Below are 70,480 nucleotides of genomic sequence, written 5' to 3'. Positions count from 1 at the left end.
ATCAAACTCCTCCCCCCCCCCCCTGCCGCCGAGAGCTCTGGAGGCACAAGATCAGGGAGAGGGACACACTTCTCCATTTCAGACACACCAGCTGCAAAGGCTAAAAAGAAACCCCTCAAGCCCTGAAATAATGACCCCCCCCACAGACGTACGCACAGCTGCTAGGCTGCCTCATTAGAAGGTCTGTGCCAGGCCAAGGCGCCAGCACTGAGTCCCGGGAGTATGGGCACCAAGTGGTCGGTTGGCATGTGACTCCCAGTGGAGAGAGGAGATGGGGCCAGCTGGAAGAGGTGGCTATCTACATAGCTGAGATAGGGTGGGTCTTTTTGCTCTTTTCAGTAAAAAGGTTGAATGTATCTATTTAAGGGCAATTGGGAACACACTGAGGCTGATCTCAAGTCACTCGGCCAAAAATATGGAGTTTCTGTGGCTGTGGTATCAGCAAGGCACTGGGCATCAAGGGCACAGGAAGTTTAGTCCCAAATTTCTTACAGGTTTCACAGCTGTGAGCCCAGGCAAGTAAGCATGTGTGTCCGGAGTAGTGTTCACATGTAGCAAATGGGGCCGATAACATGGAACTCTTGTTTGAATCCTGAAAATACAACAGGTTAAAAGCATTGAAGTGTAACCTGGCTTTTCTTGTTCCCAGGTAACAAAGCAGATTGAAATGCTTGTATATCAAAAAAAAAAAAAAGTATGCCATTTACAAAATGTAATTCACGTATAAGGGATTACCTAATAATGCCTTTTTGTAGCTTGTGATCAAGACACAAGTCAAGAACACAAACACCCAGAAACATCACAGTGCTGAACAAGGGTGCTTGTTTCAAAGATTTAGCCCCGCGAGTGAGGAGAGCTTTTCACTATTCATTTATTCATTTGTGCAGCAGGGGATTCCCTCCTCATATACATCCTAATTCAGGAGGTAGGGGAAAAAAAACAAAAACAAAACAAAACCAAAAAACCTCTTGTCACCCCTGTCCCTCAACCTCCCAGCAATCCTCTGAGAGGTGAACAATTTTGTCAGCTTGCTGGGGCACCCGACAAGTTCACAAAGTGTAGAGAGAGAGAGAGATGTTAGACAGGTAGGGCTGTTAGTGAAGGCCGTGTGGACAGGACTGAAGAGAGTGCGCAGGCGCAAGTGTGTGTAGGGCAGGATAGTGAGCACTCATTGGAGATGCAGCCTTGACTGTGATGCTCACGGTGCAATGCTGCCAAGAGGCTTAGCCTGTTTGAACCTCAGCGTTCCCATCTGTTTATTGAGCCTGCTGTGTTCACTAGTGCTGTTCTCCCAAGCCACCAGAGCAGAACAGAACAGAACAAGAAAGGACCAGCCTGGGACTTTCAAGAGCTGGAAAAGTGAAATACTGAGTTGAAGCAGAGAGATGTCTACCATGTGTGTGCACAATCTTCCTGCTATTAGGAGCGCTCAAAGAGTTTTCTGATACTCTGTTGCTTTGGTCCTGCTGTTCTCACTGACAGAGGAAACTTAGGCTGGGGTTTTCATAGCACCCCAAGCACTGACTTACAGGAGAGCATTGGGAATGCCTGACTAGCTTGCACACATGTGGTGCTGCCCAGGCCCAAGAGGATGAACGGAAGGACCTTTGAAGGTCGTGCTTTCAAGATTCCAATGGTTCACGACTCCACCAGCACTGTGCTTCCCAAACTTCATTTATTTATGAGCCAGTTTTATAATTTTTACTATAATGTATTTAGTTAATATATTTACTTAAATCAACCCAGCGAGGTTTACATTAAATATCTCTTTCCATAATGATTCAAGGCACCAATATAGTCTCAAGGCTGTCCCATGCCAATATGCAGCAAATATTGGACAATACAGAACTAGTGGTAATACTAACTACAGGTTAGAAGTAGGCTCTGGCCTTAGGGACTCCGTTCCAACTCTGTGCTCCTTCCGTCACTTCTTGCTTCTCTCAAGTCCTCATACCTTGTTCTTGAGTGTGAATTGCTCCCAAAAGGAATCACCTTGGTTCACAAAAAACCTGCACTTAGAAACTGCCTCTTAGATTCTGCACTGAGCGCACGTGCCTGAGGGCAGCCAGGAGCTCTGGACTCCAGCTTTGGCTCTGCCTTCTGCCAGCTGTGTGACCTTAGGCCTGTCCCTGTGCTTCTCTTCGCCTTAGTGTCCCCAAACAGAATGGCCATTTTCTTGAAAGGACCTCCAGCTATCTTTCTAGTCCTTTCTTAACTGAAATTCAGTGACTCCTCAACTTGCAGGCCCTACCATTGCCCCAGCCTGCCAACTTTCCTTCCCTGCAGCCTCCAGCCCATTAACCTTGCACCAAAACCCCTCCTGGTGCACAAGGCTCTTTTTGTTGCCCAGAGCCATCTGCAGCTCCTCTGCAGGGTCCTGTCGAAGTGACTCAAGGCAACCTGGAGGGTAGTAGTCTGCTGGTAACAAGAGTTGCCTATTCCCAACGCAACTGGCTCCAGTCTGGCTACAGGCTTGGTATCCACCAGACTCCATCTATCAGCTGCCCGAGACCCCTCCCTCCAACCTTGAGGGGGAGGGAAGACCAATTTAAAAGGTTGAAAATAGAAACAAATACATTTATTTATTTATAGACATTTATTTAAGATGCTAATGGGTGCCACTACCAAAGCTCAGGAGGGCAGCAGACTAAAATACCAAGCATGCGAAAACTGTCTGCAGAACAATAATTCAATCTATTTCTTTTGTTTTGGAGTGACTGAATCTAACTTTTGACAAATCTGGTCATTTAACATTCAGCATTTTATGAAGACCACTTATTTGCAGGACATGGCTTATCTAATATTTGACAGATATTTTATCTAGTTACTTGGAATAGCATAAAGATCTACTTCCTTAGTGGATATCTGGAATTGATTATCATTTGAGACAGGAATTTTTTTCAGCCATAAGCTACAGTGAATTCAGCCCAGGTAAAACAAACAAACAAACAAACAGAACCCCCAAAAACAAAAAACAAAAAACCAACAAAACAAAACCTGGGCTTTCAGTCGAAAGACCAAGCATCTAGTCCCATCTCTATTGTCAACTCCTTCTGTGACTTTCAGCCAGTCCCCTCATCTCCTTGGACCTCACTTAATCTCACTGTCCACACATTGAGAAGGCTGAGCTAGAAGGTCCCAAGGTCCTTTGTACTTTGACTGGGGGTTGCCCCTGGCCCCTGCTAGAAGTCAGCCAAAAAGGAGGGGGAGGTATGGGTAGGGTCAGGGGAAAGGGCAATTTCAAGATGTTATTTGGAATGGGGGAAGGGTTGGCAGGATTGTGGAGTAGTAGAGCAGCTTCCCTTTGAGACCAAAGAGGCTGGAAAGCCCAAGTTCCCAGTTCTTGTTTTCCAGCATGCAACAAGGAGTCAGGCCCAGGCTGATAGATGCAGTTCAGGCCAGTATCCCAGGGCTCAGCCTAGGTGGCCCTTTTCAAAGCCTGAGCCAATGCTCAAGATCAGGGATGGAGTGTGAATTGGAATTACAAGTGAACCGGGAGTTCTGAAAAGGATCTGGCAAGCACTATTGGTCACTTACACCACAAGTGTCTGAACCTTCCAGCTCAGCTCTAAACATCCCAGTTCTTTAATGCATCAACAAACTGCCCAGTCACTCAAGCAACAACCAGGAGAATCACCTGGACTCCAGTGACTTTCTCATTTGCTGTAATTCAGTCACTAAAACGTGCACAAGACCTCTTTGTAATGTTTTTTCAATATGCGCTTCCTTCTTCTCCCACACTACCAAACCTCCATCTAGGTCCATAGCAGCTCTGGTATACATGGTTGCTACTGCCTGCTCACTGATCTCCCAGCCACTATGCCTCCCTTTCTAGTTCACCTTCTGTACTGCTGCCAGAGTTCTCCAAAAGAATCTGATCATCCTTCAAAACTTTCTGATACTTCCCTACCTTTGGTCAAGGACAACCTCTTTGCATGGACATTCAAGGTCCTTCACAAATTAACCGACCGCTTTTTCATCCCCAACCATATGCCCACCCCACATTTTTGAGCCTCATGGGATGACTCACCCATTCCCTGGACACACAGTAAACCCCCATCCTGGACGCTGTTGGGTTTACCAGGTCTCCTTCTTGGCCTGTTAAGTCATCCTATGGACTCCCTTTCCATGTTGTCTGTTGGTCTCTTGTGTTTCCTAGCTCTCTTAAAATACCATGAGATCAGGTCCAGCATGATAATCTAGTGGCTAAAGCCCTCATTTTGCAAGCCTGAGATCCCATGTGGGTGCCAGTCTGGGTCCTGGCTGCTCCACTTCCCATCCAGCTCCCTGCTTGTGGCCTGGGAAAGCAGTAGAGGATGGCCCAAAGTCTTGGGACCCTGCACCCATATGGGAGACCTGGAAGAAGCTCCTGGCTCCTGGCCTCTGATTGGCTTAGTTCCCGCCAGTGTGGACACTTGGGGAGTAAACCAGTGGATGGAAAACCTTTCTCTCTGCATCTCCTCCTGTCTGTAAACCTGACTTTCCAATAAAAGATAACTCAATCTCTTTTTTAAAATACCAGGAGATCTCAATGTAAAATGACTATGTCTGCCTGTCTCCTGTATTCCCAGAATTAGGCACAGGGCTTCACATAAACAATGAATCTGCCGAGGACTGTCCTTTATTTTTGATGGCACAGCAAAAAGAACTTCTGGTAACCACACTGGTAACTTCTTCCTCTCGGCAGACATTCTTTCTTATCAGTTCGACTCTGAACCAGCTATTGCAAATTGACTCAGAGCTTCACAGTCTCTTCACAGCTGACAAAACAGTTTGGAGTTTGAGGGTCCACCAAAGCCCTGAAGCTCAGAGATTGCCCCATATAAGCTGAAGGCAGGAAGGGCACTTGAGGACAGCATTTGCAAACTGCAGGCTGCGGCCTGCAAAGTTCCTGAGTCCCCTGGGATTTCCTGGGGGACGTGAGAGGATGACAGTGGATGAGCATCTCATTCTTGTTCCATTCACCCACATCCATTTGACCTCTGAGAAGTTCCATGAAAATTCCTTCTATGGCCCAGAGCCTGCCACATATAAGTCAATGGTGGTGATCCTAGCTGGAATTGAGTGTTCAATTGCTGCTAACTGGCTCCCTTTCACACTAGAGCTCTTCCACTTGAGCTCTGATTCAACTCTCCAGGTAAGGTGCGGTTTCCTCTTTCATTCCCTACCTGTTTGAAAGTTCTTTCTCCCGTATAAGAAGCTGCCTTGCCACAAATTCTACCCAGGGGTCCTGTTTTCATTCTTTGGCGTCTCATTGTAGTACTGTTCACTTTCTTCTCTAAGGCCAAGTCGGCTGCCATTTAGAATTTCTGGAGCATGTTGGGGAGGATCTTTCAACTCATACATGTTGATGCTTCTTTCTCCCGCACGCAGCTGGCAAATCCGAAGCCCAGAGAAAATAAGGGAGTCACACAACACGTCAGTTGCAAACCTGAGACTGGGACCCATTGTGCCATTATTCTTACAACATCTCCCGCAGACTGTGCTTCCCCAGAGCAAACCTCTCTGGCTCCTAAAATCATCTCTTATGGTCCTGATGACTCTTCTCCAAACTTATCCCCAATTGACAGTAAGCAATGGCTGAAGACCAGCTTGTGCAAGCTGCATAGTGCCCATGTATTGGGGTCTGCAGAGGGGAAAGGTCAAGGCAAACTGGCGTCACAAGCAGAAGCGATCCCTCACCATGGCCTGAGAGTCATTCCTCGCATCTTTGTCTTCTTTCTTAATTCCATTCCATCAGCCTTCTTCACACAGCCGGGAAGCAAAAGCCAGCTTTCAGAGGCCCCTTCTGATCTGGTTACTATAAGGGGTCTTGCCGTGTGACCTTCCACATCCCAAACCCAGGAACAGGAAGACCCAGTTTGGTTTGCATTTTGAGATGAAAACATAGGAAATGGGACTTTTTTTGAGGCCAGAGACTTCTAACTTCTGTGTCCATTTGTCCCTGGAGCGGGATATTTCGGGGAATACATTCCACAGGAGAAGGGACTGGCCTTCCTTATTAGAAACAAAACACCAGGCTCTTCAAGGTTCAGACAGAGAAAAAGGCCAAAAGGAGACTCTACAGGAGGTGAAGGGCAGTCATTTTGGAATGTGTAGCCCTTCCCCGCCCCCATCCCCAGCTCCTTGGAGCTGTCATACTTTGATCTTGCTGCTGTTATCATCACATCTGGTCCCCAGAGATGTTCTGCTCCCTTTAACCTTTTAGCCTAAGAGAAAGTCCAAACCCTTTGTTTCCCTGCCCCCCCCCCCCAAAGATCACCAAATAGGCTAGTGCACAGAATCTTCCCTTTCAAACCAAGAAAAAACAGACATAAATTAATTACAGAACACACAAACAGAGGAACATTAGCTTCCCATGCTTCTTCTTGTAAGAAACTAAGCGAGAGCAGGAAAATGCTTTATCATTCCCCAACTGTCTCACAGGATATTGAGTTCATCACCCCGAATGGACTGTTTTAAGTTTGTCTGGCTTTCTCCCCTCACAGCTCGCTGTCTCTGTGAGTTGAAGGCCACCTGGTTTCCCTACCACTGTTACTTAAAAGGGCCAATGTAAAAGGTCTTTGACTGGGGGGGGGGGGGGGAGTCGTCCACAGTCTGTATGGGCCTATAGGGTCTTTTTCACTTCTGTTTTCTGGACTGACCAACATGGCTAGTTCATAGCTAGTCGTTGGACAAGCGACTCTTCTTTGAGTAGCAGGAACTCAGCTGTGCCCATCTCTGGAGCTTCTACAGGTACACATGACTATGTGCCCCATGTGTGCCCCTCCACACACACACACTCCATCACGCTCTCTCTCCCCAAAATATCTTATTTTTGTGGACTAACAAGGCCACCATGCAAAAACATGCAATGATCTTCATGAAATGGTCTGTTTTTCCTAAAGGATCTGGGTGCAAAACATTATTCTAGCACTAACAAAAAAAGGGAGGGCATAGAACAGTTGTGCAATAGAGTACAAAATGCACACTAATTTGTAAGAAATAAGTGGAGGCTTCAAAGAGAGTTCTCATTAGTGGCTAATTGTGTGGGATTCTCCTTCAGTTCTTACAGGGCAGTACAGGGGGATGAATTCACTGTCTTCAGCCGTTTGGGAGTAGTTTGATGCGAGTCTGAGAAACGCTGTCTGAAATGGTTGGTCCCTTAAGGGGAGGAACTTCTGTTTCATCTCTCTCCCTCTCTCTCTGTTACCTCACACCAAATACATAGGCTAACCAGAGAGAAAGAGAGAGGGAGGGGGAGGGGAGAGAGAGACAGAGCTTGGAAACTATTTGCTTGGTCTTGGCATCCAACTACCCGCCCACCTACCATCCATCCATCATCCTTCTATCTACACATCCTTGCCAAGAAATAAGAAAAAAAAAAAGTAGTCTTAGGGTGGGAGAAGGAACTTAGTTTCTGGAGAATTCAGACAGTCTTAGGCTTGAGTTCTGACTCTGTGAGTCTTAGTTTTTTGTTGTTGTTGTTGTTGTTTGTTTGTTTTTCAGTTTTACAATGAGAGGCCAAATAGACAACCTTTGGGTTGTTGTGTGGCCTAAGCATGTTAATGGGAATAAGAGTCCTCTATAAAAACAGGCATGGAGAGCCTTTTTTTTTTTTCTGCCAATGGCTATTAGGATATTTTTAGTATCATTTGGGGGCCATATAAAGATCATCAACTTAAAAATTCGCCTGCTATAGATTTATTGAATATTGAGTCCCACCTGTGGTTGCTTTGGCAGGGCCAGACCAAATTATTTCATAGGCTTTATATGATCTACAGGCTGGATGTTCCCCATCCCTGTTAAGCTAGGCAATATGCAAATTCGAAACATTAAATGATTCTAAAACGAACAGCAGCAGCAGCAGCCCAGGCAGTGGAGCGGGAAGAGGGGGAGAGGTTTTTCTCCAGGCCAAAAGTCTGACTTGAGATGAAGAAAGCAGAAGGCGAGAGCTCAGGAGTGAGCCGCTGGGTTCCTGGGATGGGGAGGGCAGATGCCGAGTCCTGGCTCCAGGAGGCAGTACGCAGGCCAGAGGGGGGACTTTGGAGCCCAGTGATGCAAGGATCAGATGTGCCTCATCCACCACAGGTCCCCGAGGACCAGGTGTGCTTTCCTTCTGGTATCTGCTGAAGAGCCCCTTGGGTCATTCATCACGGGGCTAAAGTACAACCAGGTGTGACATGTGGACCTTGCGCAAGGCCCTGGCTGCTTCCTTATTAAAAGGACAGGATTGGATCGGATGATCCCTAAGGCCCTTCAAGCTCCCATACACTGTGTTTCTACACCCCTTTATTGGAAGGGGATTTCAACCCCCTCCCCACAAAAATGTGTTCCAGCTGGTCACTTGATAGTTTTGCCCCGAATCCTGGATCCTGGTGACAAAGAGCAAAAAGCAGCTGGGGAGAGCAATGCCTGGCTGGGTACCCCTTCTGATTATATGGCTGTTTGCCCCGTGGCTGCTTCTGTCCTTGTCTGGTTGAAGCTGCCCAGCTGGACATCACTAATGCACGCTGAGATCAGTACCTGTGCAGGGTGTGTGGATAAAGCAGATGTTTCCCAAGCCCTGGGCTCTGGCCCAGGTACCTCACAATATAAAATGAGGAAAGGGAAGAAAACAGGAAATCCTACCCACCATGCACACCCAATTGTTCAGGAAAAATGCCTTCTAGACAGGCCAGTCGTCTCCAAAGGCAGCGACAGCTGCTGCCTCGGAATGGCTGACTTCGGCAATCTCTGGGATTCTCGGATTCCCTCCCCGCCCCTTCCCAGCCTGTTGAGACCTTTGCCATTCTTCGGAGCTCAGCTCAAATGTTGTCCCCTCCTTCTTTCCAATCCCCGACATACTGTGTCTCCGTCTGCCTTGTGTTGGAACTATTTCCTTTCACATGTGGATTCAAAATAAAGTATGTGCGTCGAGTAAAACAAAAAAAAATTCAACCTGCCTGTTTGGATGTAATCCCAAGAACCAAAATCCCATTAAATTTCACTCCCATTTTCCAGTGTTAACCACTGTTCAGAAGTTATTTTTGTAACTTTCCAGAAAACTTCCATGGCTCAAGCTGTTCAAACGCGAAGAGTGTGATGCTTTGGACAGAGCAGGGGCTCTGGCGTCTAGACACTTGGCGTTGTCTCAGCTCTCAATGTGCTGCATAGATCAGCTTGGGTGAATTTTATCTCCTCTTTGACCCTCAGTCCTCTGCTCTGTGAATGAGTTAAGTCATCAGGTTCCACTGTCCCCTACTTCCCCTCCACCCTTGCAATATATGGCATGATTTGTGGATGAACATACCTCAGAACCTGCAGGGGGCATCTGATTTATCTCCAAGTTTGCCTCTGTCCCTCTTGACTGTAAGTGGATTGAAACATGAACCTCAACCCATCTGGTGCTATGTCTCTATTGCTCCTAGTTCTGGTGGCTTGTCTAGGGCAGGCAGGTACTGATGTTGGGAGACGGATACTAACTCCCTAGGGCTACATGACACCTAGGGGTGATGATGCTCTGCTCCTGCCTGGCTTTGAGGCATTTGACTTCCTGACCTTTCTTTGAAGCCAGACCCAGCTGAGCAAACCATTTTTCTAAAGTTACTTGGCTTGCAAAATGCTGTTCCTCTACCAAGTGGGCATTGGCCCAGCCTCCTTGCCCCAGTGCTCTTTTGTTACTTTGAAAATTCAACTCTCACTTCCACCCTTTAACCCCTCAACTCCTAACATACTTTTTTTTTTTACAGTCTTTACATAGTTAATTTGGGTAAAAAGGTTCAAGGGCTATAGGAAAGTGGGTAAGACTATTATTTCCATATTGTTTCTTTCATGTATCTGAGGTAAATGGGGATATTGAGAAGCCCCACCCAGTTTCCCACCTCAAGTCCCAGATGTGGGGCATGCTCTGAGATACTTGCTCAAGTGGTTTTGATAGTTGCTGCCAATCTAACATACTTATTTTTTGAAAAGACTTATTTATTTGTATTGGAAAGGCAGATTTACAAAAGGAAAGGGATACAGAAAGATCTCCCATCCACTGGTTCACTCCCTAAGTGGCTGCAATAACTGGAGCTGAGTTGATCCTAAGATAGAAGTCAAGAGCTTTTTCTAGGTCTCCCATAGGGGTGCAGGGTTCTAAGACTTTGGGTGCATCTTGCACATCTTTCCCAGGCCACAAGCAAGAAGCTGGATGAGAAGTGGAGCAGCCACGACACAAAGTAGTGCCCATATGAGATCCCGGCGCTTTCAAGGTGAGGATTTATCCACTGAACCATTGCACCAGGTCCCAAAATACACTTCTATATGAAGTGGAAAGAAATGGACAAGAGAATTCCGTTTTTCTAAATGGACCAAATAGAAAACAATTGTGATTTAGAGCATGAGTGCTCCCCAGATATCGTTCAGTCCCCTCCATTGCTGCTGCCTTTAACATTGGACAGACACGGATACTGAGACCCAGAAAAACTTAGGGGCTTGCCCAAGGAATTTGTGGCTCTGACAGTCAAAGAAAAGGCAGAAAGGGGCAGGCTTATAGGCTGAGGGGGTTAACACTGAGCAAACTAGGTTGGGACATGTGGGTGGGGCCCCAGAAGAGATGACCAGGGCCAGAGAAAGGAAAATCACTCAGGAGAAGCAGTTGGGACCAGCTGCAAAATTTCCCTAAAAAGTGGAAATGGAATAAATATGAGGGTTGTGGTTTAGCAAGCTATTATGAGTCTTGCTGAGCAAGGAGTAAGGAAGAGAAAGATCCAGGGGGCCAAGAAAGGGAAGGATGGCCCCACGTCCATGGTGATCAAGACTGACTGGATCAGTAGAGGCTGATCCAGAGCAAATCAGAAGCATCTTATCCTGTGTGGGGCTTCCAGCCACCTTAGAAGTTCCCATGAGAGCTGCTGCCTAATGTCTTCTGGGCTCTGCATGCGAGACAGTGCCGATCTTCTGAGCAAGCCAGTGCTTTCACTGCGCTCTGTTTTGAGAATACCATGTACCTTGCCCCAGCTGCCAGGGCATCCCTAGATCACCCCCTTTACAGCCATGATCTGACTTTGGTCACGGTCACATTATGAGGTAGACCATTTTACAGATCACAGGACATACAATAACTTCCTATTAAAAACAACTACAACAACCAAAGTATCTTCATGTTGAGAAGCAAGACAGGTACTGAAAGAATGAGAGCCCTGGAGTGCAAATGACTGTGCTCAAACTCCAACTGCAGCTTTCCTTAGCTATAATGGTTTTGGATAAGTTGCTGAACTTCTCCATTCTTCAGTGTTTTTATTAATGAAGTATGGTTAATGACAGTGCCTTTCTGAGAAGGTTGTGAAGGATCAGACAACTTGTTTCAAGTATTGTCTTTGAACATGGCCTAGCACATGGTGTATAACAAATGGTTACTATTACTGTTATGATTATTATGTGCTGAGTGCTATTCTAGGTACTTGCTCTGTGCCACGTGATGATCTGAAGGTAACAGAGTTACAGGTGCAAGACCACCATTTCTAGTTTATTGACTTTTAAAAGAATTCTCAGATGCAAACCTGCTGGAGTCCAGCCCCAGCTGAGTTCGGAACTCGCGAAGGGTGCGTGGATGAGGCGCAAAGAAAGAGAGAGAAAGAGACGGACCACTAGTAACTCTTCATCATCATAATGGACCACGCACAAAAGCTGTCCGCTTTATTTATACAAAATCAGTCAAACTCTGGCTCAGACTTTTTACGTCATGGTCAAGTGGGTGTTTCTAAAGATAACTCTGCCATTTGTTTCACCTAAGGCTAGGATGTTAACCACCTGGTGCCTGGCTAGGAAAAGGTTTTCAATAGATGATGCATATCAGTCAGTAGCACATTCCTACCACAATTACTTTACAGCTAGGTCTTGAGACAGTCAAGGAAGGAAGGGACCTAAAAGATCAAAGAAAGAGGGAAAGAATAGATTCCACTACACCTGAAGACAGAACACCTTTGATTAGCATAGGATCAAAAGGGGAGTTAGCACCCTTGATTAGCATATTGCCACAGGATGCAGCCCTAACAGTGATAATAGCTCTTTGGCTAAAAAACGGCACCAGCAACATTAGCTTCTAAGTTCCTATTGATATTTAACAGTAACTCCGCAGAGGCAGACAATGCCTAAATAGATTACAGAATACTCAGTGGGGTTGTCCGGTGTCCATGCAAAGGGAGGCAGAGCTGCATTCAGGTGTTGTAGAGACATCCACCGGGCCTTGCCACACAGCAGGAAGTTCCTTGCGACCCTGCCTGCAAAGGAACTATACTCTTCACACCTTCCTGTCTTCCACACCCATCACACGGACCCCAGCACAAACCCCAGCCCTCCCTCCCAAACAGGGATTCTGTATAAATCTCCAATGTATAAAACAAAAACAGGGGCTGGTGCAATTGCTCAACTAATTAATCTTCCATCTCCAAGTGTTGGGATCTCATATGGGCATTGGTTCATGATGCAGCTGTTCCACTTCCCATCCAGCTCCCTGCTTGTGGCCTGGGAAAGCAGTAGAGGACGGCCCAAAGTCTTGGGACACTTCATCTACATGGGAGACCAGGAAGAAGCTTCTGACTATTGGCTTTGGATCATTTCAGCTCTGTCTGTTGGGGAGTAAATCAGCAGATGGAAGATATTTCTGTCTCTCTTTCTCTTTGTGAAAAATAATCTGCCTTTCTAATAAAAATAAAAGTAAAAAAAGAAAAAACAATGATAGCATGGAACTGATTGAAATGAAGTAGACTAGGAAGAGTGGCCTGGAGTCTCCTGGCTCAGTTTCCCTTATTCTCTGTTCTCCCAATATCCCTATGGTAGACCTGGAGGCTCTTTGCAGGCCACTGATCTAGCCCAGGTAAAATTTGTGTACTTTGATGAAGATACTGCAATTCTGAGAAGGTATATAACATGTCCAAAGTTCCATAGCAAGTCAAAGGCAGAGTAGAGGATGAGTGGCACCGCCAGGCAGGGATGATGAGAGCTCGGTCAAAGAGAGCACAGAATGTCCAAGGCTTGGACCCAAGTGAGCTAACAAAGGAGGGTGAGTGAGTGGGAAGGGGGCTCTGACTGAGCATGCACCCTTGCTAGGGCCACTCCAGACCACAAGACAAGGACTTGTCCATTTCTCACTGCCCAGGAGTTGGGGTTCTGTTGTGGCAAAGGATGTAGTATCATCTCCCTTAGGAGACAAGTGTGCAGACAGAGCTGAGCTGGGGCACCGTGTCACCATCTTCTGAATGGGCTTGAGGCCTGAGCTGGCATTTTCACAATACTCCTTCTTTCTCCTGTAGGGTTCCGTGGTGGCAGCATGCCATTGTTGTCAGGGAAGTATGGCAGTGAGGGGAAGCCTGGCACTTCGCCCTTATCACAGCTTGTATGTGCACATGACCCTCTCTCTGTTCCAGGGCTGTCATTTCTGCCAATGCAGTTTATCTAAGAACCTGAGTATGGCTCAACTTTTGTTTCTAGGACTTTAGCTTGGAGTACCTGGGTATTCCACACTGAGTAGAAATTACAAAAGAAAGTTCCCCAAGAGAACTCTGTTAGGAATCTGTAGGGTTATCCAAGTCACAGGCAGAGCCTGCGTATATAGAGCCCTGACCTGCCTGCCACTCTCTGGCTGAACTTTAGGCTCTCTGGCTAGTCCATGACAGATAGACCAGATGTTCCCTGAGAGCCCACCTGCTCTAGACCAATCTTGTGTGGTGGTCCTGACCATTTAGCGCTCCCCCAACAAAATCCCAAGGGAGTATCCTGAGTGATGGGTGGCACTAAGGCCCTCCTAGCAAGATTGGGAACATAAGTAGTACAAGCTGCCAGCTGCCCCTCTGATATGAAAGCTGCTTTTGCTCTTGGCAAGGCCAGTTGCTCAAGGTGGAACCCGGAGGATGTGCTGCTGTGTGTTGGGGATGGGAAAAGAACAATGGGTTTCCACCAACTCGGACTGGGGTGAGGCCAGGGAATGGGGTGGAGTGGCTTTGCATGGGCATGGGATTTTTCAGATCAAGGCAGAGAGAATCAGAGTAGCTTAGTTGCTGCAAGGACAGAGAAAGCAAGGAGGCCAGCTTGAGCAGGTGAGAGCACTCCCCTGACAAACTCATGGATGGACATGTGTGCATTTTCATTGATAACACACTTCAGGGACACAGCCTATCTCGCTTCCATTCAACAAGTAAGAGAGCTGAGTGCCACAGAAGTGACAGGGCACATCATCTAGAAAGTGTGCTGAAGCTGCTGCTTTTACCCAAAGCTGTTTGAGAGTTCTTAGTGCTCCCTTCTCTGGAGTTGCACACATATGTAGGTACTTCTTAGTGTAAAGATGGAATTAAAAGGATAAGTTTATAGCAGCTCAATTCACAATCTCTAAGATATGGAATCAACCTAGATATCTACCAGTTGACAACTGGATGAAGAAAATAGGGTCTACATACATGGTAGAATGTTACTCAGCTATAAAGAATGAAATCCTACCTTTTTTTGGTCTAAGATAGCCCACAGGGAGATAACAGAGAAAAGCTCTGAGACCAGAATTGTGGCCACACTCCCCTTAACGTTCCCTTGTAGAGCACTTGGCCAATAGACACAGGATACAGCGAACTCACTGAAGCCTGATGCAATTTACCTGACAATGGAAGGCAGTACATCCCCTCCCACGGACATCTCCTATCGCCTCACTTTTGCACTTGAACTTTGCAGAGGCAGTTCAGGGAGCCTCTGAAGGGGAAACAGTGGTTTCTGCTTTCCAGAACAGACCCCAGCACTGCTGGATTTCCTGGCTAACCAGATACCTTGTCAGACTGAATGGCTTTGTGGTCAGGGTGCCAGGTTTGGTCAAGCCACACTAATGACAGCATAGCAAGGCACTTCTCTCTCCTCACCTCTCCCCTCCGCATGGTGTCTGCCTTTTTCATGTTGTCATTGATTCATTTTGATGGTCTTCCACCTTAGGGACATTGAGAAGAGAAATCTCCAAATCTCCCAATCGGTGTTTGCTTAGGTCAAGATTGGGGGCTTTTCACACCCCCATGTGCTTACTCACGATTCATCCAATCTTTTAACTAGTATTGTCTAAGTATTGATTCTGTACTAAGCCCTTTCCCCAGCAATGGAAAGGCCATCAACTAATGACATACAATCCTTGTCCTCAAATCCTTATTGAACACGTAGACATTCAGATAACTAAATTCATCGTGGAATGAACACTGAGATGGCTGAGCTGTAGAATCATCCAGAAAGAGAATATCTTATGCTATTGATACGGGGTGCTACCAGGATATGCAAAGTGCAGCAGAGAGGGCCATTAAAAGCTCTTTGTCTCACATTGTCATCTGTGCAATGGGGTAATAGTACCTGTCAGATTTCTGTAAGGACTTTGTGAAAACATGGAAAGACCGTAGAATAGTACCAGTCACATCAAAAGCACCATATAGGTATTCATGAAAAAAAAATTAAGGAGGAGCATTTCTGGGAGAGAGAGAACTGCATGTAGCACTCTTGGTGAGTATAGTATGTTGTGGGGATGCCAGTTACCTTAGCTGAGGGAGCAGGTGCAGCAGTCTGAAGGCTAACCTGGAAGCACCGACATGTCCCTCTAAGGTGACCGACAGCCATTGCTGAAGCTGGATCTTGGCCACAGAGTGGCAGAGGACTCCTGGGTGAAATGTTAGTGCTCTGTCCATGAATCCAACCAATACAAGGTCTGTCACCAGTCGCTAGTCACAAGGAAACAAACAAACAAACAACAACAACAGCAGCAACCAAATAAATCGGAGAACCAGCCAGTGCTAGCCCTGGACTTAGCTTTGATCTGGGGTGGGGAGAAGAAACTCCTGTTTTCAGAAACCGCTTATCTAGTTGGAATAAGGCCTGCTGCTGCCTGGAGTCAAATCAATCATCCTAGAGCTAGGTAAGTAAGAGGAACTCTGATGTAGGCAGAGAGAGAGTATGTTCACTGCTTAGCAGCTGAGGCTGACAGTTCAAACTGTGCGGGCTGTGGCAGATCACTTCACTTCTCCAAGTGCAGTTCCTCATTTGGAAATGTAGGCAGTGATAGCACTTCAACTTTCCTGGTCCTGGTGTTGTGTGGTGCAGTAGATTAAGCTACCACCTGCAGTGCTGACATCGCACATCAATCCAGCTCCCTGCTGATGTGCCTTGTCGAGGCAGCAGAAGATGGCCCGAGTGTTTGGATTCCTGCCACCCACGCGGGAGATCCAGGTGGAGTTCCAGGCTCCTGACTTCATCTCGGCTCAGCACCAGCTATGCGCAGGCATTTGGAGAGTGAGCCAATGGCTAGAAAACTCTTTCTCCCTCCCACCCCTTTGCTGTCCCTGTTTCCCCTGACCTCTGTAATTCTGCTTTTCAAATAAATAAATCCTAAAATAAAAAGAGACAGGGTAAGCAAATGTCTAATGACAGAACAGTACAGCTTGTAACAGATGCCCCAAGAACACTGTCCACAAAATATTAATAATAATAATAATTCAGGCTCCCCACAGAGTTCTTGTGATGATTATATCTGAAGTACAAAGCGTCGAGAACACGGGTGTACGTGGTAAGGGCTCCGTGAACCTCAGCACTTTTCAGTGGTTAAGGGCTGATCTTGTGCCAGGTATGTGGTACCCCTGGGGTCCAAGACAGCAGGTCCAGAGGGATCTAAATCCACAGAACCCTTGTGACCCATCCCCCAACCCGCACCTTTCCTCAAAGCCTTCAAGAAGAAGAAGAAGGGCAATTTGCATTAAAAGTGTGGGGGAAATTTAAGTGGAATCTAAGATAAGAGCCAGGGACTTCAAAGACATTCCCTGCTAACATAAGATGCTTCAGGTTACATCTTCAGCCTGCCCCCACCCCAGACCTTCCACAGATTCTTCCCCTTCCCCCCTCCCCTCACGTTCTTAAAGCCTCAGGATATTTGAATACAAATGTTACAGCAACACAGACCTGTGAACTCCCGGAATCCTCAGGATCTCGCAATCATTCCATGGCCAGAAAACCCAGGTTCAGGATTCAAATTCTACCACTGGCATCTTGGAACCCTGTGAACTTAGCAAGTCATGTTACCTCAGTTTGTCCACCTATAACATCAGGTGTCAGGTGGAGGGAAGAGGTGTAATCATGAGGATCACAGTAAGAGGGAACTTCCAGAAGTTCAAAGAACATAAGTTAGTTTGGATGATCCCCCAATTTGGAAAGCCATGTATGTATACAATGACAGGTGGTCAAGAAGTTCAGAAAAATGTGGATCATGGGAAAACTATAAGTAGATATCAAAAACATTTTACACTGGAGTGTCGTGGTGCCGCAAGTTAAGCTGCCTCTTGGGGTGCTTGCATCCTGGATGGGGTGATACTTTGAGTTCTGGCTACACTGCTTCTAACCCAACTTCCTGCTAATGAATCTCAGCTGAAGTGGGATTGGGGAGGGGGTGGAAGACAGGCATCAGATGATGGTTCAAGTGCTTGGAACTTTGCCACCCACAGTGGCAACCTTCCATTTGCTGGTTCACCCTCCAAATAGGGCAAAAGACCAGAGCTGAAGCCTGAGCCCAGAAGCTTCATCTGGGTCTCAAATGTGGGTATAAGGGCCCAAACCCAGGAGCCAGCTTCCCCTTATTTCCCATGTGCATTCTCAAGAAGTTGGATCAAAAATGAAGCAGCTAGGACTCAAACCTGATCGCCTATATGGGATTCTGGCACCACAGGTGGCACACGGATTTATCTCTATGCCACAACACTGACCCTGACAAATTTATCTTTTTTTTTTTTTTAAGATTTTATTTATGTTTATAGGAAAGTCAGAGAGAAGGAGAGACAGAGAGGAAAATCTGTCTGCTGGTTCATTTCCCAAGTGGCCCCAATGACTGAAGCTGAGCTGATCCGAAGCCACGAGCCAGGAGCCTCTTCCAGGTATCCCACATGGGTGCAGGGTCCCAAGGCTTTGAGCTGTCCTCTACTGCTTTCCCAGGCCTCAAGCAGGGATCTGGATGGGAGGCAGAGCCACCAGGATTAGAACTGGTGCCCATATGGGATCCTGGTGCATGCAAGGCAAAGACTTTAGCCATCGGGCTACTGTGCCGGGCCCCACAAACTTATCTTTCAATTCCATTTTCCACCGGCTTTATCAAAAGCCCTCCTCTGCCTGCTTTACAGGATTGTGAGAAATAAAATAATCCCAGAAAAGCACTTGGAACAAAGCTGGTCATGAAAACACATTTTCACTATACCTTAGATGTTACCAAATCCATTCTTGCATCTCCCAGGGCAACACTGTCAGCCAAGTGCCACCCCGTCCATTTCATGGGGCAGGCTCTTCAAAGCTATTAGAAGGTGGGGAAGGAAGATCCCTGCTCTTAACTGACAGCAGGCATCCTTGCCCCAGGGAGACTGTAGGAATAAGTGACCTCTAAGATCCTTTCCAGCTCCCAGGTTCAGTTATTGAGGTTCATGCTTGGAGCCTTTTCATCTCACCCTCATGGCTGGGCCTGAAGCAGCAGAACTCAGGAAACAGGGGGAGGGATGGGCCAAGGAGAGAGATGCCTTGGCCGGGTAGGAAACGGCTGCGGCCGCCCTTCCTTCTAAGCCGCTGCCGCTAAGGGGCTGTGTCCTGCACTCCGGCCCCAGCAAAGAGCAAAAGGGAAACGCCTGGGCTCACAGGAAGCTGACTGGGGCCTCCTTTCCCTAAAGGGGGAACTCGCTCTGGCGGGGGTGGGGGGCGGGACTCAGAAGCCCAAGGCTCAGCAGGACCAAACTGGTCGTAGAGAGAGGCGGGATGGGGATTGGGGGGGTGAGGGAGAGCATGCCTTCCAGGTTTTTTTTTTTTTTTTTTTTTTTTGTACCAGCTGGCTTCTTAGTCCAGAAGGGTGATTACTGCTCAGCCAGAAGGTGCTGGCAGGGAAGAAGGGACTCTCCTTGATTTACGATATTGGAGGAGGAAGATGGGAACAGAAAGGAGTCCATAAACTGGAGTGGCTCAGCAGAAAGAGCAGCAGGGTCAGCTCTGTCTTGGTTTTGAAAGGAGTCACTGTGTGACCTTGGGTACAAACTCTTCCCCGTATATGAAGGCTTCGGGCAATAAACATGAAGGTTCATCCAAAAGTTCCTGGAAAATATCTGCTAATTTAAAAAAAAAAGTATGCAGGGATTTCAAAAATTTGCCCCCCCCCCCATAAACTTATCTTTGAATTCCATTTCCCACCAACCACTTGAAGTCCCCTCCTATTCTGTCAGTATTTACTATCGGGTAGTGTTGCCCTGGGGACATGGGATGAAGGGCATGGAGATGAAAATATTAACTTGGAATTCCTTTCCAGCTGTACTGTGGAGTTTATGGACCATGGGTGCAAATTGCATGTCAATAAGCACAGGGCAACTGCTAAAGTCTTTTCCTTCCCCTAGCTGATCCTTTCACAAACAGGATTGTGAACCGGAGCCCCAGATTAGCAGTATAAGGTGTGGAGGAGCCAGGGGGGAGGGAAAGACCTGTGATGTATGACCCCATGAGAATACTGAATGGGTTTTGTAAGCACTGCTTGATTGGGACCCCTTTCTTGCTTACAACACATTCATTATTCCCATTGGATCCTGAGTAACTCCTTAATTCCACCACAGGTAATGCAGATTCTCGCTTACTTTACAGCCATCAAAAACAGGAGTGGAGCGGAAATGGCCGGGTCTGGGAGCAAGGAACTTTCTCGGCCTTCCCTCTACATTAAGCAGACTTAACCAGACCCTCCCACCATCCCCAGGGCGGCTGATCCAAGTTTGCTGACTGCAGGGGGGCAGGCAGAGGTTAAGGGAAAGAGTTTAGGTAGCTCAGGACCCTTGGTGAGGACATTTTGGGGGTGGTCGACCCCCAAGCCCATCTTCCTATATGGAGTCCATGCTCCATGGCACTACTACACTTGACCCTTCAGATCCTCACAACCATTCCCATTTAAGTGGCACCCAAATCCTCAGCGTTCTCAGGCCCCAGTTTTCCCTTTGTAATGTAAAGGGGTCTATAAGGACTATCGGCACTGCAGGAGGTTCTTGGCACGTGAGGAATCCCAAGGTGCACTTATCATCAGGTCCCAGCAGGTGCCACAGATCCTCCCGGTCAGGCAGAAAATGCGGTGTGGAAAATATGGAGAACAAAATAGTGGGGCCTATCAGCCAGGGTGGCAGAGTCATGACTCCATGTCCCAACTCCACCACAGTGGAGATTTGAGGGCACACAGTGGGTAGACATGCTGTCTCCCCCCAACCTGTCCCGCGGCGGAGTGTAATGGAAAAGAGGCAGCTGAGTGCTGAGGCATCTTTCGAATAAGGGGCAAGGAGGAAAATAGGCAAGATGATAAGTTACACTTGTAAGAGAAGACCCAATGGCGAGGCGGCAGGCAGAGTGCTGGGGCAGGTGGCTTGAGGCCCAGTCAAGAAAGAAAGAGACAAACCTATGTTTTAATTCAATTTTCCACTTTTTTTTTTTTTTTTGAGAATTCTCTTATGCCACCGAAAGGAGGGCTGTTGCTGGTGGAATTTTCTAGTCGTTACGGAGGGGGCGGGATAACTACACCCGTCATCCACGAAGCTCCTCCCTCAGCCCCAGGGTCCCGGCTTTCCTGTCTGCGGTTCAGTCACTGAGCAACTACCCGAAGCTGGCGCGCTCGGCTGTTGGCCTGCGGGCGCGGGAGCCGCCTGGTGCGGCGCTGCCCTGCGCCACCCCTCGACCCCGGACGTATGGCTGAGGGCTGGGGGCCTGCCTCGCGGCTTCCAAAGCCTCGGACTTGGACGCCCTGGGGTGTGAAGGGCCCCCGCTGGGACCCGCTGCGCTGGAGACCAGGTGAATAGCGCCCCGCAGAGCAGGCTAGGCGGTCTGAGCTGGGCTGGCCCGTCACCCGCCACCGGCCCCGCGAAGCTCCTGGTCCTGTCGCCTCTGCCTCTTTGGTTTCAAGTCTCCTTTTCATCTACAAATCCACCCTTGGCTGTATTTTGCACCCTGCACGCCTGCTTTCTTGTGACTCCTCGGCAACGTGTGCTGATCCCCACAGGTGCCAGCTCTTGTGGCTTCATCCCTGCCCGCCTCTGCCTTCAATTTCAGCTCAAAAAGAACACCAAAGTGCTCATTAACACGTAGTAGGGGTTTACAAACAGGAGGAGCTTCATCGAGGATTCTTCCGGAGTTTTCTTTGTCCCTGCCTCCGGCGTCTGTGCGTCCATGGTCCTGCCTGTCTTCCTGTCCTGCCGTGTGTCTGATCCTCCTAGTTTTCCATCATCATACGTTGTCTTTTTGTCCTTTAGAATCCTGTGGCTCTCCTATCCCTGAGTCTTACCACCAAGAAAGTAGCTGCTTCCTGCCACGGTCAGAGGGTCCCTCACCCTGTCATTGTGCATGCCAGTTATACAGACAGCTCAGCCACTCTGGAGAGAGTTCCAGGACAGCCCCCCCTCCCCTTGGCCCCAGTCTCCAGGTCAAGGATGGTGGGGTCCTCCAAAGGAGATCCCAAAGTGTTTGACCTTGGGGCTTTTTAAAAATTAGAAAGATATATATATATATCTATAGGTAATTAGCACAATTTCCATATAGGCACCACAACTTCTGTTCAGCAGTTCTTTCTTGATCGCATTCGAAAATAGCAAGGAGGAAGTAACAAAGTGCTTGGGTTTCTCACCATAGATTTGTCATGGAACTTGAACATACTGAGAGACAAGGTCCTATGGGATCCTCAGGTCAGACACTGATTCATATGGCAACAATGCGGGACAGAGAGGGCAAGACTTTCAGCTAGCTCACACAGTACCTCAGCCTCTAAACCTGGAGGCAACTCTGGGAGGAAGGGGGAGTAATAAGCATCAGTAGTGTCAGTCCTGTTCATCCTGGGAGTCTTGATGCTTCTCTACCCGGTCCTCCAGGACCTGCCCTGCCTGCCTGGGAATGGGCATTCTCAGGCTGGGGTTGTCATTCCCCTGCCCACAGCGCAGGAGCTAGGGGGACACAGGGGCCCCAGTTGTAAGCCAGTTTGCCATACTCTCCACCCTTCTCCCTCCCAGTGCCTGGCACAGGCAACGTATGCATGGCCACGTGATCAGCATGGCCCATGCACACATGCAGAAAGTCCCACACCTGGTTGAGGGTGGCATCAGCATGGGGGCAAGCTTACGTGTGTGTGTGTGTGGGTGTGCGCATGCGTGTGCGGGCACAGGGTGTGGGAGGGAGACCGTGCTTGGGGAAGGACCCATTGGGAAAGGACAGGGGTGCCCAGATCCCTTTGCTGAGAGCTGCCTGAGCCACACCAGCTGCCAGGCATCTGGAGGCCTCCACAGCCTTCCCCACTGCTGGGCACCAGGTCTGCTTGCAGCACAGGTGCTGGGTACACAGTGCCGCCTGCAGGAGGGGTAGAGGGGGAGCCCTTCCTTTGTCATCCTGGGACCCTTCATCAGCCCACCTCCCGGGATTTGTCCTGGGGAAAGCCTTGGGGCGAGGGGGCAGGCCCCTGAGCTAGTTTGGGACCTCTGGATGCCAGGTCCTCAGAGTGAGGGGCCAGCCTGGGGCCAGAGACCAGGCCTGCAGCCATCTGGGCTGGCTTGGCCTCATGTCTTCCCCTTGCCTGCCATTCCCCTGCAGTCACTCACCCTCCCTTTCCTCTTTGTCTCTGCTCTCTCTGGGCCAGCCCTGGCCCTCCTCCAAGAAGACCCTCTGCCTCCTCCAGACCCTTCCTCTGCAGAAGTCCCAGGAATGTTGTCCATCTAGGAGCCCCAATCCCCCGGGAGGACACAGATGCGGAGAAGGTTCTAGAAAGAGTGGAGCCTAGGAATCAGGCCAGCTCCTGTTGCTGCTGCTGAGGAACCTGGGCCTAGCCAGGCAGGGCTGGGTGGGGTGCTGAGCCTCAGTCTGGCAGAGGAGAGGGTGGGAGCTGCTGGGAGTGTCCTTGGACGTGTCGGCAGTAAGGGGGTGCAGGGTTAGGGCAGGGGCAGTGTGGCGAGTGGCCTTGCTCTGCTCATCTGCCTTCTGTGAAAATGCCCCTCCTTGGAAGGATGGAGATGGGTGGGGTGGTAGGGTGGACAGCCTGGTCCTGGAGTCTGTGCCAAGCCCCCAGGTGCTCTGCCAGGCTCACCCCACTGCCTGGTGTGGGCGGGCAGGCCCCTGAGGGGTGGTGGAGTGGGTGCTCCCCCAGTCCATGGCAGCATGCTCTGGCCCTAGGAGAACCAGCAGGAAAGCTGGAGTTGGGAGGGCCCTCCTGGGTGTGCCATGCCAACATCCTGGCCCAGGGCTCTGCTGCACGAGTGCCAGGTGCCATGTGCTGGCCTTCCCCAGCCTGACCCCCTGAGCCTGCCATTTGCTGGGTGGTTGGCAAGCCGGGTTGCAGGTTCTTGGGTGTGTGGGAAAGAGCCTGGCCTGGGGTGTCTGTCTTCAGCAGCCCAGGCCCATGCTTGTAGGCAGCTAGGGGCTGCCCAGTGCTGGCATCCAGGGGGAGGAACGGCCTCTTGAGCGTCCTGGCTTGGGGAGGGCAGCCTGGGGAGGCTGAGGGAGCCCTGAGAGCCCCTGGCCTGGGCCTGGCCTGCCCAGGGTTTGAGCTTCCCTGCTGGGCAGCCCAGCACCCAGCTTCTCCTTCTAGGGGTGCCTTGGGAGGGGACAGGGTACACTGGCCTGGCCTGGGTGTAGTCTTTGTGCTCCTCCTGGGATGGAGCTGTGGTCCTAGCCCTACTCTCCAATGCACAGTGAGGTGCTGGTGTCCCCTCTGTTGCAGGCCCCTGCCCCTTCCTCAAGGATTTTTTTTTTTCATGACTCATGAGTACCCCATGTTGTAGTAGCCTGATCAATTGCCCTCTTTCATTCGGCTGGGTGTGGGACTCCAGCTCCTAGTCAACCAGACCTTCCCCTGGCCTGCCTTGTGGGCCTTGATGAGGCGTGCAAGAATGTGTAGACAAGCGTGTGGGTGTGCATGTGGGTATTGGTGGTCATGTGCTGGGTGGCGCTCATCTGCATAGATGTCATTTTTTGCCCTCTGAGCTCCTATTTCCTCTCTTTGCACCTCCCAACTGGGTTCCCTGAAATGACTTGCTGTGGTTCCTTCGGAGAAGGGTGGATTCCACTTGGCTCTTTCATGACTTGAGACTCAGCCGTCCAGCATGGGGTTCTGGGGCTGGCTTGTGACTGGCTGTGCAGCTTTTGTTCTCAGCGAGGGAGGGGCTGTAGGAACCACTGCGGGGACTCATGTAGGCCCTTATTTGGACCCAAGTGTTTGAGAGCGAAGCTAAAGGCAAGAGCCTATGGAGTTGGGCTCTGCCTCAGCCTGGAGGCCGGGGGCTGATTGGCCTTGAGTTGACATTGGGCCCAGCCGCACCTTCTACCTCTGCAGGCCCCTCCTTTGGCTGCTGTCTCTTTGCTGCCCACCAGGTCTCACGTTCCAGTACTCACTTTATTGGTGATGAAATGGATGGTAGAGTCATTCTGAGTGACATAGCCTGTAAGTGGTAATAGTGGAAATCAGCAATTTTTTTCTTTGTGGTCTTGGGTTTTTTTCCCGCCATTTTTCAGTATCTGAGCCGCTCTAGGTGGCACTTGTGAGTACTGACTGTGTGCTAGCCGCCCTTCTAAGGGTTTGTTCAGCGCAGTGGGCCTGCTTACCAGCCAGGTGAGGTCGGTGGTGTGACTGTCAGCAGCAATTTCTACATGAGGAACCTGAGGCATAGGCTCCCACGGCTGGGAATCTCTTCTGGCTTGAGAGTCCTTTGCCCTCCCTCTTGTGTGTGACAACTGAATCTGTGCTGCAGGCCTTGAAGCTCTTCCCCACCCCCCACCTGCTGCCTCCCAATCTCCCCCTCCAACACACACACAGACCCTGTTTTGTGGGCCCTCAGCCACATCCCATGCCGTACGTTTCACTGCCTAATGGCAGAGCTTGCAGCCAGGGCAGCGATGGCAATGGACAGTGGCATGACAGGACATACAGACGGGAGTGGGAATAGAGGCTGATGGGAAGAGGGAAGCCAAAGAACTAAAGGCTCAAGATGAGCCACTCTGGGTGCAATTCCCAAAGAAGCCTGTAGGAAGATAGCACTTCCTCATGCCTTCTCTGCATGATGTGCCTTGCTGAGTATCTGTTTCAAAACAGGCCGAAGTGGAAAGCCGTGCACGGGGCCTTGGCATGCTGTGATGGATGAGCTGTCAGCCTTTCAGAAGTTCATGGGATAAGGGAGAGAGATGAACCCAAAGGGAAAAAAAAAACCCAAAAACAAAGGTAGACCCAAAGAAATAGGTCTGACATGGTTTGGGCCATTTCAAAATGGTACAGTGTACATAGAAAATATTAGAGTTATAACTTTCTGTGATGGTTGGGTTTCCTCAGTCATTCAATGGATGTTTTTTAGTGAGCACATACTGCATGCTGGGCACTGTGAAATGCTTATTCTGGTTTCTAAAAGTAGTTCCTTTTATGTAGTTTTTGTGTTTCTGATTTTTTTTTTTAAGATTTAAAAATTTATTTGAAAGGCAGATTTACTGAGAGAGGAGAGGTAGAGAGAGATCTTCCATGCATTGATTCACTCTCCAGATGACCACAACTGCAGAAGTTGAGCTGATCTCAAGCCAGGAGCCAGGAGTTTCTTCTGGGCCTCCCATGTGGGTGCAAGGGCCTAAGGATGTGGGCCGTGCTCTGCTGCTTTCCCAGATGCATTAACGCGGAGCTGGATGGGAAGTGGAACAGCCAGGACTCATACCACTGTCATGTGGGATTTCTAGCACTGCAGGTGGCAGCTTTACGTGCTATGCCACTGCTCTGGCCACTGATTTAAAAAAAAAAATGGCTGTCTCAGAACCTATCATATCTTACTTAGCCAGATATATCTGGTAAAAGGTAAATTGAGTTTTCTCGTTATCCTTGTGATTGAAGCCTCTGTGGTTGTCTCATATATCTCTTTCAGCATGGCTTCATTATTTATTGGTAAAGCATGAAACGTCACTAAAAAACTATTGTAGGCACTGTGCTTGATGTCATGGAGCGGAGGGAATCAACTCTGACATGATTTCTTGCTCTTTGGAAAATGATGGGGTCATTGTGAGAGCCCCATTTTTATGTGCTCTCTCTAGTGTTGTACACAAGCCAAGGTGCATTTGGCTTCAATCTGGAGTCTTAAGGCTGCTGGCAAGGACTGCAGCCGAGCCTCAGGCGGGCGGCGTATCCCTTCCCCTCCACCACAAGGATTCCTGCGCCTGGTAGGAACTTATATCTGGGAATGAGTTTGTCTATGCAAGCCTTATCCACGTGCAAGACCCTCAGGGGGTCCGGGCTGGAGGCTTCCGATTGAGAAGATGGGAAAGCTTCACCCTGACCTTAACTTTTGCCACTTGTTGCATTTTACTTTCTCCTGAGAGCGGTAGGGGCAGCCGGGGAAGGAAGGGGGTGGAATTGCAATTTAGCCTCATTAGACTGAAGGTTGGACAGAGGGTGTGGAGTGATGGGGGGGAGCCTCTCAGAAAGTAGGCTCAGTCTGGTTTTTGTCATTGCCTTGAATAGCCCTGAGAGAGTTTGTATCGGGAATAACAGGTACTTTTGCTCTCCCTGGTGTGTTAGATACGCTAGCTTGGTAGAGAAGCCCCCTTCCTGCATTCTAGGAACTTCGCACTTAAGTCTTCCATCTGTTCCGTATGGAGAATGTGGCTGGTGTGCTGGTATTGTCAATGGCATGGATTTGTTGTCAATGGCATGATTTGCCTTGCAAAGAAAGACAAGAGAGAGATCATCTTGTAGCACTGTGTCTTACTGAACTTGAAAGCTGTCTTGTGGTGCTTGCTATGAAAGCAACTGTTGGAAGTCATCTCCTGAGGTGATTATTGCCGGTTCCCCATGGTATAATACAGATGTGGAGGGCGGGGAGGCAAAGAGCGAGGGGTCCTGGGAAAAGTTAAAGAAAAGAAGGGGGGCAGCTTCGAGCCCAGCGCGGTAGCCTAGTGGCTAAAGTGCTCACCTTGCACATGCTGGGATCCTATATGGGTGCTGATTCTAATCTTGGAGGCCCCACTTCCCATCCAGCTCCCTGCCTGTGGCCTGGGAAAGCAGTCGAGAATGGCCCAAAGTCTTGGGATCCTGCACCCACGTGGGAGACCAGGAAGAGGCTCCTGGCTTCGGATCGGCATAGCATCGGCCGTTGTGCTCACTTGGGGAGTGAATCATCGGATGGAAGATCTTCCTCTCTGTCTCTCTTCTCTGTATATCTGCCTTTCCAATAAAAAATAATAAAAATAAATCTTTAAAAAAAAACAAAAAAATTAAAAAGTTAAAATCTTAAAAAAGAATTCTGGGGCCTCAACAAGTACAAAATGATCAATCAGACTGTCTATCATTTGCAGGTATGTGTCTTCAGGACTCGCCATAAATTATCCTGAGTCCCTGAGCCATCTCATGCACTTGGTAAATGGCACATGGTAAATGTATTTAAAGTCCCCGCAAGGTGCCAGACACATTCGAAACTCAATAAATATTACTAGCTCCTTCGCTCTCAGACATGGGCTTCGGCTGGAGCTCCTCCCTTCCATCAGCGTGACCTGAGGCAAAGGCAGCCGCCGGGTGGGGAGGGTGACTGGAGGAGTCGGCAGGCAGAGCCCCACCCACTCCGACTCGGGCGGCTTTTTGGGGAGGCCAGTGGGCCGGACTGAGCCTTCATTGGCCGAGAGTCTTGTAGATGGGCGGGGCATCCTTACAGCCCAGCTAGTAGATGTTCCCTCCCCACCTGCCCAGGGAGCCGGAGTCCAATTGACAACGGCTAAGCAGCAGCAGCTGCTCTTCTGGCTGGCACCACTACCCTCGCCCGACCTCAGGCTCCCTGTGTGTCGCGGGCAGAGCAGTTCCGTCTGTGCTCGCCACCCTCTTGCTTGCTGCTCTCTCGTGGCCCGAACCCCAACGGGTGGACGCGGCCTCCAGGTAAGAGTTGTCGCAATAGCAAACGGAGATCCGAACGAACCAGGTTCCTGGGCTCCCTGGTTCTGTTTCGGCTCCGGCACACTCCGACCTGGCTCCTCTTGTAGCAGTTTCGCTGGGGCGACGGACTCAGCAGACTAAAAGGAAGCGATCGGAGCCACCTGCGTCGTCCCAGCGCGCTGGCTGCATTTCTTACAGCGACACGCTTTGAGTGGGATGGTGGAAGACAGCGGGGTTTCGGGCTCTGTGGCCGGGTCACGCTGCTTCTCTTACCTTTCCTCCTTCCTGTGCTTTCGAAGGCATTTTCAGGAAGCCCCGTTCGGGTTGTCTGGGCTTTCCCGTTGGCCACTGACTGGCTCACTGCCTTACTGTCTTCCGTTCTGAGAAATGTCTATGACTTTCCTGGTAGTGAGGTACCTGTGGATTGAGGTACGATCGAAAATCTCCAAAGTCGCGAAGTTCCGAGGTTCCGTTTCCACATGAAGTCCAGTATGGGTTTGCATTAGAGAACCTCAGAAAAGAGGACTGGCCCATGAGATTTTGCAGTTAGATGTTCTGGGGTGATCTCCTTGTCTCTTGCAATACTTGAGAGTGCCGTGTTACAGCTTAGGGAACTGGGGTTCAGCCAGTTCATGTGTCCTGCAGTGGGTGGTACTAGTATGCACCACACTTTGTAACTGCATCTCAGGGTGCTAGCATTGCGTATCTGAAAGATCCTGTAGAATTCTTCCGGCTCTACCATCTGGAGCCTTAGTGCCCCAGGGCAAGGTTCCTAAATGGCAGATAAAGGGTTGTCTCTGTGTGCCTTGGGGCGACAGGAGGAGGGTGTTGTGGTGATTATGCAGCTAAACCAGCTGGAAAACCAGTGTGTGGGGCTTGGGGGATGGGGGCAGACAAGACAGCGGCCAGACTGAAGGTGGGAAATTTTTTTTAAAGAGCCTGGGGCCCCCACAGATTGGAAACTCTAGACATTGGGCTGGCTTGGGACCCTGGCTCACCAAAGATCCTGGAATCCTGGCTTGTTTGAGTCCCACTCAGAGCACCCAAATGATGACAGGGAAGAGACGGGGAGTGTGCGTGTGGGGGGTGATGAATCACACTCAGGGCTATTTTCAAACCCTGACTCTTCCTGGGCCACCAACTGGCACCCCCACTTGAGGGGCTGTTGTGCTCCCACCCCCACTCCCAGGCTTTATCCTTACTGTTTTGTCTTTTCTTTTCTTTTCTCTTCTTTTCTTTTCTTTTCTTTTCTTTTCTTTTCTTTTCTTTTCTTTTCCTTCTCTCTTTCTTTTTTTTTTTTTGGCAGTGAAGGAAGGCCAACTCTTTGGGGCCAAGAGAATGGCCAAGGGCAGAGAGAAGGTGGTTCCTAGGTGTCTGGTGGAGTTGCAGGACTGTGACGGAGTGTTTATCTGGACTGGGTCTTTCTGGTACTTGTTGTAGAGATCTGGCCATTTGTCTGTGTTCTGGGTTTCTCTTGTGGAATTTCCGCTCCTTGAGCCTCCCTAACTAGGGCTAGGAAACACCACAGTGGACAGAATCTGGCCTCGCCTGTTCTCCTGTCATCTTTCCACACCCTAAGCAACTCATAGAGAAACATGCTGAACGTCTCTGTGCAGCTAAAACTGCCCTCCCCCTTCTGGAGTGAGGAAGCTGCCAGGAGATAATACCTGGGGCTGTTTAGACCCAGAAGAGGGATTAAAGGTGTAATGAGGGGCTGTGTGCCCAGTGTAGGTTGGGGTTGGTGGGAAAGCTGGACAATGACAGGTGCAAGAAAGATAGGCAGTCTTCCTTATTAAAACCCCAGAGCTGGAGCAGAGGAATGTAACTGACCAATTAGCACCAAGAGACCTGACAACTTTGACCTATTTTGACCCAAAATGTTAAAATGCAGTTCCTAGTGCTATGGATTGGACAGCAGGAGCAACCTGGGGCTAGATATGGAACAAACATGTAGAAGCAGGAAGGTCACAGAGCGAAGAGAACGATACCATCTAACTGGGATGCTGTTCTGGCAAGATCTTTTCTTCTAGGAGACTTCTGGCTTTCATTTTCCCAGCCGTGGACAGTGTAGGTTCAGCACACAGCAGGTGTCACAAAGGTAGGTTATATGTTTGCCTCCTTGGAAAAGCTGGCGCAAGAGAACTCTAGCTGACAGAAGACCTGCCCTTGGCTGCAGCAGAAGAGAGAGAACCTTCTTGAATTCCCAGACTGGATAAGAGTCAAGAGTCATAGCCCTTAGTCCTGGGAAGATTTTCCAGCCCATAAAACAAGGATTGGGGATGCAAAGTCTGTAGCATGGGGCATTTGGGGTTTCGGTGAGTTTTCTCTTCTCCCCTCACCTCACAATTTTAAAGGGGGTAGATGATCACTGGGTTGGGAGCAAAGTTAGTAGAAAGTATCTGTGAAGGCTCCCATCATCTGTGAGTCGTGATGGTGGCATGTTTTTTTTGTGTGTGTGTGTACACCCATGAATACCTGTGCATATTTACCGCAGGGAGTCCTAGTAGATCGGAATCACTGGATGGGAAGCTCTGTAGTGCAATGTGTGGAGGTTAAGCTTCCTTTCGCCCATGGTTGGGAACTTGCATGTGGGACAGTTGTTGTTCCTGCTTATCACAACGACACGCAGGTATTGTAGAACAGTATGCTAAGGCCCTCGGTGGCCCAGAGTGACGTGGAGCAAAAAGCAAGGCATTGGGAAGACCAGGTGGAGGTGTAAATTCTTGCTCCTACTGTGCTCAGTCTCTCAGACCTCGTGTTCCTCCCTGTCTCTTCCAATTCACTGGATTGAACAAGGGAGTCGATCACTAAGTATAATCTACCAAGCGTTAAAGTATTAGTGCAAAGTGTTAGTTACTATGGTAAAGTTTTAAGGCTGTGGAGGATTCAGAGTTAGAGCCATCACCTACAAGGACTCAACCACCTGGTTTGGAGGTTAGTGGTAGGAATTGTACACAACACAATTTGATTCTACCACAGGAAGTGCTTTTAGGAAAAAAAAAAAAAAGGAAGACTTTTGGACATATGTAAAACTACAGATGTATTGTAGCCATCTCCCAACATCAGTAAGCATGAGCTCTTGGTCAATCCTGTCTTACCCAGGCTCCCAGGCATACTTTACCTCCTTTCTTGCTAGTTTGAAACCAATTCCAGACACCTTATTAATTTACTAATATATTTCAGTCTCTCTCTCTAAAGGATATCGATTTAAACAAAAACAACAACAACAAAATAGGCACACTACCGTTATCCTGCCTAAAACAGTCCTTTGATGTCATAAAATATCTGATCTTTGTCCATATTTCAAGTTGTCACCCTGGGAGTCCAGACCAGGGAGCGATTGCTTTAGATTGAAGGGAAGGTGACTGACCGTGGCCGTGACATTTGAGCTGAACCTTGCAAGAGAGTCCCACAAAAGGGATCCTTGCTAAAGGGATCATGGCACGCTAGTTCCTCCTTTTACAAATATTGTACCGCTAGCACAAGCCCCTCAACAACCAATATTAGCACCTCTGGGTGCCCGAGATCCCAAGGCTGATGGGTTGGGGCGATCTTGTTGCCCAGACGCTGTGTCGTGGTAAATAAGAGCTCTCAACTCACTCCCTACCCCAACCCAGTTCCAGGGCCACCCAGGAGCTTGAGGTCAACAGGCCTGGTAGAATTCCTGGGAGGCCGCTCTCCACCCAGGCCCCTCCCGTGCCCCTGGCCCCTGAGGTCAGTTGGGAACAAAACAGGATGCATTCAGGATGAGCGTCTTTCCCAGCTTGTCATCTAATCACCACGGCCCAGCTTGGAGCTTCCTCTCTCATTCATGATAAAAACCCTCACTGTATCTCTTTTCCCTCCCGCGCCAATAAGGGTGTGCTGACTTCCTCCATTTCCGGGCCAGCCATCCTCCACCCCCCACCACCCCGCTGCGTTACCTCCCCCCCCCCCCATGGGGCTGAGGTAGAGCTGCTCTGGGCACAGATATGTGCCCCCACCCATCCACTCCACTATAGCCAGTTGGAGAGGGGTGAAGGAAAGAAAGATCTCCCAGGAATGCTGTTCCTGGCTGCAGCCTTCTGATCTTGGGAGGTCGTTGGGACCAAGTGGCCCCTTTCCAACAAGCTTGGGGTCCTGCCACTTGCTTGGTTAATGATTGAGTCACATAATAACCACTTGGGAAGGTCACCTCTAAGGGATGGTCATTAACTAGCTCCCTGTCCACCCCAGGTCTTAAAGGGACCCCATCCTGAACCCTCACCTTCCCCCACGGAACATTGACAAACATTCAGTCACGGGAACTGGAGCCAATTAAAATTCTGCCCCTCTGTCCTTTGCTTGGGCAAACAGAAGTGGTTACTCACCTTGTTTGAAGGACACACATTCAGCCTGCATGGTGTTGCAAAGGGCAGGGGAATTGAGTTGATAGGGATTTGGGTAAGCCTTGAGGTGAGGGTTTTGTTTTCAAGGCCTCAGAGTTGGAAAGGGGATATGAGAATGTTTGACCATACATATCACCTCCGCCACCACTGAGAGGATGACCCTCTGATCACGATTTCAAAAGTGGCAAAGAATAACAAATGCACCAGCGAAAGAGGCTGCTAGGGTTGGGGGTGGGATGAAGTTGTGTGATTGTGTCTGCTTTCAGCAGTTTCTCTTAGACTCTGCAGAGGGACAGAGGCTTGGTAAGGTGCATGACTGCAACAAGTGGCTCAGGGCCTCTGTAGTGCAGGCCGGCGCCATGTTCAGAGAGCTTGTATTAGAAAAGTAGTGCTGGGGGTAGGGGTGGGGATGGTGTGGAGGAGCGGGGGTGGGGAGGAAGCAAGCCAGGACCCAAACCCAGGTCCAATTTAGAATGCTATAGACCACAAGCAGTTTTCTGAAGTTTCAGTGGGAAGAGAAGGAACTGACATTTGCTGAATCCTGTGAGGCCCCATTGTAGCATCAGGGAAGTGGCTCTTGGTTCTTTTGCCTTTCTGCTAGTAGTTTTACAAAAGACATTTATTTTTCTCTAGGTCTCCATTTCCATGGTTCTAAAGTGGGCAGAGGTGGGTAGCATGGAGCCTGGACTGCCCTCCAGCTGTGCAAGTAGGCAATTCCGCTTCAGACCTTTTGCTTCTCCCTAAGGCAATGGAAAGCTGATTTCACACTCAGGCGCAGTTACCGGATTCGCTCAGATGCCTGGGTTGGTTTGGACTGGTTGAGTCCCGAACGCCCCACCATCTCAGTTCTTCTTGGACATGGTTCACTTTCCTCTCTAACCTTCTCTCCTAATGCTTGCCTCTGTCCCCAGAGGCCACCCTCTGGCCCATTCAGCCACAAGTTAATGAGTGACCTGTTCCCTCTGTGTTGTACTAGCGAAAGGTGCTCCTGAAATCCCACGCCACTGTGGGAAAGAGTGAAGGACCTAGCTGGCGCTGCAGTGGCCCTTCTGCCCTCTCCCTTGGTGAGTGTGCAGACAGCCCAGAGGAGAGCGGCCTGTCCAGGACACTAACCTAAGTCTACTTCTGCAGCTAGGGTCTTCTGGTTGGGGATTTGTGCAATTCCTGCTCACTTATTGTCAATCCCTGGGATCACATGTTTTGGGCAGTTGCTTTCATCCATGGCATGGATGAGAGCTTTAGCTCATGTTGAACTTTCTTGTGTTTCTTCAGGGTGCCAGCTCTGCTTCCTGCAACCACCTAGACCCTGTCTGCTCTGTCTGACCTTCAGAGGTCTGATAATGCAACCTGAGTGCTTCTGTGTCTTCTGTAGGCCAAATAGTCTCAGATCCTGCAAGTGTTCCCCCTGAGACTCAGGATAACTCCCTTTCCAGCCTCATCCCTGTGCTCTCCATGGACTACTGTTTGTGGCCCTCTTAATGTGTGAGACAAGGAAATGGGGCACTGGAAGCCCCTTACCCTTCTGTTTATTGCTGGTCCAAACTTCTGCAAATATTTTCCATAATCCTTTTCTGATAACCATAGCAGATAGGTTCTGAACACCCAGGATCTTGGGTCCAGATACCTCACACAGTTCTCTGTTTGGGTCCAGCCAGTTTTTGTTGATTGGAAGGGAGGGTTGGCCCTTAGCAGACAGAACGTTCTTATGGCTGCCTCTGTGGCAGAGGCCAAGCCTGGTGAGCACAGGTACTCACCTTGCCAAGCTGGCACAATGTAGTGTGTTGGCACTTCTGGTGGCTCCTGCTTTCCCCGGCCACTGGTGTTCATCTGTGGTGTCAGTACTTGGGGGAGGGGGATGGAGACAAGCAGATATTTAGGGAGTACTGAAGCCGGAAATGAGTATGAGCCGTGCCCACAGGGAGGCCTATAAGAGTGAATCAGACAGGGGGAAACACCAGCTCAGCAAGTCCTTCCCCTGGCAGTTGATGACGAAGACAACAAGTTCCACCCATTTCTTTCGTTTCCAAGGCACTTTCACTTCCATCCTCCCCATTCTGTTCGCAGGGCTACCCAGTAAAGTGAACAGTGGATGTCTATTTCCACAGTGATCTTTGTTCATCCAAGGCTGAGGTCCAGGGTAGGGAAGGGAACAGGCTTCACAGAGGGAAAATTTGGAGCTCGGGTCTCCTGGCAGCCACCCTTCCCCATATTTCCCTCAACAATCTATGGCTTCCACATGCCCTCCTTCCACTACGGCTCCCCTCACCTCCTCTTCCTTCCCATCCCCTAAGAGGATGCCCCACCACGGGGGCTCTATTCCCATGGTGGAGGGAGTGACTCCCAGGTGTGGTGATCTAGGATTTCCTGCCCTTTATCTGGGCTGGCCAAAGGCTGGCCTGTTGGAGGTGCGAGATAGGCACCTGCAAGCAACTTTTCTGGCAGGCTGAGGCAGGGACAGGGAGTTTGGAGGAAAAACCTCAAATATCTGACCAGAGCAGCACCACTCCCCCTCTAGCTCTCTGTCCCCGCTCCCAACCCAACAGGTGCTTCTGAATGGGAAAAGCAAGGAGTAGAGTGTGGAGGAGTGGTCAGAGTGGAGCAGAAGTACATCACCTCCTGAGTTGCACCCAGGGGGTCTGGGGCAGATGGGTATCATGGTGAAGGTCATGACTGGTCTACACAGCACCACTGGGTGACTTTGGGCAAATGATTTGATCTCTCGGAGCCTTCATTTTATCAGCTGTAAAATGGAGATGCATACCTACCTCCTAGGGTTGCTGAGTATTAAATTCAACAATAGAAAAAAAAATGCTGCCATTGCTGCTTACTGGTATTTTTTGCAACCTGGTTGCTTTGCTGGTTTTCACTGACCCAGGAATGCGCAGTTCTCAAATCTGCCACCTCCTGAGCATTGGCTCTGGACTTCTGCCATTTCAGATTCCACCTCATCCAGGAAAGCTGTCCCTGGCCACGGCCACCTAGAGGCACCCCTCTTGATTTCTTTAGTGGCAGCTTTGACAGTGCAACAATGATAGCACCTATAATAATGCAAACTCTTTGGAATTCCTTTTTAAAAAAATATCTCTTTATGCATTTGGAAGGCAGAGTTAGAGAAAGCAAAGCAGGGAAACATTCAGAGACAGAGAGGTATTTTCCTTTTGCCGATTCACTCTCTAAATGTCTGCAGTAGCCAAGGCTGAGCTAAGCTGAAGCCAAGAGCCTGAAACACCATATGGGTCTCCCACATGGTTGGCAGGGGTACCAAACACTTGGGCCACCTTCCATTGGTTTCCCAGGTACATTAGCAAGGCATTGAATTGGAAGCCAAGACCTGAACTGGAGCTCAAATGGGATGCTGGCATCACAGGCACATGTTTTACTCGCTGTGTAGGGATACCACTCCTCTGAATTCTTGTTGTATTTTCATTTTCTTAGGTTGCTTTGTAAGGTACCTATTGGTGACATCACCCCCCACCTCCCTCCGTTTTACCTGTAAAAGATACTGAGGAAAGAAGATGTTAAGAACTTGCCCAAATTTGCAATCTGGGAGTGATGGAGTGAGGAGCCTAATGCTACTCCCTGTATCTTTGGTGGCTGGGCCACGCCTCTCTCTCTTTCTCTCTTTCCCTCTCTCTCTTTCTCTCTCTCCCTCTCTCTCTTTCTCCAGCTGCCAGGCTAGGAGGCAAGACGCAGGTTTGCATCTCTATCCACCCCGACGTAGCCAGAAGGAATGCTCATTTCACCCACCAGTGGTCCATCACTCGCGTTCCTTGCCTGCCTTCTCTGTTCCCTCTCCACCAGTCAGGTAGACAGAAGGGAGGAAGGAGAGCATCACAGCGTGGGTAGGGATGCTTTAGAGCATAGCTCCTTAAGGTGGTGGGAAGGCATTCAGGAGGGATTTAGAGGGAGGAGGGTGGTTGTGACATCAGTACCATGCCTACCTGATTAGCACTTTCCAGTGCTGGGGGTGGAGAGCAGGGGATCTGGGTGGCATGAGGGAAGAAAAGAGATGTTACTGTGTTGTCTTGACAACGAGGTTGCATTATTTAGAAGATGTGGGTGGATAGGGGCAGGCAGGAGGCTGGCAGGAGTAACTCGTGATAGCTCCAGCTCATGTGGCTCATGTGAGAACTGGATGTGGGTGGGTGGGTGGGTGGGTGGGAGGCTGTCCAGAAGAAGATCTTCCCAACAATGTTGCCATCTCAAGATCCTCGGGATCTTCAAGCTTCCTTCCTTCCCACAGGCTGTACCAGCTGCCAGTTCCATGGTTTTGGAGTTGATTTTTTTTTTTTTTTTTTGCTACTTCAAAACGATTTCCAGGGGCTGATGCTTCGAAGGACAGTCCATCTTAGCCTCTGCCTCCCCGAGAAGGACAGACCTGGTGGCAACTCCAGTCAGTCATCCTTAGCAGAGTTTAGCTTTGATTTTGTTTTCAGACCTTGTTTCTGGCATAGGTCCTGGTAGGTGCTCAGGTACTCTTAGGTGAATAAATACCCAGCTGATGGGAAGTGGGTTTGGAGGGGATAGTCTATTGGAAGGATGAGATGGGATGAGCAGAAGTTAGTGGAATACGGATCCCATGGGCATTTAGGCAGGTTTCTGGCCCCATCTGTAATTTACCAGAACCCATTTGCCATTTCATAACCTTAATTTCCCCATGTGTGCAGTAGGTATTGCCTATCTGCTCTAGAAAGGATTGAGAAGAGCGTATGAGATGTGATTATATGCCAAGTGTTTTTCCCTACTGATAGAAGAGGGTGTCAGACTACGGACGCAGACAGCAAAAATCCCATTAGATGTGCTTTGTGTCTGCTGGGACATTTCTGTGAATGAGGATGATTCTCTCTTGGGAACTCTGACTGGAGCCAGAGGACCTTGATTTGTATTTTGGCCCAGCACTCTCTAGCTGCTGACCTTGAGCAGGTTATTCGATATCTCTGTATCTCAGTTTCCTCATCTCTGAAATAAAGGTATGGTTGGAATATATACCTCCCAGGGTGATTGTAATGATTCTACAATAGAAACCATAGGAAAAGTGCCCAAAGCAGTCAATGCCCAGGATGGCCTCAGATTCTTGAGCGGTGATGCTTGACTCATTGTATCCTTGCAGAAACCTCTTTGGGTTTCGTACCATGCTTCTATCTTGGTTTTATAGCTGATGACATTGAGGTATGGACAAGATTCAGGGCCTGGCGCATTCTAAGTATTCTGTAATTATTAGTATCTACTAGTAATTATTACTAATAGTGACATTCTGTCTCTAGAGAGTGTTGTCATTCATGACTGCAACCTTGGTGCAGAAAGTGTCCAGCCAGGACTGAAAGCCACATCACCAGGTTGCCGGGCTGTCATCATCCTCTCGTACCTAGGACCTCTGTGTGCCTAGGCCATATGCAGTGGCTAGGCCACCATTGGAATTTCTCCCTTCTTTGATCCTGCCATGACCAAGGCTTTGGACTTCGTGTCAGAGGCGGGGTTGTGTCTGTCTGCTTCCCGAGCAGGTCACTTCTCTCAGGCCTTTTTCCTTTCGGTCAGAGACAATTTTTTTTTTTCTGGATCTCAGGGTGGGGCCAGTCTCCTCAAGGCATTTCCTGCCCAGGAGTTTATATTTGGCCTCAGCAAAAGGAAAGGGAAGTTACCAAGAGGGGTGGGACACAGAGCTTGTGGCACAGGGTCAGAAGAGTACCCAGACTTGGCAGACTGGGAGAGGGACATGGTTCATACATATCCCTTGTCTCAGGTGCACTTGGGTATGCTTGTTGTGACAAAGCTCAGTGTTCCTTCCGGGCACATATTTCTGCCCTCAAAGCAGAGCTCATTTTCTGGCCTCACACCTCCGAGTCTTGTTCTTTGGGCTTGTTGCTGCCAGCTACCAGATCCAGTTTGAGTGGGAGGGGTGTGTGTGTGTGTGTGTGTCTGTGTCTGTGTCTGTGTCCACGCCCGGGTCTGTGTTTGTGATGTGATGATACCAGACAAGGGGGTGGAGTCAGGCCTATTCACTGTTTACTTGGAAAGCAGAGCTTCCTGACTGTGTGTTCCCAGAATATGTCGTTGTCCTTACCGTACTACACTAGGGAACTGACATCAGTAGGATCCATTGCACTTCAGTTCCTGTTGGAAGGAGGAGACAGGAGATTGTATTGTGGTGTACCACGTAAAGTTGCAGCCTGCAGCACTGGCAAAGCATGTGGATTGGATGCTGGTTCAATTCCCCTGGCTGCTCCGCTTCTGAGCCTGCTCCCTGTTAAGGGCCTGGATAAAGCAGTGAGGGATAGCCAGGTATCTGGTTCTCTTCCACCCTCGTAGGCGACCCAAGCTTTGCCCTGGCCTAGTGCTGGTTCTTGTAGCCATTGGGCAGTGAACCCAGCAGATGGAAGATCTGTCCCTCTCTGTCTGTAACATGAACTTTCAAATAAGTAAATATTAATAAGAAAAAAAAGAAGAAAAATGGGGGAGTGGCTTTGTGGGAGAGGGTGACCTATCTCCTGCCCAATAGATAGCAATTTACAGTTTCAAGTCAAACTAAGTTGAGGAAGTGCAGGGCCTGGGGTGCCAGTTACCAAGCAGTGTGATAACTGCCTCCAGGCTGTGGCCAATAAGGAGCCTTGTTTGTGGCAGAGTAGGAGAGTGGCCAGCTAGAGGCTAGGCTCTTGGAGGAAGAGGCTGGCAGCCTGGCCCCTTGGCAGGAGAGACTAGAGGCTGGGGACTTGGAGGCCTGAAGAACCCTAAGCATGGGAAGCTAGAGTGTAGTTACATGTGGAAAATCCTGACCATTTGATGGAAAAGTTGATAGAACCTAGTGACTCAATACATGTGGGGAGAGAGGAAAACGAGCTTGAGTTGCGGTGTTAAGACAAGGCATCTAGTGCCTTTGGGAACAGGAACTTCAGGAGAGCTGGTTGGCGAGGCACCATGAGTTTGGTCTTGATGCCCTCTGAGGATCCTCCTTTGGGTCTCCTGGAGGAGGATGTGAATCCGACAGATCACTGCCTATACTGGGACAACCACTGCTCCTTACACTGGCCTGCGCTCTGATTGTAGATTTTAGCAAGTGGTCATTAGAGGACAGGAGAACTGAGGCTCAGTCAGGCAATGATCTGCGTAAGGTTACGTAATAAGTGGCTAGTGGAGCTAAGGCCAGAATGTAGTTCCCCTGACCTTCAGTACTTTCTACCCGTACCACTGCGGAGAGCAGTTCCTGACTGTGTAATGTCTGCCCCAGACCGGTTTGGCTGGCATCTCTTGCCTCCAGGCTGGGAGTCTGGAGGTGGTGGAGTAGCACGTGGCTTATTAAAAACACCTGTCTTTCCTTGTCACCATGACCTTGTCGGAACACCTGGGAGTGGATTGGGGGCTGCAGCCCCTGGGGCAGGAACACTAACAGAGAACTGCGGCAGAGCAGGTGGCAGCTTTGACCTTCACTGTCACAGGAAAGCCCTGGACCGAGCAGGAATGTCAGCTGTCTGCTTTGGCCCTGCTGTGTTCAGCACTACTAGCCTAGGAGACCACAGGCCAGGCTGCGTCGGGACTCAAATTCTCAAGCAGTCCAGGGAGGCAGAGACATCTGCTTTAACCTCCAGAGCCATGTGACTCACTGTCATTTACAGTTATATACAGGAACTGTGGCCACAGCTTCATGAGCTAAGGACAGGGTGAGGTGGGGAGGGAGTAGTGGGAAACCACAGTTGGGAGATTCTTGTGTAATTTGCATTATGGACCAAATCTCCAAAGCAGAACTGTGACTCTGGCTAGCCCTGCAGAGTGCTGGCAGTATGTGAAGATCAGGGACTACCATCCCTGGTTTGTTCTAGAATGCCACCTCCCTCCCCAGGGCATTCCCAAGGTGGCATAGGACTGCTTGCAGGTGCCTGAATCGCCCTCCCCCTATCCTGGTAAGGCAAAGGCTGATCCACAGACTCTCACACTTGAGATCTGAAGTCAATCTTTCCTCATTGTGAGGGCTGCCTGGAGTGTATTTTAGGATGTTTGGCAGCTACTTTGGCTTCTACTCAGTAGGATATCTTCAGATATTGCCAAATGTCCTCTGCAGGGCTGGAGGAATGGTCCCTGGTTGAGAATCCCCGTGGGAGGACCAGAAGCCTTGCTCTGTGCTTATGGAGAGAAATGTATAGAGCTAACACATGCGAATCTGCCACAACAGGTTGGCAAAAACAATTAAGTGGTTCGCGTTTGCTGTCACACAGCCCATGCAGTGTTCCATGGGATCTTTGTTATGGTGGTGCCTCGTTTGCGGTGGGGAGGCTCCAGAAGCACTGCTCTCACTTGGCACCCTGTTGGAGCTCTGGTTGAGGCTGAGGGTGGCATCTGAACAGGTGCAGCAGAGCCCCACGCTCTGCCCGGTGACCTAATAAGCCGGAGGCCAGCCAGTGTCTAACCCTGCCAAGCCAGGCCAGTTGAAATGCAGCGGCCCTTGCTATGGTGCCCCTCCAGCGAGGTTTGGAATGTGGGATGAGAGCTATTTTGGTCCTGTCTTCCTTTCTGCCTGCACCTCCCTCCCCTGTAAGAATGGAGCTGGAGCTGTGATTCCAGCTAAAAGCAGAAGGAGCACAGGGAGGCACTGAAAGTGGACAGTTATTGCAGATCCCCCTAAATATCCGCTGCAAGGTTGGGAGGGGTTGTGAAGTCTTCAGTAAGATTCAGGACGAGTCCTCATGGGGATCGCTGTCCCCTTTGTGCCCCCTGTGTCCCAGATAAGAGGTGGCAGAGCCTGCCAGTCACTTGTTTTAGCATCTCTGCGGGGTCCCTGTTAGTCACGAGGGCATCCTTTGGGCTAAAGCTTCTTAGTGTGTTCTTAGGAAATGGTGAAAGCAGCCAGTTGAAAGTAATTGGGAGCCCAGCATGGTAACCTAGTGGCTAAAGTCCTTGCCTTGCATGTGCTGGGATCCCATATGGGCGTCAGTTCAGGTCCTGGCTGTCTCACTTCCCATCTAGCTCCCTGCTTGTAGCCTGGGAAAGTAGTTGAGGATGGCCCAAGGTTTTGGGCCCCTGCACCCATATGGAAGACCTGGAGGAAGCTCCTGGCTCCTGGCTTTGGATCAGCTCAGTTCCAGCCATTGTGGCCACTTGAGTGAATCATTGGACAGAAGATCTTTCTGTCTCTCCTTTCTGTAAATCTGACTTTCCAATAAAAATAATTCTTTTTAAAAGTAATTGTAGCATATCCTCTTTTAAAAAGCCAGTGTCCCTTCTATTTTTTAATTACTGACTTTTTTTTTAACTTGAGTTACAGAGAGGGCGGGGGGAGAGAGAGAGAGACAACGAGATCTTCCATCTGCTGATTCACTCCCCAAATGGCTGCAACAGGTGGAGCTGGACCAGTCAGAAACCAGGATCCAGGAGCCTCTTCTGGGTCTCCTATGTGGGTACATAGTCCTAAGGACTTGAACCATCTTCCACTGCTTTCCCAGGCCATGAGTGGGAGCTGGATTGGACGTGGAGCAGCTGAGACTCAAAATGACACCCATATGTGATGCTAGGGCCTCAGGTGGAATCTTAGCTTGCTATGCTACCATACCAACCCCCCAGTGTCCCCTGTTGAAGGTTGCCTCTCTGAGTGTGGGAAATGAGCAATGGAAAGGGCACTTGCTAGGGCCTTAACAGTGCACTCCAGCTTTCCCTCAGGGTGCCAGCTGTCTCTTGCAGTCTGCCCCATCTGAGGGCTTGGGCAGTTACACAGAGAGTGACATCCTAGATGTTTCTCCCTCTCTTAGGACGTGGACACGGGCTTTTTCTCCCAAGCTCAGGGAAGATGGGAGAAGATTTTGCCCATGTCAGCCCTGTTTAGGAGGCATCCATAGTGCAGTGAGGGTTATGGAAGAGCTAACAGAGGCTCTCAGAATTGCTTTTTGGAGCAGGTGAACTAATAGTTTGAATCGACTTTCATAAACCTCCCCTGGCTTGACCTGCTCCCCCACCTGCCCCGGTCACATGGATTCGTGTTAGTGCATATTGCTCTCTGCTGTGTTCACACTTGCGCCTTGAGAGAACATGGGTCAGTATTGAGGACAGTCTGGAGTATGGCTTTTGGTATGATTTGCCAGCGGCTCATGCCCAGGACTTTTTAGCTGTCCATGTCTGGTGAGGGCTGTTGTTCTCCGTCTTGGCCGCATTTGAGAATTACCTGGCGAATTCTCAAAAACAGCCCCCAAACGAACCCTAGCCCTAGAGACTCTAATTGAATTTGCCATGGCCAGGGCCCAGGCACTGACATTTTTAAAAGTTCCCCAGGAGATGTTGCTATGTAGCTAGAGTTGAGAGGTGGAGGATGTGAGCTGGGGGAGGGTGTTGCAACAGGATACCCGAAGAGCTTTAGCCACAACAAACGTTCAGCTGGGTCCCTGTGACATCCAGCCATTTCTTGTCCTTATTCTTTTTTTCTTTTAAAAAGTTATTTATCTGAAAAAGCAGAGTGAGTGAGAGAGGGAGCTATCTCTCCCACCTGCTGGGTCACTCCCCAAATTGCTGCAGTAGCTAGGAGCCCGGAGCTCATTTTAGGACATTCACATAAGTGGCAGGGACCCAAAAACTTGAGCCATCACCTGCTGCTTGGTCAAATCCACAGCAAAGCTTCGAGAACAAAGCCAGTTGCTTAAAATGGCTTAAACTGCAAACAGGGAAGCCATCTTGAGTGGGAAAAGCTTTGTTCCCCGCAGCTTAGTTATCTTTGGGCATGATTGCCTTTCCTTAGTGGGAAATGTTGCCACTCCCCTCCACCCCCCGTGCACAAAGCCTTGCCTTGTTCTTGCAGCATTTCTCAGGGACAGAAGCCCTGTTTTCCTCCTCGTTCCATCTCCTGTGACCAGATGAATGCTCCGTGCTAAGAGGCTGTGTGAATGTAGGCGCAGTTATTGTTGTGACCTCTGAAACCACGTGCGGCAGCTCAGTCATTCCTTCTTTGACACTCCCTCCAGGAGACCTGTGCTTATACTGTGAGGTCTGGTTTGACTCCGGTATTTTCCAGAAAGTATGCCCTCTCTCCACTGACTCTGAAGGCTGAGGTCAACTGGGCCCCTTCCCCAGGGGAAAGAGTATGGCCTTATATCTCAGTGGAATCTACTTTGTGCCAGCTAATTGTTGTTACTGTCCTGTCCTGGCACATCACCCCGGCTCTCACCAGAGCATGGCCTGCCGTAGTATAGCAGTTCAAACTGTAGGCAGCCATGCCTTGGAATCTGCACATCTGGACACTGAACTAGGGCCAGGGGCCACAGACATTCCTACCTCACTCGTCTCAGCCTGCCCAATGTCACTCTCCCCCGCCAGGCACAGAAGCCAATCCTTAATCGGGGCTGCCTGGACTCACCTGTAGCTCCAGGTGAATTGACTCCACTGCAGGTGGGGTAGGTCACTTCTGGCCGCAGCCTGGGCAGGCCAGGACGAGTGGGCAGGATGATGGCAAAAACACCTCGGTGGAGTCCTTAATCACCAAGACATATGTCCCTGGCTGCTGCTTGGAGGAGGGAACCTCAGGTCCTCCCAGGCCACCATGAGATGGTGTATTGTCGGGAGCCAATGTCCCTGACATCCTGTTTGGTAATAATCCATTACATTCCCTAGATTCCTACCATGGAGGGCTGCTGGGGAATTCAGTCGATAGCCCCGCTTCCAACTCTTATGCTCCATTTGTCTTTGGAGCAATTGTAGCCTCTGCGAAACATCTGCCCACGAACCTCACTGTCGTGAGCCATGTGATTCTGATTCTGACCGTGAGTCTGCGCACACTTAGAAGGAGACACCGGTGGGGCCTCCTTCCCCAATTTTCTTTTCCTTTGTGACCCTTCCAAGTCAGTGTTGGGAGGGAACACCATGTTGAGTGGTAGGGGCTTTTATTTTTGTCGCAGTATTGAAGTTAATGCTCTCTAAAGTGGTAAGAAGTGGATGCTAAGATTCCCGGTTTACAGAGGAGACTGAAGTCTAGAGAGGTTGTCTGACTTGCCTAAGGTCAAGGAGTTATAGACTGACGACATAGGATTTGGACTCAGTCTTGTGACTCTGCTGGACCAGAAGAAACAGTGGCCTGGAGTTGGTTCATTCTGAGTCAGAGCTCAATGCTTGTCAGGCAGGTGAGAGCAGGTGGCAGTTACGCAATAGAAAAGCACACTGAATGTTGAATGAGAAGATCAGGGTTGAGGTGGACATTGTACCGTAGTAGGTTAAACCTCTGCTTCAGACACAAACATCTCATAGCAAAGTGCCAGTTCTTGTCCTTCCTACTCTACACTTACAATCCAGTTTCCTGCTAGTGTACCTGGGAAGACAGAACAAGATGGTTCAAGAATATACGTCCCTGACACCCACATGGAAGACCTGGATAGAAGTGCTGGCTTTGGTCTGTCCCAACCCTGGCTATTTCAGGCTTCTGCTGAGTGAATCAGCAGATGAACGATCAGATTTGTAGTCTCAGTTGGGACACTTAATTCTGTGTGACTATGAACCTCACTCTGCCCGGTACACCCATATGGAGAGTCCCCTTGCCCCCACAGGATTTCACCCCACCTTTTGGGGATGGAGCCTCAGGTGTGTTAGTTGACTCCAGCAGGCATCCTGGGGTGAGAATAACTGAGCTCCCTCATTTCTCTTTGCACATCACAAACTTTACGTGTGTAAATCACCTGAGCATCTTGCTGAATGTAGCTTCTGATTGGGTGGTCTGGGGCTCAGCCTAGGACTCTGCATTCCTAACAAACCCCCTGATGACGTTGATGCTGCTGATTCAGAACCACACTTGAGAGCTCGGCTAAAGTAGCCTAGTGGCTAAAGTCTTCACCTTGCATGCTTCAGGATCCCATATGGGTACCGGTTTGGGTCCTGGCTGTTCCACTTCCTATCCAACTTCTTGCTTGTGGCCTGGGAAAGCAGCAGAGGATGGCCCAAAGCCTTGAGACCCTGTACCCATGTGGGAGGCTCTAGGCTTCTGCCTTCCGATTGGCTTAGCTCCAGCCATTGCAGCCACTTGGGGAGTGAGCCAGTGGCTGGAAGATCTTTCTGTCTCTCCTTCACTCTGTGAATCTGACTTTCCAATACAATAATTATATATATATATATACACACATATACATATATATATGAAACAAACCGCACTTGAGGCAGCAAGGGAGCTGGAGGGCATCTGTTGGGAATGAAAGAACTTGGCACCTGCCCCTGTGAGCTGCTTCCCTTTCTGCCAGCCCTGGCCAAGATGGCTATCAAGCCTCAGGGTAGGGGAGCAGGCAGCCTGTCATGCTGCCGTGGGTTTTGTGGCTTGGGCAGATGGCGGAGATGTGTTGGCCTCAGGACTTTTCAGGCTGTACTCTCCCAGCAGCTTCAAGTGGAGAGAGGAGACCAAAAACAAAAGAGGATAAAGTGTATCTCGCCTTTCCGTCTCTTCCTCATTGTCTTAACTCCTTCCATGAGTGACTGAGGGCTATAGTGAAATTTCAAGGGTGTGTTCCCAGCATGCAGACCTGTATCTAGGGGGGTTGGCTTTCCTGACTGGAGTGGCCAACCCAGATGTGCAACTGTTTGAGGGTCGCCAGCACCCTTCACGGTCACTGCTGTGGAAAATCTGACCTAGTCCATCTTTGGGGTACCTGCTTTTTGGTCGGGATGCAAAAGCAGAGCCGGCTGCTGGGAAGGGCACTGAGAACTGGGAAAGAGCTTCTACCAGGAGTGTGGCAGGAACAGGGGACAGGGAAGTAACCATGCAGCCCTGTCAGCTGCCTTGACAGCGGAAACCCTTTGTTGAGATGCTCCCAGGGGACCTCTGTGCAGGTCCTTTCCGGGCTAGTCTCATCAGCCAGGCCACCATTGACCCAGAGACCTGGCACCATTCTCAGGCCTGCATCGCCCCCTGCCAGACAAACTAGGGTACTACTAGCAGAGCTCATATACTGCGGGGCCTCTCCTGCTTATTCTGAAATCTCTTTCCTAAGGAAGTTATAACATCACTCTCTTCCTCCCTCCTACCCGCCCCTTACTCACACACACGTGAGCACGCAGATGCCTGTAGAGATTAATCCTCAAAGATTGGGCCCTTGAGCCAACTTGGCTACAGCTACATTACAGTAGCCATGCTAGGGTGGACCCCGACCTTGTGGATGAGCTCATGGAATTGCACAGCTGTCCACCCCTGTAGTGTCTTCAAAGCCCTCAGCGGCTCCAGGGGCTCCAGAGCCTTCTTCCCTTCAGATCCTCATCAAGGCATGAGCCTTTAGTAGCCTATTCCTTCTGCCTGATTCCCACCTCCCTACCACTCTCCTTTCCCTTGTCTACTTAGCCAGCATCACATCCTTTGACATATCAATCCTAGCTGCCAGGATCTTATACTGGATCTTTTTATGGGTGAGCACCAGGAAAGGAGGGCTCTTTTTGTCTTGGAAAATCATGGCATTCTCTTTGGAGGTCTCTGGTTAGGATGGCCAGGTGGGACCAATGGCCACAGATGCAGAGGAAATGGAGGAAATGTTGGGGGCGGGACTCCATGGTCAGAGCAGCTTGGCTGAGGCCACCTGCCATCCCTTGCCAACCCTGAAATGACAGGGCCTATGGTCCTAACTCCATTGATCCTTAGTTCCATCTGGCCACCTGTCCAGTCCCAGGATTTTGCCACTGACAGCTTACTCTGGCCAGCAGAATCTTTTGTGTGGCTTTAGTCCAGCTATACATTACCACTGAGGTTGATGGCACTGCCCAGCTCTGTCCTAGGCAGTTTCAGAGCAGAGGCAGCAGACTGACCCAGCCTTTGCCCTCCAAGAATCCCACAAGCCAACACTGTGTCAGCATAATGTTCAGTATTATGCCATCAATTGGCCGATCCACCCAAGGAGAATTGGGACAGCTCTGCGGAGGAGGTGGTCGCTCTGGGGAGGGAAGCCTGCATCTTGAACAGTCAAAGGGGAACCAGAGCCCTGGAAAAGCTGTGCCCAAAGAAGAAGAAACCCCAAGTAGAGTTGGACTGAGATTACACTCTGAACTACAGCTGCTGCTTAGGTCAACTGCTGGACCGGACAAATCATCTGCTTTCTGAGCCTATTTGTGTGTTTGTACAATGGGGCACGTGCAGACTGCTTTGCAGGTTTATTGTGTGTGTTAAAGGAGATTTGGCCATCTAAGTGCGGTGTAATATAAGGTGTGAAGATGGCAAGAGAATAGCAATAAACTTTGCTAAACACCTTACATCTCTTGACTGCTCAAGGATGGTTTGGGTTTGCTCAGTTTCCCCATGGGAGGCTGAGGGTGGAGGTCGAGACCATGCCTTCCAATGGTAATGGTACTCTTTATTCCTGGCAGTGGCCCCTAGTGATGGATTTCATCCCCAGGAAAAGGGCGGAAGAGTGGGAAAGGCTTAGCATAGGTAGGTAGTGAGACTCCAGAAAGCAGTTTGCCAGGATAGACTTGGGCTTGGGAAGTGAGCTGGGCACATGTGCCAGCCCCTTAAGTACCACTCTTGCCATTTCTGGATCCCTTGAAGTAGAGGCTGTCCACTGTTGGAAGGTAGCAGTGGAGCTTGGTGCCAGCACCCTACTAACCCCATATTTCTCTCCCTTCATTGTGTTTCAGAAACTGAGGCCAAAAGAGCATGTGAATGGCTTCGCGCCACAGGATTCCCACAGTATGCTCAGCTTTTTGAAGGTAAGGCCACTCTATCGTGGGCCCTCTTGGATCCTGAAGCCTTCTGATCCTTCAGGTTCTCATCTCTAAAGCAAGGCAGCATCTGATCCTATCTCCAGTTGACACAAGAAACTGTGCATCCTGGCCTTCACTTTCAGGGGCTTAGCTCCTACAGCTGTCACCCTCCCTCTACTGGCAGATTCCCAACAACCTTGGGTGTTACTTCTGGCTTGGAGAACCTTGACTCTATCCTGGCGTGAGCATTCAGCCAGAGCTCCTGAGGGTACAATGTGGACGGTGCCCCCTGGTGTCGTGCACATTGGTGGCCCTACCCTGATACTGCTTGACAACTTATTGCTCTATCATCCTTCCTTTCTCTTCCTTGTTTTTTTCTTGAGCATCATGCTAGGTGTTCCTACTTTGTCCTCTTCTCCCCACATCCCCACTGCACCTTGGCCTCACCCTTCCTTCAGCTTGTCAAGCCCACCAGTGACTTCCATGTGGTCGAATTCTGAGGTCACTTTCAAGTCCTCATCTTGCTACCCCTCTCACAGGCATTACGTTCGTCACTCTTTCAGCTCCCAGAGCACCGCCCCCCTCTCCTGGATGCCTCTCTGGCTGCTGCCTTGGTCTCCTTAGCTGACTCAGCATCCTCTAATATCTAAATGAACATAGGGGGTTCCCATGTTCAACCTGGGCCTTCTTGTCTCTCAGCACTTCCTTCCCATGAGGTTCTTGTCTAAGCGCATCTACATTCTGAGGATCCACAAATGCCACTTTCCAGACCTGCTTCCCAAACTCCCGATTCATCTCTTCAGCTCCCAATTCAGTATCGCTAGTCAGATGTCTGATAGCCAGAATCTATGAGAGCTCACAAGTGTAAAACCAAACTCCTGACGGAGGGCCCCAGTATGTATCCGTTTATGTCAAACCCTGTATCCAAGAATCTTCTTAAATTGATCTTTTCCCTTGTCCCCTATATCTAACCCTCAGCGAGTCCTTTCTCTTTCCAGAATGTGTGTGTGTGTGTGTGTGTGTGTGTGTGTGTGTATAAATGTTTTGACTTATTTGAAATTCAGAGTTTTAGAGAGAGAGAGAGAGAGAGATTGATTTTCTATCTGCTGGTTCACCCCCAAGGTGGGCCAGGCTGAAGTCAGGAGCCAGGAGCTTCTTCCAGGTCTCCCATTTGAGTACAAGGGCCCAAGCACTTGGGCCACCTTCTGCTACATTTTCCAGGCCACAAACAGGGAGCTGGATGGGAAGTGGAGCAGCCAGGACACGGACAAGTGCCCATATGGGCTGCTGGTGCTGCAGGCAGTAGCCTTAGCCTTAGCCGTTATGTCATGATGCTGACTAGATCTACTTCCTATTGCCTCCATCACCACCTATGGTGTGGCCCATCATCCCTGTTTGCCTGAGCTAGTGCACCAGCTGCCTGATCTCCTTTCACTTTTGCCCTCCCATAGTGTTGTCTCCATGCTGCAGCTGGAGAGCTCCTGTGCTCATAGACCAGCCTGTGACTATGTCCCTCCACTGCTCCAAACATTCTCACGGCTTCTCAGCATGCTCAAGCGCAATATGTGCAAGTACGGTGCCTCAGCAGACCATGTGACCCAACCTCTGCTCATTATGCTCCCCTTTGCTCACCTCCCTCTGAGACGCCTGTCTACTTGCTTACACTATCTTTGCCCTCCTTAGAGCAAAGACACTGGTGGGCCCGCTGCCTGGAAGTCTCTTGTGTCTCTGCTCAGCTGTCGTTTTCCCATTTGGGGGGATCCAGCTCTGAAGGCTCAGAAAGATCTTTGCTGACCACGACCCCACCTCTCCAGCTTCTCTCTGTCCTATCTCATCCCATACTCCTATGCCATGGCCCTGGCAGATGTCTTTGATGGCATCTATAACTGCATTGTCTTTGTTTCATGTGTTGTTTTTTGTCTGTTTCCTGTAAGAATGTAGACTCCATGAAAGGAGGAACCATTCTTGACTTCACTATTGCATGTCTGATGCAATCACCTGACACAAAGTAGGTGCTCAATTAATATTCCTTGTGTGACTACGTGAGGAATGGGCTCGTTTTGCAGTAAGATAAGAGAGCTGTGAGACTGCTTAGAGTCTCTGTTCCTTTCCTCTGACTCCTTTCTCTTTTTCCCACCAGGGAGTGGGCTCTGCTTGCTGCTCCGAGCAATGGGAGGAAGTGAGGTGTTACTTGGCTTTCCTGTTACCCTTCGTTACTGTCTTTTCTATGCTTGCTCCTTCCCTACTGCTACCAGTTCTCCTTAGGCTTGAAGGAAGGTGTCTGAGCATCCCAGGTCTCAAGTGCACTATTAGAATCCAGGTTGGCTCCCGGTTGCCATCCAGGATGGTAGACCTCCTGTCCTTCATGGACCTGCCTCACTGATTGTTGGGGACCTCTGGCTCAGCTCAACCTTCCAGGCCTACCCAGCCTCTCCTGACACCTCCCCTGAGCTTCCCAGGCCCCCCTTCTTTACTCCTGGGTTTTTGCTTCTGCTTTGGTTCTTGTCTTCCTGCATCCTCTCTCCCTTAGCCTTTCCCCTCTACCTTGCAGCTCAGGTTGCTGGGGCTGAGTTTCTGATCTACCACTGGGCTCATCGCTGTTTCTCTCTCTGCCACACAGAAGGCTCATTTCCCCTGGATATTGACTCTGTGAAGAAGGACCACGGTTTTCTGGACGAGGACTCTTTGGGGGCCCTGTGCAGGTAGGGTGGGGGCTGGGAACTAGGCCTAGGAAACCAAGAGCCCAGCTTGGGACCTCCTCATGGGAAAACCAATCCCTGTACCTTCTAAGAGCGAAGGAGGCCAGCTCACTCATGAGACTCATTTTCTGAATTCATATGCCCATTCCAGTTTTTTTTTGTCTGTGACACCCTCACCCATTCACTCTGAAAGCCAAGATTTAGCCTTCATTCTTCCTTTAAGTGATACTCCCACATATTCCTCTGATTCTGTCTTTCTCTGCTTAAACTGGCTCAACCCTTGTTGATGCCAAACCATGACTTCTCAGGTCTATTAAAGTAGCTTTCTAACCGGTTTTGGTCTCTATATTCCACACTCCCCTGCTCCCCAACCCGACCCATCTCTGGATCCTTCTGATCTGCAGCCTCCAGAGTCAGCCTGGTAAAGCTCCCAATGGTGTGTGCTCCTTTGCCACTGGCTACAGGAGTAAAGGGCGAGCTTTCTTAGCCTGACCCCTGAGGCCATGTGCAGTGTGGCTTTTGACATGCCTGTCAGCCTTAGACCCACCCTCTTACACCCACATGCCTCTGTTTACTGCTTCCCTCTGTCTTGTCTGCTAGCAATTGGGACAAAACTCCCTCTTTCTATCACCCTCAGACTATCAGTTCCATCCTCTGGAAAGCCTTGTCTGATTGGCCTCTCCTCCCTTCGTGAAAGTTCTTTGCCTTATGAAAATTCTCTGCCTCCTTCTCTGTGTGTCTTCCATCCATGCCTTTTTCTACTCTCTGTTTCCAGACCGTCTCATTTCTGTAGTGAATTATTCCCATATCTCCAGCCTCCTGGGGGACACAGGCCCTAATCTTCCCAGCATCATTTGTGGCACTGAGATGTTCATGCACACTGGAGCATTGGTAGGGGACGGGCGCTTGACAGAGGTTTTGATGGCACAGGGCTAAGAAGTGGTGGATAGCACCTTGGAAGTGTCTTGGTAGGCTGTGCCAGGCTCTGGAGGTTGAGATCTTTAAGTAAACACTTTGATTTTGTTGCAGGAGGCTGATGACCTTGAACAATTGTGCCTCGATGAAACTGGAGGTCCATTTTCAATGCAAGCAGGTAAGTCACAGCAAGTAGAGGGCTATGGCACCGGGGGGAGACTCAGGACATACATCAAACTCTCATGAAACCAGCTCCAGCATCACAGTGTCATAGTTATTGGCAGTGTCCAGAGTAGCGCCTTGCACCAACCTATACATGAGGGCAATAGGGAACCCCCCTTACATTGCAAACTCATGGCTTTTGATCTACAGGTTAGCATGTGAGAGCAAGTGCACGGGTCTGTGGCCTCACCACTGCCTCCTCTACCTTGTGATATGCCACACACACACATGCACACGCGCACACACACACATGCACGCACACTCACACACTCCCTCTCCTGGGTTTACCAATAATTTTGCCTGTTGATGACCTGTCATCAGAGAAATCCATTTTTCTCCAGTGCTTGCTATGTGACAGCTGAAGTTCCTTGAATAGGAAGCAGAGACAGAATGATATGATGATCTTGAAAGTCAGGATTCCAGCCTCACCCCCTGGGAGGGCCCACCTCTGCTGAATCTCATTTCCTCATCTCTACAAGGAATTGGGAGGGGATTGAACTAATGGCCTCCAAAGGTCCTGTATCTCTCTGCCCTTTGGAGAAGGCAAACCATGAGGACTCTTGGTCTTTGTATGTTCTTGGAATGCAGGCCCAGCCACCCCGTCCTTTCCTGGGGATAACCTTTGTTGCCTTTCTCTGGAGTTTTCTATACCAGAGAGATTAGCAGTCAGCTAGGGCAGCCCAAGTGATCATAGCCCTGGCCTGGGAGATAGAAAACGCACAGGGCTTGGTTTCACTATGTCATTGGCTGCTGAGTGACCTCAGGCAAGCTTCTGCCTCTCTTTGGGCCTCAGCTATCCCGTGTAGCAAAGGAGGAGATGAATTAGAGAATCTCAAGTCCCCTCCAGCCTTGACGTCCTATGACTGCAATCTCAGATTGTAGCCTAGAGATCTGGGATGCTTTCTCGTTGACTTAACTGCCACTGTATGTCCTTGGGTAGGTGACTACTTATTTGTAGGTTTCAGTGTCCCTCTTTGTGAAATGAGAATGAGCTACATTATTTGGCCGTTACCTTACATCTTGGCTCTGTGACTCCTGGCTTAAAGCCAGCTCCCTCTCAGGTCTCTTCAAAAGTGTCCCAAGTGTTAGGGGTGGAGTGGAGCAGGAACTTAAAGGAAGGAACTTAAAGGATGGTGCCTCTCTCTGACCTCCCATGGTGCTCTCTCCAGAATGAAGACTCTGAAGAGGAGGAACAGTGTACCATCAGCAACCACTGGACCTTCCAGCGTGAAAGCAAGCGCTGGTCTCGCGTAGGTTCCTCTGACCTTCTGGCCCCACCAAGCCCCAGCCTGCCTGTCACCTCTAGCTGTGAGAGTGTTCTCACTGAGCTGAGTGCCAACTCTCTGCCAGTCATCACCGTGAGTGTACCGCCTGAGCCAGGAGAGCTACCCTCACTGGGCCATGCCTCCAGTGCAAGTGACCAGCCCCTCTTGAACATTAGCCATGGCCATGAGGGGTCCCAGGACAAAGTCAAGAAGCACCGTTCTCGGAGTTTCCTCAAGCACCTGAAGAGAAAGGACAAGGGTGGCGGGCAGCAAGCAGAGCCTGAGCGTGGCCTGGCCATGCCTGAGAAGACCTCCAAAACCTCATCTTTCCGAAGTGGTCGGGGCTTCCTGTCAGGTGGATTTTACAAAGCCAAGGACCGAGCAACTAGTTCTGCCAGCCGCAGTGGTGCTGAGACTCGGAGGGCCTGGGACATCTGGCCTGTGGCCACACTGCGGCATCCTCAGCGCAGACGCTGGGGTGACTGCCTGGTACATGTACCCAGGGACCATAAACCAGGGACATTCCCTCGCTCCCTGTCCATTGAAAGCCTGTGTCTTGAGGATGGGCACCGCCTGGCAGATTGGCAGCCAGGTAGGTGCTGGGGTTATGAAGGGCGCCGTGGCTCCTGTGGCTCAACGGGCAGCCATGCCAGCACCTATGACAATTTACCCGAGCTGTATCCACCAGAGCCTGTGTCAGCTGCGGCTGAGACTGAAGATGAAGACACTGAAGGAAGTTATGCCCACTTAGATGACATCCTCCAGCATGTGTGGGGGCTACAGCAACGGGTGGAGCTCTGGTCTCAGGCCATGTACCCAGACATGCGGCCTGCAGAGAAGGAAGAGGAAGAGGATGAGGAAGAAGAGGAAGAGGCCAGTTCACCAGTGGAAATAGCTACGGCTGAGGCTGAAGGCCAGGCTGAGGCTGAGGCCCAGGGAAGCTCCTCAGCGTGGATCCAGAGTGAAGTCCAGCTAGTAGTACCAGCTCAGATCCAGGCTCCAGCTGAAGCAGAACCATTGGCACAGGCAGAGGCCGAAGCCCCAGTCTCAGTCCCAGTCTTGGCTCCAGTGTTGGCCCCAGCCCCGGCCCCAGCCTCTGCTGTGATCCCAGCTGAGAACAATGAACAAGAAGCAAATTCAGGTGGGGAGCCCACCTCTGCCTCCAGCCTCTCTGTGGAAGGACATTCCATTTCTGACACTGTGGGCTCCTCCAGTGAACTTGACAGTAGCAGAAATTCTGTGAGTGAGGCTGAGGCTTCAGGATCCCTTGCTGGACTGCAGGCCTCAGCACCTCGTGAACGGCGTGATTCCGGCGTGGGGGCCTCACTGACCAGACCCTGCAGGTAGGAGCTCTACATAGGGGTGGGTAGTGGGGATCTATATCTGGCTCTCTCTTTCTCTTTCTGAATCTGAATTGTTAGTCATGAGACCCAGGGGCAGCTCCCTGGGTCTCCCTGGTGGTTACCTCCGGGCAGCCACTCCCAGGAGAGAAATGCAAAGAATATAGAACTTGGGCACCCAGGATATATTAAGAAAATAATAGCTCTTCTTTGGGCTTTGATTTCTGCATCAAATAAAGTAAGAGTATTACAGGAATTGGCCTTTGACTTCCCCTCTCCCCAATCTTCACCCGCCCCACAGCTTTGCAGTCAAGGTTTCCTGGAGCAGGTGGGGAGTAGGTGCTGCTTGTGGCCACTGGATGGGTCTGAGCTCTGTGCCTCCCTCCCAGAAAGCTTCTTGGCCCCTGAGCAGACCTGGAGACCGAGATTAAGCTTTCCCCGTCTCAGGCTTCAGGCAAGGCACGGAAAGTAGTAGTCTCTTCTAGCAACCAAACTATAGTTTTTCCTAAGGCCTAGCCAAACCTACTCCTCTGGCCCTCCCCCCCTTCCCCATTCCAACCAGAAAGCTCCGTTGGCACAGCTTCCAGAACTCCCACCGTCCCAGCCTCAACTCGGAGTCTCTGGAGATCAACCGGCAGTTTGCGGGGCAGATCAACCTGCTGCACAAAGGCTCACTGCTGCGGCTCACTGCCTTCATGGAGAAGTACACCGTGCCCCACAAGCATGGCTGGGTCTGGTAAGTGCCCCCCTTGGTCCATGAGGGGTGAGGGTGGTGGTACAAAGCTGTTCCCTCAGGGAGATGGGCCCTGAAGGTGGATACAGGCAAGCAGAGCCTGATAGGTCAGTGGATTGGTGTGATATGCCAAGTGGCTGGAGTGGGTGTGTCAGGGGCGTTGGGTGGGGAACCCCTGTGATGCAGCTGTACCTCCTCCATGCCAGCCTTACCAATCAGACTGGCTTACATATGTGCAGCTTTGGTTGTCGTTGTCATGTTGAGCACCCTCCTATGGCTCCCCATGGTGCAGAACATGTCCCTTCATGATCCCTTCATATTCTGGTTTTGCTTTCCCTTTCTGGTTCCCAAGCCACCGACTGCAAAGCAATGCCAGTCTCTGGCCAAAGGAACTAAGTCCCTCTTGCTGTGGCTGAGCTGTGCTTTACCCTGCTTCTTTGCCTGTGTTCAGTCTACTGAACTTGACCTGCCTGCAGTGCCTTTTGTCCATTTCTTTTTCCTGTCCCCCGGGACCCTGCTGACTTCCAGCCTCCTTCCTGAAGCCTTCCCTCAGCTGCTACGTACTGTTCTTACCTGCCACTGGCCTTGCCCTGTATTCCTGGCCTGCTACTGTCCATGAATGGTCTGTGTCATTGACATAGTTAGCTCCTTGACCACACTGAGAGCTCTCCAAGGCTTTCTGTGTCTTCTAGTGCTAGGCCCAGAGCTGGCGCTCAGTGAGTGTTGACCTTGGGGATAAGATGTGTTCCTTCCCACCAGCACCGTCACCCCCACCATGAGACCCCAGATAGTCTCCACACTCTTTGCCCTGTCCCTGATTGCTCATCCCCACTACTGTCCAAAACAGGTCAGTTCCAAAGTTCATGAAAAGGAACAAGACCCCAGACTACCGGGGACAGCATGTATTTGGGGTGCCACCGCTCATCCATGTGCAGCGCACGGGCCAGCCACTGCCACAGAGCATTCAGCAAGCCATGCGCTACTTGCGCAGCCAGTGCCTGGACCAGGTGAGCGCTCCCTGGGGGAGCTTGTGCAGAGGTAGTGCTGGAGGGAGGGTAGTCCAAGGCCTTTGAGCTGGGGAGGGAGACTGCTGTGCCCCCCCCCACTAGGCTAGGGCATTTCACCAAAGACCTTTCCTGTTCTTAACAAGTGTGGCAAGATGAAGCCAATACTCCCTTCTCCTTAGGATTAGAGCCTTCCATCCAGCATCCTTCTGGCCCAGACTCTGCTGTTCCCATCTTCTAAGGAGCCTGCCCTAGTCAAGGACCAAATTTTCCTGGTTATCGCCACAAAAGCCATCTTTCTCTTGGGCCTCAAGGCTATAGAAGTCCTTGTTTTTGACTTTGCCATTTGTTTCCTACCTTGTCCAACAGGACACATGGCAGGTTTTGAAAGTCTCTGGGATCACCTACATTCCTGATGCCAAATCCAATACTGGCCTCATGGTCTCCCTTCTCTCTCCCTTCCCCACCAAATCCCTCTCCCTCCCCTATCTGGACCAGGTGGGCATCTTCCGCAAGTCTGGGGTCAAGTCCAGGATCCAGAACCTGCGCCAAATGAATGAGACTTCCCCTGACAATGTCTGCTATGACGGCCAATCAGCCTATGACGTGGCTGACCTGCTGAAGCAGTACTTTCGGGATCTACCTGAACCCATCTTCACCAGCAAGCTCACCACCACTTTTTTGCACATCTACCAGTGTGAGTCACCTGCACATACCTCCCTCCAACACCTGCCCCGTTCTCATCCTCCCTGAATACCATGGGTTGGGGATTGGGGAACTTTTAAACTTAGTGCTAGTCACTGTATCTGGTCTCATATGCTTGTTGGAACATTTATTGTCTGGAGTTGGAAATACTCTTAAAGACTGTATCTACTTCCAAATTCCATTTTATGGAAGCTACACTTACCTTAGTTCACACTGCATGATAATGACAGAAGTCAATCGAGGTCTCTGTCTTGTGGTTTTCTGCCTTGTGTTTTCTGCCTTCTTGGAAGACAAGGGACTTACTGCCAAAGGACCTGCAGAAGTAAGCACAGCCTTGCGCTAACTTTTTGTTGCTCATAGTGCTCCCCAAGGATCAGTGGCTGGCAGCTGCACAAGCCGCTACCTTGCTGCTCCCCGATGAGAACCGAGAGGTGTTGCAGACCCTGCTCTACTTCCTAAGTGACATTGCCTCAGCTGAGGAAAACCAGATGACAGCTGGCAACCTGGCAGTGTGCCTGGCACCCTCCATCTTCCACCTCAATGTCTCCAAGAAGGATAGCCCCTCACCCAGGTGAAATGGGGCAAGATGTGGCAGGGATTGGACCCTGAGGCTTTGGACCCAGTGAGATTCTTTTGGTTTTCAATGGTGGGCACTGATGGAGGGATTAGTCTGATCCAGAGGCCTGGGGTTGATTGGATGTTGGGGAGCCAGGTCTTCCACAAGGCAGCAGGCTGTTTCATTGTCAGCCATCTTATCTTATTCTCTTGTGCCATCCTCCCCTGTTGCCTTCTGCCTTTAGAATCAGGAGCAAACGCAGCCTGGTTGGCCGGCCAGGCCCTAGGGATCTGAGTGATAACATGGCTGCCACCCAGGGCCTATCACACATGATCAGTGACTGCAAGAAACTTTTCCAGGTGAGCTACCCCATGGGAAGCTCCATGACCCCCATACACCAAGTCAGGGGTAGAGTGCAACTTGACATAGATCCTTTAACCTCCTCATTCCCATCCCCACCCCTACCAACCTCGCCATATCCTTAACATACATCCCAGCAGCTCCTAGCGGTCTCTTGCTCTGCCAGAGCCCTAGACCAGTGTGTGTGTGCTTTCGCAGGTGCCCCAAGACATGGTGCTGCAACTGTGCAGCTCCTACAACGCGGCTGAACTCAGCCCTCCTGGCCCAGCGCTGGCGGAGCTGCGGCGGGCCCGAGCTGCTGGGGTGAGCCTCAGCCTCTACATGGAGGAAAGCATTCAGGAGCTGCTGCGTGATGCCGCGGAGCGCTTCAAGGGTTGGATGAGCGTGCCAGGGCCTCAGCAGACAGAACTGGCGTGTAGAAAGGTGGGTACCACGCCACTCAGGGATTTTTTTTCATGGGGTTGGGAAAAGGCATGGTGCAGGCAAGAGAACCCAAAGAAAGGAGCCACCCAACCAGTCTTGCCAGGCCTGAGCTTGTTGGCCTGGAGAAGGTCAGCCAGCTGGGCAAGTGCCTGAAGGAGTCAAGAGCAAAGTGAATCCCAAGGGATCTTTCTCAGGAACCACCTGACCAAATGCCCCCTCCAGATTTCTCACTACTTTCCTGGCCTCCACCCCCATATTCCTACTCAGCAGTCTGCAAGCTAAACTTACATTTTGCTTGTATTCATGCTTTCCTATTAGCTGACCTGCCCTGTTCCCAAGCATGACATTTCCTAAGCCACCCGCAGCTCCATGGTAATGTGCTCCTACCTGTGTTCAGGGCTTTCTGTCACACCCCAGGCTCCAGGGGATTCCTCTGACCCCCCTCCTTGGCTCTGGCCATCTCTCTCATGGCTGCCAGTTGTCAGTCGGATGGCAAGTGTGAAGGGTCCCATGTATAAAAGTGCCACAACCAAACCTCTCCTCCAGCATCAACGTATAGGTAAGGGAGTGGGAGGATGGAGGAAACTGCCCAGTGCCTGGACTCTATGAATGATGGGTTTTGTGTCACTTCTCTTGCAAGTTGGCCAGTTTCTTAAGGATGTTCACCATCTTCCCTTCTAAAAACTCCCTTGCAGAGATTCCAAAAATACCATGCCTGGGCATTGGTAGGGCCCAACAGGCCTCGGAGAACAGAAGCCTGTTATCTCTTTTTGCTCTCAAGCAGGCTGAGAGGAAGGCAGCCAGTAGGAGGCTGGGGAGTAAGGAGCACAAGGCCAGCAGAAGAGTCTGGCAGCTTTCCCCACTCAGGGGCTGCCATGAGGGGAGCCCCAGGCCCTGCAATTGGAGTTTTGGACTGAGGGCATGGATCTGGAGTTCTCCAGCCCTGACACTTCCCCCTGTTCCCACCCCTGTGGCTCGCAGGCACCAGACGGGCACCCTCTGCGTATGTGGAAGGCATCCACAGAAGTGGCTGCCCCCCCAGCTGTGGTGTTACATCGCGTCCTGCGGGAGCGGGCCCTTTGGGATGAGGACCTGCTGCGAGCCCAGGTGCTGGAAGCCTTGATGCCAGGGGTGGAGCTGTACCACTACGTCACCGATAGCATGGCACCGCATCCCTGCCGCGACTTTGTGGTGCTCCGGTGAGGGGCTGCTGGGGTGGTGGGTCAGGGAAGTGGGATGGGACCCACCGCTCAGAATGTGAATGTGAATGTCTTTTGCACCCACCAGGATGTGGCGCTCTGACCTGCCTCGTGGCGGTTGCCTGCTTGTCTCGCAGTCCTTGGATCCTGAACAACCCGTGCCAGAGTCAGGAGTGCGAGCCCTCATGCTCACTTCCCAGTATCTCATGGAGCCCTGTGGCTTGGGCCGTTCGCGCCTCACTCACATCTGTCGTGCCGACCTCAGGTATCAAGGTTGGGATGGCCTGCCCCCACTCCCTGCTATGATGTTGACCCTTCGCGCTGCCCCTGCGTCACTGTCCTCTGGGATTGGGAGTGAGTCATTTCTTCCCCTTACTTGAGAGCCCCAGGGAGAAATGTGTTACTCACGTCTGGTTTCTACTCCCCAGGGGCCGTTCTCCTGACTGGTACAACAAAGTCTTCGGGCACTTATGTGCCATGGAAGTGGCGAAGATCCGGGACTCCTTCCCTACTCTGCAGGCGGCTGGCCCTGAGACAAAGCTGTGAGCTTTGCGCTGGAAACCATACAGGTCCCTGGCACCAAGAGAGTGACAGGGAGTAAGAGCAGGTGTCTCCCCATTTGTTCCGAAGGTTCCTCTATATGCACAAGGGAGGCAAGGACAATATAGGTGTCCTACCACCACTCCACCTTCATCCCCAGCCAGCACTGTATGCTATGCTACTCTCCTGAGAGAGGAGAGCCCTGTTGATAGCAAGAATACCACTGCTGCCTGCCACCTGCCCCTGAAACCACCTCACAAACTGAACAATCAACCCTGCCCACCATGCACAGGGAGGAGGATGGAGAGGAAAGGAGAGAGAGGAAAGGAAAGGAGAGGAGAGGAGGAGGTGGAGAAAGGGAGAGGAGAGAACAAGAGAGGAGAGGACAGGAGAGGAACAAGGCAGCCCTACTCACTCTTAGACTGACAGGCCAAGCCATTCTATTTGGTGCTAGGGTGGTCCTCTTGAAGTTGGATCAGGAAGGTTCTGGTCCTTCCTTTGGGGCCTACATTGGTCCTGAAGTGCTTTTCCAAAGAAAATGGATTTGAGGCCATGGGCATGTGGTGGAGCACAGAGCAGCCCCAACCACAACCATCTGTTTTGTTTGTGCATAAATACGATGCTGATTTTTATGAGGCTGATGTAGAGGGGATAGTAACTGGCCCCTGGTAGGTGACATGACGATTTGGGACAGCTTGGGATTGCAGAATGGGAACTATCATTTCTCAAGTCTCAAGAAACCCATGAACCAGTCTCCCCCTGGCTTGAGCTCCACGTTTTATCTGTCACTCTCTAGGGTCCCTGGTAGCGTTTGGCCACCCACTACCATGTGTGAAGAACAAACAGGCTCATCCCTACCACACAGTATAGGCAAAAGCTAGTAGTGGCGAGAAGGCAAGTGTCTTAAGATCTCACCTCTTTGGCACACGATAGTAGGTTCACATAGCAGCCCCATCATTAATCAGTGACCTGGCTTCTGGGCCAGCCAGAGAGGAGGATCTGTCTTAGCCAGCTGGGGCTTGATCCAAGCCTGATCTGTCACATGCACATATGCTGCTGCCATCTTTGTTCATATCACAATTTAAATGGCATTCAAAGGGCAACCAGTTTTTTGTCTTTCTGCCAAATAAACTGTATCGGGATGGGTCTTAGCCACCACCGTACTTTTAAGCCAATTTTATGTGTACCTATAAATATTGTACAGTAAGGATGTGTATTTGCATGTGTTTATGGACATATATACACACACATACATACAGGGATGTAGTCTTGTGTGAGTGTATTATAATCTCTTGGTGGGAGTGCGGGTCTGAAAGGTCACAGAGGGCATGGCACTTTCTACAAGAGGAGAGAGACGGAGAGCAGGTTACAGCAAGAACCTTTCACAGAATAATAAAGCATTACTAAAGATGCACTCTGGCTGTGTGACTGTCTTTCTGTTGGGACAAGAAGCTGGTGACTGCAGACAGGGGTTGCAACTTGGTGTCACAGGTCACAGGCTGGAGCATTCTCATTGCCCTTTCTTGAGTCCCAGCTTATTGGTGCTAGGATCTGGAGTGAGGCCATGAGAGGAGTGGGAGAATTCAACTCTGCTTTCTGGGAAGTGATAAAGGGGGTGGGGGAAGACAAATTGGTGAAACCAGGGCTTGGGCAGAAACCATCAAGTCCAGCCTGCGATCTGAGCAGAGTCCAAAGGCTGAGCCTCCCTAGCATGATGAGCCCAGGTGTCCCAACAGTGGCCAGAGCTAAGCTTCTTCCTTTCCCTTCAACTGTTGGCTCTCGGTAAGAATGAGGAGTGGAGAGCCAACCTCAGGAGGCTTGGGGGCACCGTTCTCCCCGTAAGCCAACTCCAGAGAGGTTCCAGCACCTTAAGGCAACCTCAGGTCTGGCTGCATAGACTAGTGAAACCCAGGGTACTGCACATGCCCCATCACCTTGACTTTCTCAAGAGAAAGGTCCCTCCTTTTCCATATTACTGTGGACACTGCATTTCCAGGCTCCAGCTGGAGAAGATCTTGGGAAGCTGGAGATAAAACTGTAGACTTTGGATTCCTCCCTGCCTTCACATCAGATGAAGTGCTGTCAGTAGCCTGAGCCTGTGAGTCCTGTTCGCTGAACCCCAGCTGCATCCTAGGCCAGTCATCCCTGGCTCAGAAAGTATTCCCAGTGGCCCAACCCAGTCTACAGGCCACCTAGCCAAAGCACGTTGGGGCACCTATCACATATATATTTAAGATTTGTTTTTTCTTTGAAAGATTTACAGAGAGAAGGTAGGACAGACAGAGATCTGCCATCTGCTGGGTCACTCCCCAAATGGTCACTTCAGCCAGAGATGAGCTGATCTGAAGCCAGGATCCAGGAGCTTACTCTGGGTCTCCCACATGGGGAAAGGACCCAAGGACTTGGGCCATCTTGTGCTGCCTTTCCAGGCCATAATCAGGAAGCTGGATCAGAACTGGAGCAGTTGAGACTCAAACTGGCAGCCGGACAGCAGGCTGGCTCCAGAGGTCATGGCTTGGCCTCAAAGTCTTACCTCTGTTATCACCTCCTTCCAGTCTTTGTTTCATTGGTCCCATTGTGCCATTGACCTTTCCTCTCTGTGCCTCTAAGAGGTGTTGGCTAGCCCTGGAAGGGAGCAAGGCGGAATAGGGGACCAGTCATCTCTGCCTGGGGGAAAGCTAAATGGTGGCCATCACATATGGGTATGAGAGTGGAGAGAATGATGTGAGCAGCTCTGTGCTTCAAGGACAGCAGTGTGAAGCTCTGGCCAGGAATTTTCCTTTTTTTTATTTTTTTAAAAGATTTATTTTTATTTTTTTTATTGGAAAGGCGGATATACAGAGAGGAGAGACAGAGAGGAAGATCTTCCGTCCGATGATTCACTCCCCAAGTGAGCGCAACGGCCGATGCTATGTCGATCTGAAGCCAGGATCCAGGAACTTCTTCTGGTTCTCCCATGCGGGTGCAGGGTCCCAAGGCTTTGGGCCGTCCTTGACTGCTTTCCTGGGCCACAGGCAGGGAGCTGGATGGGAAGCGGGGCTGCCGGGATAGAACTAGTGCCCATATGGGATCCCGGGCATGCAAGGCGAGGACCTTAACCACTGCGCCACCGCGCCGGGCCCTGGCCAGGAGTTTTCAAGGAAGGCATCACAGAACCATGTGGCACAGCCACTGTCCCCTCCTGTTCTGGAAAGAGGCTGTGGTAAGCAGTACACAGGCTGCAGCACAGCCCGCTGTTAATGGGTGGTATGAAAATGACCATGCAGGAGGTGAAGGTCACTCGGAGTCAAGAGCAACAGTCGGGGAGTTCGGGAATTCTCCTTTTACTTCCGGATGCTGCTGCCCCTGACCAGCTGTTAGGAATGAGGAAAACCAAGATCTTAATCACTAGTCTGTGCTCACAGGTGGCCTCACAGCTAGCTCCCCAGCACTGCCTCGTGTCAAATATATGCTCAGAACTTCCCCACAGGCCCCAGACTTCAATGAACATCCACATCAACCCCAGAAGCCTGCTGGGCTCCTCCACATTGTGGAATGGAACCTGGGAATTTACATTTTGCTAAAATTCCAAAAGGATACTGATGCTGCTGGCTCAGTGTCACGCCACAAAAATCCACTGACCTGTATGGGGAGGATACCACAGATGATAATCACACAAGTCTTACTCAACTGAATCCAGCTCAGATGCGGTTTGAACTTGCCCCTCGGTACCATGTTCAATCACCCTCCCTAAACCTCAGTTCTCTTATCTTTATGAGCAGTCGTCTTTATTGTGTCTAGCTTGTGGTGAGTATTTACTCCTCTGCAGATTGCCATAGTGCTGTGTATCTTATTAATTATAATACATCACAACTTCCTTTGTGACACAGGGCACAGCTTAGTACTATATTTGGACAGAAATGAGTTCAAGACGGAGGATCTGTAAAAGAGAAAGGAAGAGGGGTACCTGACCCAAGATACCCTCTTTTGACCTCAGAGCCGTCACTCTTTGGGCACTGACTTGAAGGAACTTGAAGGAATCACTCACTCTGTCTCTGGAGACTCCTTCCAAGGTCACTCCCGGCTCAGACCTTGATGGCTTATGCTTCATTTGCATAAGGCTACCCTTCTCCTTCCTAGGAAATTTGAACTGAAATTCCACCAGCAGCCAGGCAGGTAGCACAAACAAGCCATGCTGGCTACAGAGCAGGATAACTGGGCAGCACATGCCCCATCTGAAAAGCGCAGCTGTGGGAGCCAGGAACCAGATAGCTACATCTTCTGGAAAATCTAGAAGTCTAGACATTTATGTAAGATCTACTTATTTTTTCAATATTGGTGATTCATAAGGGAAAAAAAAAAAGCTTAACACACAATAGGCCCAACATGTCAGCATGATTAGTCCAACTGTTGGCAACCTCTTCTCTAGAAACACTTGGAAAATGATGTGGTTCCTTGTCCAGATTCATAATCAGGCAGGCATCTTGTCCCTTTTGGGCCCAGTCCCTGCTGGGACCAGGATCCACCCAGTGCTGCCCTTCAATAAAAGCATCTGATGAGCACGGCATGTAGCCTGGACTTGGGCACAAAGCAGACTGCATACACACCATCGAAAGTGTGCCTAGGTAGGAGGCATGGGTGATAACACAGGCACAGAGGTGAAAGAACAGGTTCTGGAAGGCAGAGAAGCTATCGGTGTTGGCCTTGTGTGGCAAACCCTAGAAGGGACAGTTGAGATAAAGCAAACCTGTGTGCCCTGTGAGGCCAGTGGGGTGGAGGGGGCATGCCCTAAGACAGTAGAGTCCACAAGAGGTCACTGCTGTTCTGTGTGGGTACAAGGGGCACACAAGACAGGAAGCTGCTGGGGCTCAAACCCAGGCTGTATCCCACCACTCAAATGTTCTCAGCATCCACTGACATTTGCCTTTTTATCTTCATATGGTCCTGTAGACTTCTTTTATCCCCTCTGGCCACTCCCCCTCTTGTCCCTCTCCATCTTAGAGCCCCTAAACGTCTGCCCCTCTCTTTCTAGATCCCATTGATTCCTCGGGGCTGGAAAACTTCTCTCTAAGAGGGGGAACAAACATCATAACAAACATAATAATCAGTGGTACAGCATGTTGCAAAGTGATTGGTGCTTTGGAAATAAAATAAGGCAAGGAAGGGGAATTACAAGTGCTGGGGTGAAGGAAGTCGTAGACATGTTAAGTTATCCTTTTTTAAAAAAAAAGATTTATTTTAACTGCAAAGGCAGATTTACAGAGAGAAAGAACTTCCCTTGGTCTTTTTGAAGAACAGTGAGCGTGGCTGGAGCAGGGAGCAAGTGGATGAGTTAGTTAGATGCAGTTGGCAAGGCCTTGATGAGAAAATTTCCACCTCCACAGCATCTCCTATAGCTGCTCTCTGCTCTCAGTGGGTGAAGCAGCTTAGTTCGTGTTTCATTCCTTTCTGCTTTGATTTCAGGCACAGTCCCTTTGTCGCTTGGGCCACCCTTTTCCATCTGGTGTATCTTTCTAAAGCCCTACGTCTTTCTGGCACTGGACTCAATGGTTTTCTCACCTTTTCCCAACGAATTACAACACTTTGGCATTCAGTGCATGCCTCCCCCAAACCCCTCCCCCCCCCCAGTGTGGTCTTGACTTGTTTATCAACTTTCTCTTCCCCTTCACATCCCTTCAGTAGTCACTAACCAGGAATGTACCTATAGTTCTTTCTACTGGAAATAGAGGTAAGACTGCTCTTGAATTCAGAGATTCCAAGTGCAAGAGTCAGTATGCCAGCTCTAGGCTATGGCGCTAAAGGCAAATAATTTCACTTTGACTGGTGGCATTAGTTTTGCTGTACCTAAAAGGAGGTTCAGAGAGACATGTGATGCTAAGTAATCACTTAGCTATGTTTTTGTTTATTGTAAATAGTTATCATGCTACCCAGGCAACATTAAGGCTTCCTCAAATAAATTTAATGGCTTCCTCAAATCTCATTAGAAATACTCAAATATGTCTATACCATGAAACTATCCCTGACATTTCCAGCAAGATCTAATCTCACTCCTCTGAGTTGTCATCACCTTTTATTTTCTTTTCATTTGAAAGGCAGAGTTACAGAAAAAAAAAGAGAATGAATGAGAGCGAGAGAAAAATCACCTATCTACTGGTTCACTTCCCAAATGGTTGCAATGGCCAGTGCTGAATTGATCCAAAGCCAGGAGCTTCTTCCAGTCTCCCATGTGGGAGCAGACCCCCAAGAATCTGAGTCATCAAAACTGCTGTTTTCTCAGGCCATTAGCTGTGAGCTGGATCAGAAGTGGAGCAGCCAGGACTCCAACTCCAAATAGTGCCCATATGAGAAGCAACACGTAGGCAGAAATTTAGACTACCATGCCATGACATCAGCCCCTCATTGTCTTCTTTTATATATATATATATTTTTTTTTTATTGGAAAGGCGGATATACAGAGAGGAGGAGAGACAGAGAGGAAGATCTTCCACCCAATGGTTCACTCCTCAAATGAGCGCAACGGCTGGAGCTGAGCCAATCTGAAGCCAGGAGCCAGGAGCTCTTCTGGGTCTCCCACGTGGGCACAGGGTCCCAAGGCTTTGGGCCATCCTTGACTGCTTTCCCAGGCCACAAGCAGGGAGCTGGATGGGAAGCAGGGCCACCGGTATTAGAACCGGTGACCATATGGGATCCTGGAGTGCAAGGAGAGGACTTTAACCACTAGGCTATCGCGTCGGGCCCCCATCATTGTCTTCTGTTTCCCTTTCAAGGCCACTACCTTCTTGCTGTCTCTTCTCGAATTTCTCTGCGTTCTCATCACATGACCAGATTTTCTGTAAGCTTGCGGACATCTGGGGTTAGGGTCTTCATACACTGATCTCCGGGTCCTTTATGATGCCAAGTTCAAGGAGGCAGAGAGATCCAGTGAAAAGCAGTTGGAGCCACACAGAGTAAAGTTAAAAATCCAGGGTCCATCACTTCTTAGCAGTGGAATCTTCAGTAAACCATGCTTCTCTTGGAATCTCACTTTTTCCATCTATAAAATGGATTCAGGAGTGCTTATCTCAGTACAGTATTGAGAATATCTCATTAAAATGTGTATGATTTATTTGGCATATCCCCAGAACAGTTGTGGGCACAAAGTGAGCATTTATCCCATTTTTGCTGTGTTGGCTTATTTATCCAGATCCTTGTTTTACAAGTTTTGCATACCCCCTCTACCCTCCCTAAGGTTCATACTCTTCAAGTCTCAGTCAAATTTTCCTAAGCAGCCAAACTCTGAACTCTTGAAACACTTTTTAAAGTTTTTTTTTTATTTACTTGAAAGACAAAGGGAGAGAAAGATAGTGAGAGCTCTTTCATCCACTGATTCAGCCAAGAACCTAGAATTCCATCCTGGTCTCCCATGTGAGTGGTTTAGACTCACATTATCAGGGCCATTCTCTGCTGATTTTCAGGGTGCATCAGCAGGGAGCTGGATCAGAGTGGAGCAACCGGGACTTGAACCACATCCCCATAGGACACTGGTATCATAATCACCGCTAAGCCACTGTGCAACCTTGACCCCAAACCAATTTTTAAGTGGACAAACTAACCTCAAGTGTACAAATGGGCTTTGTAGCCTAAGTCATGACATTAAAGACAGGCATGTGGACCGGGCATGATGGCTCAATGGCTAAATCCTCACTTTGCCAACTCCAGGATTCCTTATGGGTGCTGGTTCTAATCCTGGTTGCTCCACTTCCCATCCAGGTCTCTGCTCCTGGCCTGGGAAAGCATTAAAGGACTTGTGTGGGAGAGTCAGAAGAAGTTCCTGGTTTCTGGCTTCAGACTGGGTCAGCTCCAGCTGTTATAGCCACTTGGGGAGTAAACCAGCAGATGGAAGATCTTTCTGTCTCTTCCTCTCTCTGTCAATCTGATCAGCATTTCCAATAAAAATAAAATAAATCTAAAAAAAAAAAAAGCCACTGGGGATGTATGGCAGCCATGTCTCAGTATTCAGAAAAGCCAGTACTTGAGAGCTGAGGGAACTTGGGGGATGCTGCTGAGTGCAGTGAAGGATTTGTGGTCAGTAATATGGAGGGGAACAGGAGAGGACATATGACATGGTCTGTGGGGGATGCAAGAGGATGCCGGAGCTCAAAGGACACCTGAGAACAGGTGAGTAAAGATAGCAGTCTGGGAGAAGATGCTCAGCTACTGAGTGACTATTGTATACCAGCCATCATGTCATGTACTGTTGTACACAGGAGGTCCTTTCAAGCTTCCGAATCTTTGTGAATGGAGATCAGAGGGTGATCAGAGATTCAGAGAGGCCACGGAACTGGGATTCAACCCAAACTCTTCTGCTTCTTCTTCTTTTTAAAATATTTATTTGTTTTTCACTGGTAAGGCAGATTAACAGAGAAAATGAGTTATACAGAGAGAAAGATCTTTCATCCACTGATTCACTCCCCCAAGAGTTGCAATGGTCAGAGCTGAGCCAATCTGAAGCCAGAAGCCAGGAGTCTCTTCTAAGTCTCTCACATGAATACAGGGTCCCAAGGCTTTGGACCATCCTCCACTGCTTTCCCAGACCATAAACAGGGAGCTGAATCAGAAGTGGAGCAGCTGGGACACAAGCCATTGCCCATATGGGATGCTGGCACGGCAAGGCAGAGGGTTAGCCAATTGAGCCATCAAGCCAGCCATCAACACAGACTCTTCAGCCTGTGTTCTTTCCAGTGCAGTTCCATGCAAAGGGAGAGAAGACTCATCTGCTGCTGCTATTTTTAGGGTGTGTGTGTTGTGTGTGTGTGTGTTGGGAGGTTGATGGAAGGGAGAATGATAAGTATGAGAGCTGTTGAGCAGAAATAAGAAATGTATCAGAAGGAAAGTGCTGGAAGAAGACCAGTGGAAGAGAAATGAGACCAGGATGGAGGAAAAGGAGGCAGAACTGCCAGGACATGTGCAATTTGTCCATACAGGCCACCTCACCCGGTAACCACACTCCATCCCTGCAAGCCTGCCAGAGCTGACCTTCTCTGCCCTACCTCTCAGATTCCCATCATAGTAAAGAAGTGCCCTGAGGTACTTCTGGGATACTGCAGCCCTTTTTCATAAAACACAGCTAGTAACAGACTTGGCATTGAGCGGAGGCCGGAGCTGCATCTAAACTGTCACGAGCTCTAGGTATTTTTCACCTTCATGCGCTCTGCCTTCAAAGATCATATTGAATGTTTTCTTTTTTGACTGCCTTGTTACCAAGACAAAGTGTTGTGCAGCCTGTACTAATTGTTATCTGTGGCATCTTACATTCATTTTTCTTCTGATGTGAAAACAAATGGAAATGGAAACATTCTCATAACCCCTAAGTTCCATGCCTACTCTGCTGAAGGCTAAGTGTGCTCCAGCCAAGACCAGCACAGAGAATGTAAAGGAGTAAAAGTGTTGACCTTGGACCAGCTCCTCCTAGTCAAAAGACAACAATTTATGGCCTAGGGTTCCTAAAGGAAAAGGGATGGGGCAAGATCCAACGCAGTTCTAGTGAGATCCCCAGGGTTCCCATCCCCCTTTCTTCATGGAGAAGGGAGAAGAACAAGGCCCAGCATGTGGTTGACCTCCTTCCAGCAGGTGCCCCTGGGTGGTGGGACACAGCTGCATCAGTGGCTCCAGCTTGTCCATGGAGTAGGACACGTTGTCCGGATCACAGAAAAACACCAGCACAAACAAGCACTGCTTGTAGAGGCACAGGAAATAGCCGTGTCCTGACCTGTGACAGTTTTATGAAGAGGGGAAGCAGAGGGGAATGGAGGAGGATGAGGTGGGGGCAAGAGGGCAGGGTGCTTAGAAAGGGAGGTAGGTCCCAGGGTCCAGGGAGAGAATCAAGAGCCCTGGGGTGGGGGGAGAAAGAAAAAGAAAAAGGAAGCAAACAACCCTGTCTTAGTGTTGTTGACCCACCTGTTTCTTCATTAGATATTCACTAAACATGCTCAGTGGCTATCTTTTTAAATCCCTATTTCACAGGTATAGAAATGGACTCAGAAAGCTGAAGGAGCTTGCCCAAAGTTGTACTCACCAAGTTAGTGGTGAAGGTACCTTTGAACCGATGAAATCTGTGTGGTTTGAATGCTGTGTGGCTTAAAAAGACCAGTCAGGTGGTGATAGCAAGTTGAGGGACGAGTGAGACAGGAGTAGCTTTTCTTTCAAGTGGTTCCACCCAGCTTGGGAGCCTGGTAATTCTCTGCAACATGTCCAAGAAAGAACCCTTGATTTGTTTCCAAAAGATCCTGAGGTGGGAATAAATGGAGCGGCTCACATTTAGCACCTACAATATTCCAAGCACTGCTTCCTTGGCCATGGCTTGCTTTATTCTAACATTGATTATAACGCTGGTCATGCCAGACATTGTGATGAATGTCCCATATATATTGACTCATGTAATTTCCACAACAATCATACTCAGATTAGTAAGAGTAATTTCATTTTGATAAAAAAAAAAAAACAACTTGAAACCTAAGCAGTAAAGAGAACTACCTGAGATCAAGTTATAGGAAATGAAGGATTCTGAATTAGAAGTTTCGTTCAGCAGACTCCAAAAATCAAAGAAATGCTGAGATTGGGCAGGATAATGGGCATTTGAAACAATAGAATAAGATTGAAAGTTATGGGGCGAGGATAAAAATGGAGCCTAATCAGAGGTGAAGCAATAAAT

At 49.8% G+C, this 70,480-nt stretch overlaps 1 protein-coding gene across 1 annotated transcript; it reads left to right on the top strand.

Annotated features, from left to right (window-relative positions):
- The first annotated feature begins 20,643 nt into the window (after positions 1–20,643).
- Positions 20,644–61,223, top strand: STARD8 (StAR related lipid transfer domain containing 8). Its single transcript, XM_041000934.1, has 14 exons — positions 20,644–20,784; positions 47,785–47,856; positions 50,471–50,552; positions 51,579–51,642; positions 52,856–54,294; positions 54,854–55,027; positions 55,872–56,031; positions 56,527–56,725; positions 57,094–57,304; positions 57,534–57,648; positions 57,848–58,072; positions 59,054–59,271; positions 59,360–59,536; positions 59,700–61,223. The coding sequence occupies exons 1-14, from the start codon at positions 20,682–20,684 to the stop codon at positions 59,815–59,817; spliced, it is 3,357 nt and encodes a 1,118-aa protein (XP_040856868.1). The 5' UTR covers positions 20,644–20,681; the 3' UTR covers positions 59,818–61,223.
- The last annotated feature ends 9,257 nt before the right edge of the window (positions 61,224–70,480 follow it).

Source organism: Ochotona curzoniae, unplaced genomic scaffold, assembly GCF_017591425.1.
Source record: "Ochotona curzoniae isolate NIBS_2020 unplaced genomic scaffold, NIBS_Ocur_1.0 contig_1274, whole genome shotgun sequence".
Taxonomy (NCBI): domain Eukaryota; kingdom Metazoa; phylum Chordata; class Mammalia; order Lagomorpha; family Ochotonidae; genus Ochotona; species Ochotona curzoniae.
This window is presented reverse-complemented; position numbering and strand designations above follow the sequence as displayed.

What these genes read in the sequence shown, in the direction of transcription:
- STARD8 (XM_041000934.1), top strand. Translation starts at nt 20,682, where the DNA reads ATGGCTGAGGGCTGGGGGCCTGCCTCGCGGCTTCCAAAGCCTCGGACT. An exon ending in GCAGCCAGTGCCTGGACCAG is followed by an intron (nt 56,032 to 56,526) that starts GTGAGCGCTCCC and finishes TATCTGGACCAG; the next exon opens with GTGGGCATCTTCCGCAAGTC. An exon ending in CAGAACTGGCGTGTAGAAAG is followed by an intron (nt 58,073 to 59,053) that starts GTGGGTACCACG and finishes TGTGGCTCGCAG; the next exon opens with GCACCAGACGGGCACCCTCT.